Raw genomic sequence first — 72,089 nt, forward strand, 5'->3', positions numbered from 1 at the left:
ACACAAAAGGAAATTTTAAAAGAGATAAATTTTAATTGTTATTAAAATTTCCTTTTATGGATTGACCAAGGAATATAAAAGAGGGGGTATGGGTGCCTTCAAGAGACACAACTCTATTCTATTTTCCTCTCTTTTCTCCTTGGGTGTGGTCGACCCCTCCTCTTTCTCTCTTCTCCTTATTGTGGCCGAAACCTCTTCAAGTGGTGGAGTAGTCTTGTTGGCCGGATCAAGCAAGGAGAAGAAGGAGAGAAAGGAAGCTTTGTTTCTAGTATCCCTTGGAGCATTGGTGGTGGTCAAACCTCTTCATCTTTGTAGGAGCTCTTGGTGGCCGAAACCTAGAAGGAAGAAGAAGGTGCTTGGTGGTTCTCATCTCGGAAGATCATTGCCTACACAACGTCTGAGGTTAGAAGAGGAATACGATAGAAGATCAAGAGGTCATTGCTTGCAAAGAAAAGGTATAACTAGAAATTATTTTCCGCATTATGCTAGTTATTTTTCTTTGTAAGAATTCCAAACACAAGAGGCATAGAATTCTAGGAATCGATTTATGTTTCGATTTGTGTTCTTTTGTTTTCTTTTCGATATTGTGATTCGATCGTTCCTTTTGGTTAAACTCTATGTTACTGTAGGAAGATTAAATATTAATTTTCTTAAAAAGGCTTTGTCTAGTTGGTGGTGGTTGCTCCCATATCCAAGAAGGCCTAGTGCCTCGCCATGCAGTACTGGAAGCCAATTTTAGAAATTAATATTTAATCGACTTTGTAACATGGGTGGATTTGGATCAAAAGTGTAAAGTTCCACAGGCGATCCAAGTCTAAACCTAAAAGAACAAATAAGTTAAATTTGAAATTAATAATGTTAAGTTCTGTTTGCGATTTCAAGTTTAATTTAAAAGAACACATGGTAGTTAGGAAAGGTTCAGACCTTGTACAAAAATTTTATACAGTGGAACCAGTAGGTTTTTCGAGTAGCAACCAACAGTTAGTACTAACGGTCTAACTCAAATTTTGATGAATGACAAAGTAGGTTAAGTTAGTTTCATTGTTATCTAACACTCTGATCGAGTGTGCAGGCGAACCCAGCTAGGTCGACGGGCCGACCGGATAGCTGGCACGAAGCCTAGGAAGGTCGACGGGCTGACCAGATATCTAGTACGAAGCCCAGCTAGGTCGATGGGCCGACCGGATAGTTGGCACGAAGTCCAAACAGGTCGACGGGCTGACCGGACATTTGGCACAAAGTCCAGCTAGGTTGACGGGCTGACCGGATAACTGGTACGAAGTCCAGACAGGTCGATGGGCTGACCGGACGTCTGGTAGGTAAGTTGAGGTAAGTCACTGGAGGGGAGTGACTGTGAGGATGTGTTCCCGGGAAGGGAACTTAGGCGCCGATCCAACTTAGAACCATTTTAGAACTCTAAGTTGAGATCTTGACTAGATTCCGGTCTCAGTGAGACGAAATCTAATTACTACTCTATTCCTTTTTTTAACTATACTGTTCTAACACTTTGTTTTGTAGGATAGTTTGTATTTTGCCTCAGACTAACACTTTTTGCAGGTTGCTGAAAAGTGAAGGTCCGGGTGCTCGGAAGGGATCTGGGCGCCCAGAGGTCCGGGTGTCCGGAAGGGATCTGGGTGTCGAGAAGGGATCCGGGCGCCCGGAATGCAAAAGTTATCCCCTTATCGTTTTGCCACGTGGAGCTCGCTGACTGGCTCGGCTATGTCACATCAAGGCACCCCGAACCTCCTATATAAGGAGGGTGAAGGCTGGAGTAAATCAACAACGACAAGATCTTCTATTGTCTGCTATGCTGTGCTCCTGCGATGCTGCAAAGGCTTTCCGACAAGCGTTGTTTTTTTGTCTTCTTAATTATTGTCGGTATTCTTTTTACTAGCATTTCTGTACCTCACATTTTGTAATCAACTTTTCGAATTGCTAGTGGATTGTCCAACGAAAGCACTCGACGAGTGTGGGCCTTGGAGTAGGAGTCGACAAAGGCTCCAAAGCAAGTAAAAAATTACTTGTGTTAACATTGTTCTGTTTTCGTGTTTTCCGCTGTGCACTTTATACGATAAATTTATTTAAATCGCTATTCACCCCCTCTAGCGAATTCTCGATCCAACAGTAGTAACGCTGCAATGTCTGCTGTGGTGGCTATTGTTGTGAAGGACGAGAATTTTGAGAGCGAGTTAGTTGACTATTCTGGTTGCTTCTCCTCGCTAGTTTTCGATTTTGTTGCTTCTCAACCACCATTGCACGTTGAAAGGCCTCTAACACTGTCGAAAATGAATGAAGACTGAGGGCATCTTATAAGGTCAAGCGCAGTACTCCCTAAGTATTGCGCCGCCTTCTACTCCTCCATCTCAGATAGATCGTTTCGGTCCACCAGCTGCATAAACTCATCTGTATATTCATTGACCGATCTCACACCCTATCTCAATGAGTGAAATCATTGCAATAGAGTTTTGGTATAGGCGAAGGAAAGGAAGTGTTGCTTCATTTTTTTCCTTTATATTCTCCCAATCAATTATTTGCGATTTACCTTGTTTGTCTTGAGAGCACCGTGTCTGTTTCCACCATATTGATGTTCACCCCTTGAGTCTGATGACAATTAACTTCACCTTCATTTGGTCTAGAACTTACTTGTAGTCAAAGATCTGCTCTACTTCATTGATCCAGTCAACGAAGTTCTTTGATTGCAATAAACTAGAAAATTCGGACAGATCCCAAAATCTAGTCTCCAGCAGACTCCTCTCGCCCATGACATTCTTGAGGTGCATACCATCGAAGATATGGGTTCTCAAAGGAAGAGTCAGATCCATGATAAAAAAAATCTTATGATTATCAAGATCCCATGCCATTAGACACTAAGTTAACTATGCGACTTGCCTCCGTAAATCCTCAATCATCATTATGTCCTGGACATTATACCATGGTGCTCGGCTTCCTCTATCGAAGTTTGCCTATTGTTGGGACCGTGACTATGACCACAGTGACACACCATTAGATCTGATGATGACCTTTGTAACGTCCCTAGTTTTTTTTTGTTTACATTTTCTTTCATAATAATTCATATAAATATAATTGCGGACGTCACTTGCACATACTACCATAATGGGTTCTCAATTCAACGAAGTTACATAATGGTTCTTAAAACATAAATGATGCAGAAACTATACTAGAAGGTATTCGAGTTGTACTTCCATTGTCCTAAGTTGGCTCACTGGTTAATGCCTCCTGTCTCATTCATCCTATTGTCTGAAAATGGTTAAAATCAGTGAGTCAAGAGACTCAGCATATTCAAGACCATGTTATGCAATAGTTAGTGTCTATAATCTAGTGTCCTAAGGGAAGCCACATTCTAGGTAACTGGAGATCTTCCTACTAACATACTATGAACGTAAGCATAGACATCGACATAAGCATGAGGGCATGAACATAAGCATGTAAATGAACTTGGCATGATAATAGGCTTGATCATGAGCATGTCCATAGGCATAGGCATAGGCATAGGCATAGGCATAAGTATAAATATAATCATAAACATAAACATAGGTATAAACATAAACGTAGGCATAAACATGGACATGAACAGGTACATAACTATAAGCATAAACATACTTGCATGGTATAAATATCCACATAAGAACAGACTTAATCATGAGCATATACATAGACATACATGAGCATGAACATAGCATATCATGAACCTAACATATTCATAGCATAACATGAACCTGAACATAACTTGAGCATATTATTAGGGTGGCTTAGTTACACTTAGTAGTATTGTAACATAAGTTATTGATTAAACAACTACCCTAGTGCTAGGTTGGTAGGGGTCCCAACTTAGGACTGGAGTCCCTATTATTTTGGCGCACTCACCGGGCGTAAGTCCCCGGCTCATACTACCATCCCAGAATATAACTTGATTGATTCTGGTGCGCTCACCGGGCGTAAGTCCCCAGATCATACCACTATCCCAGAATATAACTTGATTGATTCTGGTGCGCTCACCAAGCGTAAGTCCTTGAATCATACCGCCATCCCAGAATATAACTTGATTGATTTTGGCACGCTCACTGGGCATAAGTCCCCGGATCATACCACGATCCCAGAATATAATTTGGTAAGCTACTCAGGCTTAGATCCCTGGTTCATAACTTAACTCATAATAAGATTTGGTACGCTTCCTGGGCTTAGGTCCCTAGTTACACCTACCGTGTTCATTCCATAAGCATAGGCACATTCATAATCATGATCACTATAGAGGCATGAATATAAACATGTACATAAAACTAAACATAATCCCTACATATGCATGCACACAGACATATACATAAACGTAATCACTACCTAAGCATGAAATGCCAATATTAATAGGTGCATCATCGTAAGTGGGTTAATTTCATGAGCAGTTAAGGTTATCATAATGAGAAGCAAGAAACAACATGAACATACCTAATCTAGAGGTCTGAAACCTAGATGTAGCATCTATAGTCATCATAGTATGTAGAACATAACTCAAAACTAAAAACTCATTTAAAGTTCCTAAACATACATGAACATGAGGAACTAAAATAAAACATAATATGAGAGAAAAATGAAGAAAATGTAGAGCAACATCATGATGAATATGTCCCCTCAAACAAAATTTAGAAACTACTCTTATCATGTCCGAAATTTGCAAGGTCTATAATATATTTGAGCATGCATAGTTGTCTAGTTTCTAAAGGGTAAACAAATAGTAAAACATGGTGGCAAAAGGTGAATACGCTCGCCTCCAGTAAACAAATAGTAAAATATGAAGCAACTTGTAGTGCATCATCATGATAATTAAACTTCTAAAATAGAATTTAAACCAAGTCTTAAAGAATCCGAAACTTGGAAGTTCTACTCTATAAATTGAGCTTGCAAAATTCTCTAACTTTTAAGGGTAAACAAATAATAAAACATGTAGCAACTTATAGTACAACATCATGATTATTAACCTCTAAAACAGAATTTAAACTACTCCTATAAATATGAATTTTACTAGTTTTATAAGTTGAATTGAGTATAGAAAAGTTTCCTATCTTCTAATGGAAAACAACTAGAAGCATGACTCAAATTGTAGTGCAACATCCAAATACATAACTCTTAAAAGCAAAATTTAAAATTACTCTTATGAATATGAAATTTACTAGTTTTATAAGTTGAATTGAGCATAGAAAAGTTTCCTATCTTCTAATGGAAAACAACTAGAAGCATGACTCAAATTGTAATACAACATCCAAATACATAACTCTTAAAAATAGAATTTAAAACTACCTTTATGAAATCCGAAACCTATAAGTTCAAAAATCAATGGGAACATAAATAATTCTCTAGCTTCCATGTAGAGATGAGAAAGGAACCTAAGTCATGGTATCATCTTCTTAAAAATACAAAAGAACATAAGGATCCATAAAAATCTGAAACTTACAAGTACTAAAATCAATGGGAGCATAAACAAATTTTCTAACTTCCAAGTAGAGAGGAGCAAGGAACCTAGGCCATGGTATCTACTTCTTAAAACCAAAAAGAACATAGAAATCTATAGAATCCGAATTCTACAAGACATAGAAACTAATTAAAATACTAACATAGTTAAGAACATGCCTTAAGTACTTAGCTACTAACTCCTTGTCTTTCCTTGAAACCCTAGCACAGGTGGAGAAAAAAAAGGGGAGGGGAACCTTCTTAAGGCCAGCGACAACATCAAAGATGAGACTTTTGAAGGTAAGGTTTTTAAATAGCAGAGGGAGCTTAGGACTTGGTCTTTTTTATAAATATACTAAGTCATTAATTGCATTAATTTCATACATATTTATATTCATATACTAATTTTATATTTATATATATCCATATATATATATATATATATATATATATATATATATCACATATACATGGTAATATATATAATTCATATTATAGTTTCTTAATACTAACTCATTGCATTAAATTTCGTAATATATATATATATATATATATATATATATATATATATATATATATATATATATATAATCTCCCCCCTTTACTAACTAATTTTGGTGAAGCCTAAAATGAATTTACGTTAATCTCCTTTTTTCTATTTACACTAAAAATAATTCCAAGGTTTATTAGTAATTCGACAAGTGAAACAATAGTGATCTAGAGTTCGAGATTCAGCTACAGCGTATTATTATGAATTTTTCTCATCATTAATTTTCTCTGGTTGTTTTATATAAAACAAATATAGTTCTCTTTAGTCCCATATCTTAGAATTGACAACACTATGATCAAAAAAGCTTCTATAAATATTTTAGGTCGACCATGTTAAAAAATATACTTTTCTTAATTTTTTTAACTAAGACAAGTATAATATTAAATTAAAATAATTTTTTTACATAGGGAAGCCCGTTATAGTAGTCACTATTGCATGGGTCTGATGAATCTTACCCAAATAATTAATTCTTGGTTTATAAGGGTGAAACTAAAAAATCCAAATAATTCAGATTTTCAAAGACCCAAATAATTTATATATTATTATATTACACACGCAACGCGTGTGTACGATCACACTAGTATATATATATATATATATATATATATATATATATATTCACATATTAAAATGTTATAGTTTATTACACGTTATATTAATCTTTATTTTTTTTTTCTTTTGTACTATATAATTTATATTATATATTTTATATTATATATGATTTTTCTTAGTTACACGTTATATTAATCTTACATTTTCCTTATTTAATTTTATTTATGCTTTATAATTTATATTATACATTTTATATTCTCTCTCTCTTTATATATATATATATATTATATAATTTTTTATATCTTACTATTTTATTAAAAATCTCTTTCCTTTACTAACTAACTTTGGTGAATCCTAAAATGAATTTACATTAATATCCTTTTTTCTATTCACACTAAAAATAATTTCAAGGTTTATTAGTAATTCCACAAGCGAAATAATTAGTGATCTATGTTGGTGCGGGAAGCATCCGACGATCGAACCTGAGTTTTGATAATGGCAAAGGATTCAAAGTTAAGGTTTGTGGTGATCTAACGTGTTGAATAAGTGTTTCAGGAAAGTCCTAGCTGCAGTTAGGCAAAGGGAAAAATCCTAAGGGGTGGTAACCTTAGGTCCTAGGGGGCGGTAACCCTAGGTGAGGGAAAACCCTAAGGGGTGGTAACCTTAGGTCCTAGGGGGCGGTAACCCTAGGTGGAGGAAAACCCTAAGGGGCGGTAACCTTAGGTCCTAGGGGGTGGTAACCCTAGGTGGAGAAAAACCCTAGGGGGCGGTAACCCTAGGTCCTAGGGGGTGGTAACCCTAGGCGGAAAGTCCAGTCGGTCTGGAGGACCGGACTGGCATCAGGTAATCTCTCCTGAGGGGAGTAGGTGAGGACGCGTTCCCCGTAGAGGGAACAGTAGGCGTCGGGTCGACCTAGGGTTTCCGGTTGGAAATCTGAAGTCAGACTCGGACAGTCTGAAGACTGTCAACTCCTTTTTACTTATGAATTATCAGATTCTAACATTGTCTTGCAGGGTATGCAATTGCTCGGACTAACCTTGTTTTGCAGGAGAAGTGGGTCCTGGAAAAAGGAGGTCCGGGCGCCCGGGATGGATCCGGGCGCCCGGAGGTCCGGGGGCCCGGGACCAAACTTTATCCCTGCCGTGACTTCGCCACGTGGAGCATCCTGGTTGGTTGGCCACGTCACACTCCATGCGCCCGGAATCGCATATAAAAGGAGGGTTGAGGTGCAACTTCAAACAACAACGAATTCCAAGCTTTCTTTTGTGAAGTGCTGCCAACGAGACGACCTTGAAGTGCTACTACTCGACGTCGACAACCCGAAGCTCAGACTCTTCAATCTTTTGTTGTCGGTATTAGTTTACTTATTGCATTAATTGTAATTCTAATTGTAATCTTTCCGATATATAGTTGTTGCCCACCAAAAGCGGTCAAGGACCGCGGGCCTTCGAGTAGGAGTCGCCATAGGCTCCGAACGAAGTAAAACACCTGCGTCTCTGTGTGTTTGATTTTACTTTCCGCTGCGTTATTATTCTGTGTTTAAAATCGTTAAAATAGCCACGAGCGCTATTCACCCCCCCTCTAGCGCTTTCGATCCATCAATTGGTATCAGAGCGGGGTCGCTTTGAACTGGTGCAACCACCATTCAAGCATTTTTCGTGGCTTTATCGTTTGTATAGGTTAAAAATAAAACCTTACGCCTTTCGTTTTTTCCCTCCAAAACTGTTTTTGAAAAATTAATTTTTATCTTTTCACCATTGGTTGGAATTAGCGAAATATTACGTTTTCAAAAATTTGTAGTAATATTTTTTAATATTATTTTAATAATATTTTATTATTTTTTCTCAAAATTCCTGAATTACTATTTTTTCTCTCCCGCACTACTAATCCAAGACTAAGTCTTGGAACAAGTTTTATTGTGTTTATTTTGCAAGATTGTCTTTCTAAAAATGGCCCATCAAGAAGGCTACAACACTGCTCGCCCACCGCTCTTCTCCGGAGATGATTTCGGAGATTGGAAGGGTCGGATGGAGGCGTATCTCCAGACTCACTTTGAAGTCTGGATGATCGTCAAAACCGGGCTTCAACTGCCAACTGACAGCGCCGGCAAGCCACTACCATACGAGAACTGGGACGCAAACCTTATCAAAAAGGTAGAAGCAAACGCAAAAGCAACGTATACACTTCAGTGTGGTTTAACGAATAAGGAGCTGAATCGCGCCGGCCCATTTTCAAGCGTTAAGGAGCTGTGGGAGAATCTGATTGAGCTACACGAAAGTATTCTTGATACGAAAATAGGTAAGCATGTTTTAATAAATAAATTATTTGAGCAGACTAATACTATTCCGACCGAGGAAGGTGTTGCGTTATTTACAGGAACAAGCAAGACGAAGAAAGCACTGAAGGCAACATGGTCTGAGTCATCAGATGAATCCGGGTCCGACGAAGAAGAACCGACGAGCTTCCTCGCTCTACCAGTACAAGCAACCGTGGCGGAAACTGAGTCCGAGTATGAGTCAGAAACCGAGAGCGAATCCGAGACTGAGTCTGATCAAAGCCACGAATCCGCATTCGTTTCCGAAGGACCAAAACCCACTGTAAGTTCACTACTCGCAGAATTTCAATTAGATAACTTGCATGAATTATTACCTTAGTAAAAAAGTTAGCTAAATCCAACGTCCGGGTTAAGTCGCTCCAAAAGGAGGTAACAGCCCTTAAGGAAGTGACTGACTCGAGCTCTTTAACTGAGTCATTTCAAACTGGAAGTTCAACTCAAGTCCAACAACTTGAGGAAGAGAATTCCAATTTGAAAGCTCAAATTAAAGAACTCAAGGACACGTTGGAACGGTTCACCTTGGGCTCCAAGAATCTGGATCTGATTCTTGGAAAACAGAGAGCCGTTTACAACAGAACTGGACTTGGATTTAAAACTAAAATAAAATACAAATCATATTTATCGCTAGTTAATAGAATAATAGAAAAATTGTCCAAGCATGGGTGCCAAAATCCAACTTGGTTAATCAAGTTGGAAATGGTCTCTATTGGGTCCCCAAGGATCAAGTCTATTACCTTGATAGACCATATAGAGACTATGATCCAGGGGGAGCTAATAGAAAAGCAATATTAAGAACATAATTCAAATTAATATTCAAAATTAAATTCAAAATTAAAAAAATTCAATTACAAATTCAATTACAAATTCAATTACAAATTCAAAATTAAATTCAAAATTCAAAATTCGAAATTAGTTATTAAAATTAAAATTAAAAATTTATTATTAACTATTAATTATTAAAATTCAAAATTCGAAATTAATTACTAAAATTTAAAATTTGAAATTAGTTACTAAAATTCAAAATTTGAAATTCGAAATTAAATTCAAAATTCGAAATTAATAACTAAAATTCAAAAATTCAAATTCGAAATTAATTATTAAAACTTAAAATTCAAAATTCAAAATCAATTATTCAAAATTAATTCAAAATAGAAGGAGGGTCCAGAATAGCTGGCAACTCCGAAATCTATTTACCTGACTGGGTAACCGAACTTAATCTACCCGAAATGGGTAAACAAGAGTAAGTTACCCGATAGGGTAAGTAAGGATAGATTAAAAGGGTCAGATTTAACTTAAAACACAGTACTGGTGAAGTTTTTGGATGATAGTACGTTGGGGAAGCTTGGGCATCGCATGTCTAGGAAGATATGACTTCGACCTGGTGCATTTGGCCAAGTGGAACTAACCGAAGCTACCCTTAAATGGATCCTAACTAGTTAGACCAAGGTTCAGTATTAAGTTCAATGGGTAGGACTATTTGGAAAATCTCAAAGGCATGGTTACTTTAATGAGCTCCTTGTGACTCACCATAGCCCAGAAGTTTATCCAAAGAACGCTTACTTGTTGAACCCAAAGCTAAACCCAAATCTAACATAAAGTTAAACAAAACCCTAAAAATTGAACTAACTCATCTCACAACAATTATAGGGTTCCCTGATTGAAAATTTAAATCGGGTGAGATGACTAGGAAATTAAAATTAAAATTGACTTAAATCAAGTTAATTCAACTAAATTATTTCAAAATTATTTCAAAAATCTTTTCAAAATCATTTCAAAAATCTTTTAAACTCAATTTCAAAATTATTTCAAAAATCTTTTCAAAATCATTTCAAAATCTTTAAAACTTATTGAAAATTCTTTTCAAAATTATTTGAAAAATCTTTTCAAAATATTTAAAACTTATTTAAAATTCTTTTCAAATTTATTTGAAAAATCTTTTCAAAATCATTTCAAAATCTTTAAAACTTAATTTCAAAATTCTTTTAAAATTTATTTGAAAAATCTTTTCAAAATCATTTCAAAATCTTTAAAACTTATTTAAAATTCTTTTTAAAAAAATTATTATTTGAAAAATCATTTCAAAATTATTTTAAAACTTAATTTGAAAAATGATCATTTCAAAATCTTTTGAAAAATCATTTGAAAAATCTCTTAAAAAAAAATAATTTCAAAATTATTTCAAAAATTATTTGAAAAATCATTTGAAATATCCTCTGAAAAATTAATTTCAAAACCCTTTTTTTAGAAGTTATTAAATTCTTTGAAATTCTAAACTCAATTAATTGTTAAATCTTCAAAATAATGGTCACCTATTTGGAATTCTAACTGATATTTTCAATGTTGTAAATTAAAGTAAACTCCATCTCACACTCACTCATATGCTAAACATGCTTGCTAATCTAGAATGAGTGAGATGGAAAATTAGGAAAATAATTTTTTGACCTCTCATGCTTGAACTCCTGAACTCAAAAATTTATTAAGGCATTAATTAAGGGGGAGTGATTTTGAGTCGGTTTTAAAATTAGTTTTTTTTTTAAATTTTGACTTGACCTCAAAATTAAAAACTAGTTTTGGCATATCTTCGAAAATTCAAGCTATTTTAAAAATTAAAATTATTTATGACCTGACCTTCAAATTATAACTCCTCTATAAACTAAATATTTTCAAAGCTAAGTACTTAATTAAGCTTTCTCTAACTAAACTTAGTTAAATTATTTTCTAAACTTAGCTAATTGGCAAGATGTTCTCTAGAGGCAATATTAAAGTTTAAGCATGCTTGTACTTAAGGGCTCTGATACCTGATCAAAACCAAATCTTTACTCATGCTTGGACTTTAGGGCTCTGATACCTTTCTAAAACAAAATGACAAGCTATTAAACATTAAGGTTATCACTTCTCCTTTGCCTTAAGTATTCTTGAAATTCATTTCAAAGCAGCTTTCTCAAAAACTTTCTCCAAATTTAAAACTTTCAAGTGTCCTCTATTCTGAAAATCCTTTTTAAATCTTGTTAGAAAGTTATTTAAGCTGAAATCTTTTCGAATATTCGTTAAGTTAAATTTTTTTTTAGAAAATTATTTAAAGCCTTGAAATTTTTTTTAGTTGAAAACCTTCCTTGAAAATTTTCTTTAAAAACCTGAATATTTTTTCTTCCAGAAAATTTCTGAAGTTGAAAATTTTGTTTGAAAATTTCTGAAGTTAAATTTTTGTTTGAAATTTTTTTTTTCTCTTCAAAACACACTAAGTTAAAAAAGTTCCTCTTTGCAAATCTCTTCAAGCAAAATCAATTGATAAAATTTTGAAAAATATTGCTATTCTAAGGTGTTACCTTTCACTTGCTCCTTGCCTAAGTTAAAATGTTTTCTGCTAAATTCTGTCTTGAAAAATTAAAGTTTTTCAAAACTAGCTCATTTTTGATATATGGCAAAGGGGGAGAGTAGAGAAATTCAAAGAAAGAAATAAAAATTCAAATTCAAAAAAAGGGAGTAGAGAAACTCAAAGAAAATATTTTAAAGGGAGCTTGTATTAAGGGGGAGCTATGTTTATGCTTATCTTGCTATCACGCTTATCTTGTGTCTTGTGCTTATACATAACAGCATATTTCTTTTACTTAACATTGAATTTCGATTGCCATAATCAAAAAGGGGGAGATTGTTGGTGCGGGAAGCATCCGACGATAGAACCTGAGTTTTGATAATGGCAAAGGATTCAAAGTTAAGGTTTGTGGTGATCTAACGTGTTGAATAAGTGTTTCAGGAAAGTCCTAGCTGCGGTTAGGCAAAGGGAAAATCCTAAGGGGTGGTAACCTTAGGTCCTAGGGGGCGGTAACCCTAGGTGAGGGAAAACCCTAAGGGGTGGTAACCTTAGGTCCTAGGGGGTGGTAACCCTAGGTGGAGGAAAACCCTAAGGGGCGGTAACCTTAGGTCCTAGGGGGTGGTAACCCTAGGTGGAGAAAAACCCTAGGGGGCGGTAACCCTAGGTCCTAGGGGGTGGTAACCCTAGGCGGAAAGTCTAGTCGGTCTGGAGGACCGGACTGGCATCAGGTAATCTCTCCTGAGGGGAGTAGGTGAGGACGCGTTCCCCGTAGAGGGAACAGTAGGCGTCGGGTCGACCTAGGGTTTCCGGTTGGAAATCTGAAATCAGACTCGGACAGTCCGAAGACTGTCAACTCCTTTTTACTTATGAATTATCAGATTCTAACATTGTCTTGTAGGGTATGCAATTGCTCGAACTAACCTTGTTTTGCAGGAGAAGCGGGTCCTGGAAAAAGGAGGTCCGGGCGCCCGGGACCAAACTTTATCCCTGCCGCGACTTTGCCACGTGGAGCATCCTGGTTGGTTGGCCACGTCACACTCCAAGCGCCCGGAAGGGATCCAGGCGCCCGGAATCGCATATAAAAGGAGGGTTGAGGTGCAGCTTCAAACAACAACGAATTCCAAGCTTTCTTTTGTGAAGTGCTGCCAACGAGACGACCTTGAAGTACTACTACTCGACGTCGACAACCCGAAGCTCAGACTCTTCAATCTTTTGTTGTCGGTATTAGTTTACTTATTGCATTAATTGTAATTCTAATTGTAATCTTTCCGATATATAGTTGTTGCCTACCGAAAGCGGTCAAGGACCGCGGGCCTTCGAGTAGGAGTCACCATAGGCTCCAAACGAAGTAAAACACCTGCGTCTCTGTGTGTTTGATTTTACTTTCCGCTGCGTTATTATTCTGTGTTTAAAATCGTTAAAATAGCCACGAGCGCTATTCACCCCCCTCTAGCGCTTTCGATCCATCAATCTACAGTTCGAGACTCAGCTGCGACATATTATTATGAATTTTTCTCATCATTAATTTTCTCTAGTTGTTTTATATAAAAAAAATATAGTTCTCTTTAGTCCCACATCTTAGAATTGACAACACTATGATCAAAGAAGCTTCTATAAATATTTTAAGCCAACAATATTAAAAAATATATAATTTTCTTAGTTTTTTTTACTAAGATAAGTATAATATTAAATTAAATTAATTTTTTTCATACGGAAGTCGTAAGGGTGACACTCGAAAATCCAAATAATTCAAATTTTCAAAGACTCAAATAATTCAGATTTTCAAAAGTCAGTATTTTACCTTAATGACTCTACTTTAGTATTTTAATACTAAAATGCACGCGATGCAAAAATACACACGACGCGTGTGCATGATCACTAGTATATATAAAAAGTTTTATCCTTTTATAATTCACATATTATAGCTTCTTAAGTATTATATACACGGTACATTAAATTTATACTCTATAATTTATATTATATATATAATATATAAAATATATATTATTTATATTTCATTTCTAAATTAATTAGATGGATAATTTATATACATAAATTATATAAATAATAAGTCTTTATATACCTGTATTTTACTATTTTCTTAATATAATTCACTAATTCAAATTTTCTAATTGTAGGCTAACTTAATTAATTATATTTATTTATATAAATAAATTCTTAATTAAATTAAATGAATAATTACAATTAATCCAATAAATATCCTTAATTAAATAAATTTAAAATATAATTAAATTATAATTAATCCAATAAATCCCCCTAATTAAATAAATCTAAATTCTAATTAAATTATAATTCAATCTAATAAATCTCCTTAATTAAATAAATGGTTTCGAACACTACAACCTTCTCATGGCTCTGATATCAACTGATACAGGACACGATAACGATTATCCTACGAACTGCCAAGGAAGATTGAGGAGAAAATAAGAAGAGAATCCTTCTAAAACGAAGAAAGATATGTCATTTTCTAAGTTTTACCATAATAAGAAATTTTATTATAAATAAAGGATAATTCCTCAATATTTAAACATGACTATTATATAGACCAAACTAAAGGCAAGAAATTACAATTAACTGATCTTAATTCTGATCTTATAAAGAAAGAAAATAGATCTTTTACCCGAAAAGGTAAGTACATAATTAAATAATTTTAACTCAAAATAGAACGCAGATCAAGACAAATTCTCTCCTATAAATACTATGAATACCAAAATTATCCTAAATATCCTAAAAATAAAAAGGCTTTAAAAGGATTTAAATGGTGGAATTTAGGCTAAAATTTGGCAGTTATAGTTTCACCAATAAATGTAGATTTTTGAATTCTTCACATGTGACTACTGATAGATCTTGATTTCGAGTCTCGAGTCAAAAGTTATGTCGTTTTAAAATTTGAAAGGTTATATTGGGTTTCATCATGGGTTAGGTCTGCATCATTGGTCCATGCCTAAGTTATCGACTCGCCCAATTTAGAGATGGAGAAAATATTTTAAAATATTTTTTAGTAAACAAATCAAACTTTAGATATCAAATCTTCCCAACTAAGTATCAATATAACACTGGGGGTTGGCCCTGGGTAATGATACAATGATTAAATCCTTCAAGCGATTAACCAGGCATCTAAGGGTCAAATTTTAGTTGTGGCTCACTGTAAGGATTTTCTTCCAGTGGGATGACAATTCTAAAAATACTGGCTGCTTGAATGAGCCTTCGATAACGCTTCTTGATTTACCTTAGTGGCTGGTGAGAAACTTCCGTAGGGTCGAATCAGTCATCTCTAGGATTAGTCTGTTCAAAGAACTGGATACCTAGATTCAAAAAAAATAATAACGCTTGGGGTCAATTCCTAATGGTACAAAATATCTTGTTGGGTATTTGACCTTTTCCATATAAAGAATCGCTGTGTTAGATCAAAATGCTCCCATGTTTTACATGTCTATATTTTACTATAGGACCGATGATACTAGGCTGTTTGAGATAGTAAATGATATCATCTTTTGCTCCAGTAATTATCATATAATGCGCCTAAGCATGTTGCAACCATCTGGCATTTGATGGATTCATATAGTATAGTACTCTTTGAAATCCAGCTAAGTAAGGGTAGATTTTATAGTGGATTTTTGACAATGGAGGTCGGCTATTGGACAAATTATCATAATCACTTTCAAATTCATCCAGTGGACGAACACCATTCACATATAGAATTAATAAGTAGATCTATAAAGATATGGAATACCAGTATTAAAAAAAACAATTATCATATAACACCTATGCCATAAATTCTATTTAATACATATTTAATGTTGATAAATGAATTTGCTCCTGAAGACGGAAGTTGACAAATACATAATATATGAGGCATTATGATTCTAATAACATCCATATCAATTATCCTATCTAAAAATTTTACCTTAAATTTTAAATAAGGTAGTTAAAATATCATTATATCAATTATCCTATCAATTTTCTAAATTTTATATTAATGAAAAATATTTCTTTAAATTTAATAAATAAATTTCATTCTATAAATATTATAGAGGAGACATAAAAAGAGAATATGGTGAAGTAAAAGTAGATAAATAAATTTAATAAAGTAGTTTTTTTATTTTAAATTATATATTTTAGATAAAAAAATTAATATGAATATTATAAGGTAGGAGCGTTACCATCTTAAATATCATAGAAAAACATGACAGAATAAAAATTAGTACACTAAACTTTAGTATTATTATTGATATTTTATAATGAAACTCTTTTCATGAGATATTTGAAAGCTTTAGGTATTAATTTGGAAAAATTAGGCAGCAAAACCCAACCCTAACCATTTACTCTTCCCACAGGCCCTCAAACGCCGCGAGTAGAGCGAAGGGCCGCTCGGTGAGGGAGGACGCTTGACGTCGTTTTCTTCTCCCTCCGTCTCTCGGAGCAAAGCGATCGATTCTCTTCGTTGGACGCTGGTTTTCCTCCCTTCTTTTCCGTTTCTTTTGGGGGTTTGGCTGGGGTGTCTCGGCGTCCGCCGCCTTCTTCCTTTTCCATGGCGACGACGATCTTATCCTTATCGCGACAGTCATTCCAGGTTCTTCGGAGGATGCAATCAGTACGATCTCATCGCGTCTTCGCCTTTATACCCTCCTGATTCCGCGCCGTTTCTTGTTCCATTTTTAGTGGATTGATTGCTCGACAACTCTTTCTAATCAGAAGTTTAGTTTTAGGGTTCTCCAACTTATTATACATTTTATTAATGTTTTTTTTCGTTTCTCTTTTTTAATTCCCTGCAATAATTATGCCTCTAGAAGAATATTAGTTCTTGTTCTAATCGAACAGGTTTGGCTCATTTCCAGTAATATATATGCTTCTTTGAATATGATCAGGTTCCATAATTGAATGAAGAGATTTGGGCTCATTAATTAGTTGTGCACCATGATTTCTTTCTGAATTCTGAACCTGATCATTTTAGCACAATATTGGGGCATTGAAATTTCAGACATTCGGAAATGTAGGAGAAAGATTTAATTTTTTTTTAAAATTTTTTTCTTTCAAGACAGCCATTCAGATAATAGTATGGTTATAGAATTCTGCACCATAGGACTATCTATATCTTAATATGATCAACAAGCTATGTTTGCCTTAGTATTTGGGGTCAGTTACATAGATCTTAAACACCCATACATACTGCTCTATGCATATTTTAACATTCCTACTTACTGATAGACTGAACTTATGGACAAGATTTATCTTTGGTCGTCAGTGTTCAATTTGTCTAGTTAGTAGAAGATTAATTTCTTACTTAGCAAAGCCATTTGATTGAGAGTTGAAACAACATGCAATCTTTTGAAGTCGTCTTACCACTTACTAGCAAATTCAATTACACAAATCATCTTACCACTTACCAGAAAATACATGTGGAGTTTACTTACACTATGTTGTGGAAAAGAGTTACATGTATTGTGAGGAGACCAGCAGTTAATGATATATTTAATATATCAAGAGCAATGGAGGACAATGTTTGGAGTAGATCATTGTGCTATGTGCTTTCTTTATGAAACATGGAAAACTTGTAGAGAGTAAGAGGGAAAAGTGAGAACAAATAAGATCAAAAATAGACAAGCTATGTAGCTGCTCTGAAAGACTGCCTTTGTCAATGACTATGCGGACATAGGTTTTTTTTAGGTTGTGAAAACGATCCACTACATGAGATGGCTCACCTAAGAAGAGAATTGGATAAACACAGAGCATAGGCAAGGTGACATTACAATAGTGTTTAAATAACAAAGAGAAGTAGATTAAATTAAAAATGACTTTAATGTGTGTGTACATATGACAACTGGAACTTCAATTACAATCACAAATAAAGAAGTCATAATTGATAGGAAGCACTAAACGCATAACAAAAACAATTTGTTTTTTTATATTTCACATCACACCAAGAAAATAAAAAACACAACAAATTATAAAATTAAATGTTATATTCATAATTCCAAATTGTAAAACAATGCATAACTACTTTATAATTAATGTCATACTAAAATGTCAAACTGTAGATAAGATAACTACTGTCAAATAAACCAATTGCTTACAAAAAATTAGGCTTTTTTGTTAAACACACTTGGACTACCTATGCAGCCTACCTAGACCACCTAGACCACCTTGATGGCTCTCTTGGACCCCTTTTTAAAAGAAACGGCTAGCTATTAGGCCAAGCAGCGTCTTGGTGAAACCACATAGGTAGCTTTTGTAAAACTATGGATACACAAATTAAATTATTTGGTGTTGAAAATTATCAGACCCACATAACTTTAAGTATATAACAAAAATATTTTGGTTTAGAGGATTGGCCCCATAGGGATGTTTCCCCCTAGGCTCTCATAGAAGTTGTCTTGTCCTTGCTTCTCCAGTTGAACTCACTTTGAAAAATATCCCATAACTGACAATTCTAGGAATAGATTATCATATCAAAATAGTAAATGAAATATCATAAACACTGATCAGATTGGCTTTCAATTCATTGATATACATCAATAGTGCGGATATTATTATATATGTAATTTATATTTTCCTAGAAAACATTAATTTGCAAGTATTAAAGATATACTTGTTTATCTCAGCATTAAAGTTCCATTATGGCTGAATCTTTTATTCAGTTTAAGTTTGATGCTCGGTTCAATTTAATGTTGATTTGTCTTCATTTACCAACTCCCGTTAGTCAATATTTTGATTGGTGTAAATCCTTAAAAAATATTCTATTTGATTCTGCAACTTATTTATTTTGTACATGTAAATTGATTCTTGTGATCAACCTTTTTCTGGCTTAACCTTTTTTCTTTCTCCCTGGATGAGTACAGTAGGCACCTTTCCAGTTTCTATCCTAAGTTTAACAATGCATAACTATTTTTGTTTTTGTTTTTATTTTTTTAATATTGACAGAGGTACAGCCGACCCTCATTTGTTCATGATGTTCTGTGGAATAACATGACCGTCAGTGGTAAGCTTCCTCCACTGTTGTCAATCACACATTCCATCACAACACAAGAATCTTCTCGACAAGAAAATATAATCAAGGACTTGGAGCTCTTTATAAAGAGTAAGAAGGATATTGAAGCAATTTCAGTGAAGAAAATTTGTACCGAGTATATTGAGAAACTTTGTAGATCAGGCCATTTGGCGGATACTGCTCATGTATTTAGACATCTACATGGTGGAGACATCAACCTGAGTCTGAATACCTATAACCTTCTTCTGGCAGGTGCAGTCGAAATGAATAATTTCACTCTTTTCTCTGAGGTCTTCAAGAGTTTGCTAATGTCTAAATTGTCTCCTGATATTACATCTTACAAAAAAGTTGCACAAACTCTTGATAAGGTATCCGACTCAAATGTGATATGTGACTTTGTGAAAGATGTATCTAACATAACAAGTTGCACAGATTGTACTGTGATAAACAGAATCATATACGTGACTGCTAAATTGGGGATGATTGATAAAAGCTTGATAATATTTGAAGTGTTGAAGAATCTTCATCTCGAAATGGACACAGTCACATTTAATACAGTTTTAGAGATATTAGGTAAAGGAGGTAGGACAAGCGAGATGCTATCTGAGTTTCTGGTGATGAAAGATCTTGGACATGTTCCTGATATTATTACTTATAGCACATTGATCAACAATTTGCGTAGATTTGGTAGGCTAGATCTCTGCAAGACAATTGCAAGCGAAATATCCGAGAAAGGAATTCAGTTAGACTTGCTAACTTATACTTCCCTAGTTGATGCATTTGGACGCTCAGGAAAGGTGGAAGATGCATTTTGGATATTTGAAGAGATGAAGAAATTTCATAACCCATCCATATATGCCTATCGTGCAATTATTAGCAACTTGAAAAAGATGGGAAAATTTGAACTAGCACTTCGTTTATCTTCAGAAATGAACTTGAGCACTACAAAACTTGCTGGTCCAGAAGAATTTAAACAGAGAAGAAAGAACAGATGGAAATTACAGTAAGCTGGATAAGATGGCGCTGTGTTTTCCTCGTCAACTTTGCTGCTGCAGAAGTTAGACATCTGATAAAGATTAAAGCTGCAACAAGAAAATTCAAGATCAAAGTTGAAAAACTTGATTCACCAAGTACGACACGGAAGTTCTTGTATCAGAAAAGGTGGAAAGGTTCTTTGGCAGGGAGCATAATGAAGTACACAATAAGAACCCATCCTGTTATTTTGAAAAAGGTACAGAGTATACTAAAAGCTGATTTCATTAATAAGTACATCTGGAAAAAAGCCTTTTGATGGATGGAGCGATCTTTAGCTGTATTGATTGAGTTGGAGACTTTCTAGCTGTCTGGATTGAGTACATTGATAAATATTAACAAATTGTGGAATGAACAAGTTTGTATCTGAATTGGGATTGTGAATTGGCATTAAAGGTTTGGAGTGGAACCCCTCATACCCTCTAGCCACTTGATGGTTGGTTATAAGCTGATCCCGTGATTTATCTTTTTGGTATGAGGGATATATTGTCATAGGTTTGTAATACTCCAAGACCATTATGGATTGCACCCTCTTCCATATTCAACAAATATACTTTGTATTTTTTGTCACCTAGTTTTTCTCATGCATATCATTCTCCACTATTTATTCGGTTATTGGTCCAAAGAAGAGCTAGAATTCGGAAACTACGCCTTGAGGATGGTGCGAGAAAGGTTGCTGAAGAGTTGGAGAAATGTAATTGATTTGTATCTATACAGCAGTGCTGAAAAACTTTATAGCTTGCTGAAAATTGTTAATAAAATTTTCTTACAGATGATCCATCTAAAGATCCAAATGCTACGGGTGATCCATACAAGACGCTTTTTGTTGCCAGGCTTGTATGATTGCTGCATTTTAGGGCTTTTTCTGTTTTAATGATATTTCTATACCTGACAGTGTTTGATATTCTTGTGCAGAACTATGAGACAACTGAACACCGGATCAAGCGGGAGTTTGAAACTTATGGACCAATTAAGAGGGTAAGAATGCATGACTTCTATTGTTGGGAGCTTGTGCTATTGCTCTCAACATGGGCAAGGATTTATTTCAAATCAGGCACTAAAATGATTTTCTGGCGCAGATGTTTCTGTAGATCATTATACAAATATCAATCTAGTTCATGTTTTTCAAAATTTCCACTAATCCTAGGTGACCCAGAGAAACATATACTTTTTCATCTCACAGTTGTTTTTGTGTTATATTAGGTTTGATGCCAAGGGTTTTTTGTTTTTGATTTTTTGGGATCCGCTTTTGTCAGAGCCTGTATTATCTGGAGGCTGGTCATTCTCTAACAAACTGTTTGTAATGCACTCATGCAACTACTTTTCCTACAACCTGACCAGCTTGTGTTTTTCTTCTGTGAACGAAAAGATGTCAACAAATAAACATCCAAATAGACAAAGTGAGGGGGGAGGGGAGGGGATATGGGAGGACTTTTTTCTGGTTACTTTGGTGAAGTGTGGGTAAGTTGAGTGGTTGGACAAGACAGAAATTATATATATTGGGTATTTTGCTACTCCCATTGTCCTAGCTACAAAAGGTACTACATTAACTTTGCTGGGATATCAGGTACTACATTTAAGATCTTTTCTCTGATATGTTCATGCCATGTTGGCACTCTGCTCTTGCTGCAAACTTTTTTGCCAGTTGAAAAATCTTTTAAGAATGAGACAAGGTTAGCAGCTTTGTGCACAACCAACGATAGGGGCTAATTACAGGTATATTAGCCCTAGGTGGCACAATGAGTTCTTTGATATGTTGTGTTTTTTTGCTTTCTGCCTTATAGAGAAGCCAGGAGATTTTGCTTCATGAAGACATTATGGGTAGCACAGGTAATTCTTAAGTTGTATACAGGCTTGCTGTGTATTTAGTTACTTCAAAAAAATTATAATTGTAGTAAGAGAGATCCAGATTTTTCAACTCTACTCACTACAATTTTCTGCCTTGCCCTTGGGGCAACAAAGGTAATCAGGTAGTAAATCAAGGCTCCTTGTGAAGGGATTAAAACTTTTCTAATTTTCCCTTTGGATTTTAATGCTAGCAATCAAATTCTAATGGAGAATGCATTCTCAACAAATTTAAATGGATAATTGGAAAATGCTTTCATCCTTCAGAGGGTTTTTGGTTTCAGAAGGTTTCTGGCGTACCCTACTTGGGCATTTCCAATTTTATTGTTATTCTTAATATACCCTGGTAAGGGGGTGAAAAAGTATTTAATTCTTCTGGAACATACGTTGGTTTTCTGCTCTGTCAACTCAATCTGGCATGGTGAACCTGTACACCTGTTAAGGTGAGCACGGCTATTGAGGGCATAGGTGCCTATTTGTCGTGCCATTTAGAATATGCAAAAATAGTCAGATATTTCTGTCCCACTTGAGGACATTTTTCTTTATAATAATGTTGTTTTGTCAGGTACGTTTGGTTACAGATAAGGAAACAAATAAACCAAGAGGATATGGCTTTGTTGAATATGTGCATACACGTGACATGAAAAGTATGAAATTATTGTTCATTTGGAATTTTGTTTTGAATCTATAATGTTTGTGACATTTATCTATGCGTCAAGCAGCTGCATACAAGCAAGCTGATGGAAAGAAGCTTGATAACAGACGAGTTCTTGTGGATGTTGAGCGGGGAAGAACTGTGCCAAATTGGAGGCCTCGAAGGTTGGGTGGTGGACTTGGTACAACTAGGACTGGAGGTGAAGAATTTACCCAGAAGCATTCTGTCAGGTAAATGAATTGTTTTCATTTTTCATACATTCATAGATTTTATTGACAAATACAGTCTCCTGAATTGATAGATTAAGCTGGTTGGTTTTTACCTGGTTCTGTAAATTGATTGACTAGTGACTTTGTAAAGACCGTTGATTAGCTTGCATATCTCATACAAACACTCTAGAGTTGCTCTTGTGAAATATTGGGTAGCACAACTTGTTGAGCCATAGAAGCTCTCTCCAACCTACGTCTTTGAGCTACAAGGTTCTCTTTGTATGCATTAGGTTGGGTTGTTTCTTGGACCTTTTGCTGGTAGTTTCAGATTCAAAGTGTCAAAAGAGGGGCATGCCCTACACTTCTCAAGCATAGTAAACGTTACTCACTCTGTAGTTGATCAGGGTATTTCAATGAGCATGAGCTTTGATTAAAAGTCTTGGCCTTGGAAGAGATGCAGCATTACTAGCAATATGTAGAAGTGGTATACAACTCAGTTTCGTACGCGATGTAACACCGATGCCACATAATGCATGTCAACCTCCTAAAAAGAAAGCATGTGTGGAAATAATAAAAAAAATATCTTTCAAGGGAAATAGATGATTCAATGACGTGTCCAATTAATAGTATTTGGATAGCATCATTCAAGAGGAAGTAGTTTGAAAATTGTGTTTATTTTTGGATTTTCCTTGACCCATATAGCTTTTCTGAGAACTCTCAGAAATTTGGTTGAGGAAAAAATCTTTTGTGCACATGTCTACAAAGTCAGTGAGTATATTGGTTTTTCTTTTACTTGTCTTGGAACCTGCAATTTGTGATGTTTTTGTTTTGCTACTAGTAATTTCTTGAAGACAGTTTCTGTTGCTTGTGTATTCGATGCAACCAAGGTATTAAGAGACGGTTTCAGGTGGTAGGAAGTTAGTTACTGGCTAGTGCAGGCCTATCTGGTTGATATTAATATAGTATTAAAATAAGAAAGAAAAGGAAAATAAATTGAGATTGACTAGCACTCTTATCTTTAATAACACTAACTGGTAAGTACTAAATACATATCTCACAATGCAATAAAAATAAATAAATAAAAACCTAGACCGCATAGATCTCTTTTTAAAAGGATCATTAACAGGAGCCGCCTAGTTACTAGGTGAAGTGACCTCTTTTGGAACTATGGATATAAATCACTAAAGTTCCATGGAGCCTATCATTTTCCAGTCTTGATATAACCTGTATCCCTGTCGATATATCGCAACTTGATGCACTTTCTTTCATGTCAAGTGATTTACATTATTAATAATCAGTCCCTCCATTTAAATGAATTCCACTTCAACCAGGGAACATCAACAACTTGCTTCAGGTCAGTCTAGATCAGAGGAGCCAAGGGCAAGGGATGATCGGCTTCTGGATCGGTATGACAACCATGTCATTTTTCATTTTCTAGTAAAGTAAAATTAGTGAATTTTAATGTTTTTGTTTTATAGATTCCATGAGTAATTTTATATTTCCTTTGATAGGGAGAAGTCTCGTGAAAGGGGGCGAGATCGGGAGAGAGAAGAGAGACTTCGTGAGCGTTCCCATGAAAGGGCCCGGGAGCCTAGAGAGGATAGGCACCACCATCACAGGGACCGAGATAGAAACAAAGAAAGGGAGAGACAGGGAAAAGGATAGAGATAGAGATAGGGAGAAAGATCGTGGTCGAGACCGTGACCATGACCGTGATCGAGCTCGTGGTAGGGACAAGGAAAGGAACCATGGTCGTGACTATGACCGTGAGCGTGAATGTGATCGTCCACGTGATAGGGATCGAGAACGAGAAAGAGACTATGATTGAGCTGGTTATGAAAGAGAAGGTGGTGGTTATATTCATGACAAGGATTCTGAATATGGCAGTCAGTCTAAGCTTGGCAGGGAGAGGTCTGGCACAAGGGAGAGAAATGTTGAACATGACAATGGCCAAGAATGGTACGAAGGATTAAGAAATCAGTATGATGAGCCAAAGGGCCAGAAACACTATGATCATCCTCCACCACATGACCTTGCAGAACAGACTGAGCGATCAAAGCAACGCCAAGATTATTATGAGCATATGTCCTACGATAGGCTTCAGCCTGATTATTTTCAAAATCAGCATGGGTATGCAGATCTAGATCAACGTGAGGAGGGTGAGGCAGTAGGAGATGATTATGGATACCATCATTCTGAAAGGTCCCTGTCAAGGGAGCGACAAGGTTGATACTGGATTTGATGAGTAAGTTTTACATTGCTTGTCTTAGTTTTCTTCTATAGATTCAGAATTTAAGTTTCCTTACTTTCAGTATTGCCTTTTTTTATTTGTGCTAAATATTTTGTAGGTTCTGTTGCATTTACGAGGATGCTGTATCATGAATTGATCTGTCTCCTCCCTTTCTAGTGAGTAACGTGGTTGCACCTTCCAAATTATAATCGGTGTTCGACCTCAGTAATTACGTTGGAAGCGAACTGGTGTTTTGGTATGATCCAACTAGTGAACTGTTTGGATTTGTTGATGTTGTATTGAATCTTGGGAACTCGTTTCTTTTGTTACTATTTTATTCTGACAGCCTTGATGTGAATCATTAAACCTGTTGGATTCGTCTTTATGTCAGCGTGTGACCTGTGCTTTTATCAGAGAATAAATTTATCACAGAAGAAATTACATAATGAATCTGATGGCATTTTAGATTTCAGTTGTAATCTACTCACATCACAACCGGGGTAGATCATCAGGACCTTGAAAGGAAGTGTGTTGTATTCAACTATATCATTCCCCCTGCATCAGTCTGCTTCTAACTGGTTGATTTGCGGCTTGATGAAATTGATTATCAAGAATTATAATAATCTAAGGATCCGGAAGAAAGAAAGGTTGGGAAGAAGATAGGAAGTCCTTGGTGTCTGGCTCTGTGCTTTCTTCGTTGTACTTAATTATATTCAAGTGCGTTTTGTAGTGTTCAGCGAAAGTAAATCATTGAAATAATTGATTAAGATTGATTTGATTATTTTTTATAAGTTTAAGTTTGGTTTAAACTTAATTTGTTTAGATATTATTACACTCTCAATCCAACTTTGTTTGAAATTTTTTACATTGATTATTAAATTTGATAATATAAATTCAGTATTCAATTTGATAATATAAATTCAATATTCAATTTGGTAAGATTTTATTTATGTTTATTCATACCTATAATATTAATTAAATAAATAAACTTAAGTAACTTGTTATATTAAATTAATAAATTTTGATAAAGTTCATAAGTAGCAATTGAGCTAAATTTAGAAGAATTTTGAAGAAAAATTAAGAGTTTAAATCTGTATAATAATGCTAGTCTTAATATTGCTTGCGATGGCCAATTAATATTAGTTAAATTAACAAAATTGTAGATTAATATTAGTTGAATTAACAATTGTCTTTCATTCAATTTACAATTGTCTTTCATTCAATTTGATTGGTGTTTTAGGATTATATTTGCTTGTTTTCTTCTTGATACATCTTTAAGGTTTTTTTTGTGTCTTATTATTAGCCTTGGAGATTATTAATGACATTAAAGGCTTTGTAAAAGAATTAAGGGCATAAATTAAAAAGAAATACATGCGTTATTATTTAGAAAGCATATCCGTGGCTTAGAGATGGATGAATTCTATTTACTAAATATGGGAGGTCTATTCAAATTAATCAATACATTTTTACTCTTACGGTCCAGAGATCCTGCCTAAATTATTTAATGTTTCAAATACAAAATCATTCTTAAAATTCAACAGAACTTGATCCGAATGGAAATACTATACTCTGTTTTGGTGTGGTAGAGTACAGTTCAGATCCTCTGTCTTCATTTTTCTCTGTCTTCGTGTCTTAGTGTCAATCGAATGATTCAGATTATATTTTAAGATATCATGACATCTTTAAAATGTGTGCAATATTCTTATGACGTGAAAGATATTTTTGAAATGTAATCTCCCTTCTTTTCCGTTTCTTTCGGGGGTTTGGCTGGGATGTCTCGGCGTCCGCCGCCTTCTTCCTCTTCCATGGCGACGACGATCTTATCCCTATCGCAACAGTCATTCCAGGTTCTTCGGAGGATGAAATCAGTACGATCTCATCGCGTCTTCGCCTTTATAGCCTCCTGATTCCGCGCCGTTTCTTGTTCCATTTTTTGTGGATTGATTGCTCGACAACTCCTAATCAGAAGTTTAGTTTTAGGGTTCTCCAACTTATTATACATTTTATTAACGTTTTTTTTTCGTTTCTCTTTTTTAATTCCCTGCAATAACTATGCCTCTAGAAGAATATTAGTTCTTGTTCTAATCGAACAGGTTTGACTCATTTCCAGTAGTATATATGCTTCTTTGAATATGATCAGGTTCCATAATTGAATGAAGAGATTTGGGCTCATTAGTTAGTTGTGCACGCTAATTTCTTTCTGAATTTTGAATCCTGATCATTTTAGCACAATATTGGGGCATTGAAATTTCAGACATTCGGAAATGTAGGAGAAAGATTTAATTTTTTTTTTTAAATTTTTTTCTTTCAAGACAGCCATTCAGATTATAGTATGGTTATAGAATTCTGCACCATAGGACTATCTATATCTTAATATGATCAACAAGCTATGTTTGCCTTAGTATTTGGGGTCAGTTACATAGATCTTAAACACCCATACATACTGCTCTATGCATATTTTAACATTCCTACTTACTGATAGACTGAAAGACTTATGGACAAGATTTAGCTTTGGGTCGTCAGTGTTCAATTTGTCTAGTTAGCAGAAGATTAATTTCTTTCTTAGCAAAGCCATTTGATTGAGAGTTGAAACAACATGCAATCTTTTGAAATCGTCTTACCACTTATTAGCAAATACAATTACATAAATTATCTTACCACTTACCAGCAAATACATGTGGAGTTTACTTACACTATGTTGTGGAAAAGAGTTACATGTATTTGTAAGGAGACCAGCAGTTAATGATATATTTAATATATCAAGAGCAATGGAGGACAATGTTTGGAGTAGATCATTGTGCTATGCGCTTTCTTTATGAAACATAGAAAACTTGTAGAGGGTAAGAGGGAAAATTGAGAACAAATAAGATAAAAAATAGACAAGTTATGTAGGTGCTCTGAAAGATTGCCTTTGTCAATGGCTATGCGGACATAGTTTTTTTTTAGGTTGTGAAAACGATCCACTACATGAGATGGCTCACCTAGGAAGAGAATTGGATAAACACAGAAGGTAGCGGCTGATGGATTGCTTAGCACCTAGGCAGGAGCATAGGCAAGGTGACATTACAATAGTGTTTAAATAACAAAGAGAAGTAGATTAAATTAAAAATGACTTTAATGTGTGTTGACAACTGGAACTTCAATTGCAATCACAAATAAAGAAGTCATAATCGATAGGAAGCACTAAACACATAAAAAAAACAATTTTTTTTTATATTTCACATCACACCAAGAAAATAAAAAACACAACAAATTATAAAATTATATGTTATATTCATAATTCCAAATTGTAAAACAATGCATAACTACTTTATAATTAATGTCATACTAAAATGTCAAACTGTAGATAAGATAGCTACTGTCAAATAAACCAATAGCTTACAAAAAAATAGGTTTTTTTGTTAAACTCACTTGGACCACCTATGCAGCCTACCTAGACCACCTAGACCACCTAGACCACCTTGATGGCTCGCTTGGACCCCTTTTTAAAAGAAACGGCTAGCTATTAGGCCAAGCGGCATCTTGGTGAAACCACTTAGGTAGCTTTTGTAAAACTATGGATACACAAATTAAATTATTTAGTGTTGAAAAATATCAGACCTACATAACTTTAAGTATATAACAAAAATAATTTGGTTTAGAGAATTGCCCCCATAGGGATGTTTCCCCCTAGGCTCTCATAGAAGTTGTCTTGTCCTTGCTTCTCCAGTTGAACTCACTTTGAAAAGTATCCCATAACTGACAAAATTCTAGGAATAGATTATCATATCAAAATAATAAATGAAATATCATAAATACTGATCAGATTGGCTTTCAATTCATTGATATACATCAACAGTGCTGATGTTATTATATATGTAATTTATATTTTCCTAGAAAACATTAATTTGCAAGTATTAAAGATATACTTGTTTATCTCAGCATTAAAGTTCCATTATGGCTGAATCTTTAATTCAGTTTAAGTTTGATGCTCGGTTCAATTTAATGTGGATTTGTCTTCATTTACCAACTCCTGATAGTCAATATTTTGATTGGTGTAAATCCTTTAAAAATATTCCATTTGATTCTGCAACTTATTTATTTTGTACATATAAATAGGTTCTTGTGATCACCTTTTGCTGGCTTAACCTTTTTCCTTTCTCCCTGGATGAGTACAGTAGGCACCTTTCCAGTTTCGATCCTAAGTTTAACAATGCATAACTATTTTTGTTTTTGTTTTTATTTTTTAAATATTGGCAGAGATACATCTGTCCCTCATTTGTTCATGATGTTCTGTGGAATAACATGACCGTCAGTGGTAAGCTTCCACCACTGTTCTCAATCACACATTCCAGCACAACACAAGAATCTTCTCGACAAGGAAATATAATCCAGGACTTGGAGCTCTTTATAAAGAGTAAGAAGGATATTGAAGCAATTTCAGTGAAGAAAATTTGTACCGAGTATATTGAAAAACTTTGTAGATCAGGCCATTTGGCAGATGCTGCTCATGTATTTAGACATCTACATGGTGGAGACATCAACCTGGGTCTGAATACCTATAACCTTCTTCTGGCAGGTGCGGTCGAAATGAATAATTTCACTCTTTTCTCTGAGGTCTTCAAGAGTTTGCTAATGTCTAAATTGTCTCCTAATATTATATCTCACAAAAAAGTTGCACAAACTCTTGAAAAGGTATCCGACTCAAATGTGATATGTGACTTTTTGAAAGATGTATCTGACATAACAAGTTACACAGATTGTACTGTGATAAACAGAATCATATACGTGACTGCTAAATTGGGGATGATTGATAAAAGCTTGATGATATTTGAAGTGTTGAAGAATCTTCATCTAAAAATAGACACAGTCACATTTAATACAGTTTTAGAGATATTAGGTAAAGGAGGTAGGACAAGCGAGATGCTAGCTGAGTTTCTGGTGATGAAAGATCTTGGACATGTTCCTGATATTATTACTTATAGCACATTGATCAACAATTTACGTCGATTTGGTAGGCTAGATCTCTGCAAGACAATTGCAAGTGAATTATCCGAGAAAGGAATTCAATTAGACTTGCTAACTTATACTGCCCTAGTTGATGCATTTGGACGCTCAGGAAAGGTGGAAGATGCATTTTGGATATTTGAAGAGATGAAGAAATTTCATAACCCATCCATATATGCCTATCGTGCAATTATTAGCAACTTGAAAAAGATGGGAAAATTTGAACTAAAACTTCGTTTATCTTCAGAAATGAACTTGAGCACTACAAAACTTGCTGCTCCAGAAGAATTTAAACAGAGAAGAAAGAACAGATGGAAAATACACTAAGTTGGATAAGATGGCGCCGTGCTTTCCTCGTCAACTTTGCTACTGCAGAAGTTAGACATCTGATAAAGATAAAAGCTGCAACAAGAAAATTCAAGATCAAAGTTGGAAAAACTTGATTCACCAAGTACGACACGGAAGTTCCTGTATGAGAAAAGGTGGAAAGGTTTTTTGGCAGGGAGCATAATGAAGTACACAATAAGAACCCATCCTGTTATTTTGAAAAAGGTACAGAGTGTACTAAAAGCTGATTTGATTAATAAGTACATCTGGAAAGAAGCCTTTTGATGGATGGAGCGATCTTTAGCTGTATTGATTGAGTTGGAGACTTTCTAGCTGTCGGGATTGAGTACATTGATAAATATAACAAATTGTGGAATGAACAAGTTTGTATCTGAACTGGGATTGTGAATTGGCATTAAAGGTTTGGAGTGGAACTCCTCATACCCTCTAGTCACTTAACGGTTGGTTATAAATTGATCCCATCATTCATCTTTCTTCACATAATTTGAAGTACGAGGGATGTTTTGGTGTGAGCGTAATAAACTTTTGCTGTAATGGGATTGTGAATTGGCATTAAAGGTTTGGAGTGGAACCTATTACTCTAGGAACACCTTTTGTGGGTTTATGTTATTTGGGTGCATAATATCAACTTATTGCGCAAAGTCTTTTTCTTGTTAATTTTTTAATTTCTTTTGGATCTCTTTTCTTTTTAATTATATGCTTAATTTAATTTTAATGCCACCTTTTTTTTTTTTTTTTTTGTAGAGTTCCTATACATTACTTGTTAAGCTCTCATATGCAATTCGAAGTAGGGAGAAGGACAATTAGTTGCTTCTCAGGTGTGTTGGGAGACTATCTATAATTTAACGATATATAATTTTTAAAAAGATTGATTTGATATGAAACAACAATGTATATGATAAATTTGATATAATGAACCTGAGATAGTGATAACAAAAGATAAATTTGACATGAAATATGAAAGTATATGATTGATTGATATAGTTAAAAAGAATGAGAAGAATTCGATAATAACTTGTATTAAATATTTTTTTATAATTGACCTTTTTTTCTTTGGCAAAGTTACAGTTTGTTTTTAAATGGAAAATTTTGGTGGGATTTTTTTTAATGTGTATATGGAAAATAATGGGAATTTCAAACTTTTAAATGTAAATGCGCCAAGAAGGGGTCGAAGGTACGACTTTTGCTCACTCTATCCACTGAGCTACAGTTTCATAAAACAAATGATTATAATTTAAAAGCTTTTTATCTTTAATTCTTGATGATTTTTTATTTTTTATTTGGATAATCCATCTATCAAACTTTTGAAATCGACTAATCCTAAAGTCGATCGATCCGACCAATAAAATTTTTTATCAGTTATCAAAATAAATATGAGATGTGCAGATGGATTTTGCCGAATAATTTAATATTATGAGTGGTGCGAGCACCATGTTGTATGATATGTCCTGTGAGAAAATCAAATCTTTATTGTATAGGAGCCCATCATATTTTTTACTATTGCACCGTGCCCCAAGAGAACCTTTTTCTTTTCTTGAACCTCCCAACTTTGGATAATGAATTGAAAGTTTCTCTATTGTGACTATTGTTATTATTGAGCCAATCCATAGTTTTGATGTCAAATGTACCTCTCTAGAGGCGATATCATATCTCAAGTTGAAGTATATGTTCTTATAGTACAAGGTGATGCATCTCATGTGTCCCTTCATGCCCACCCCAAGGAATTTGAAAGAAAGGTAATTCATAATGATCGAACGATATCTTAGGTGGTAAGGATTTTATTCAATATGGAATTGTTTCTCCAGAATTTGATTCCTATTTTCTTATAGTAATTTACCATTTGAATACCAACTCAGCTAAGCGAAAGTTTGAATGGTATGTTTTTATATAATGATCTAATTTTTATTATGTTGATTGAGTGTTTAATTTGATCATATGAAATATATTTATTCAGATATGTAAAGGAATGTTTACCGCTTTATATCTAACTTGCAATCAGATAGTTATTTTTTATGAGAGAAGAATGTCAAAAAGAAATATTTTTATAGTCTTATTTTTTTCTTCGATCTCTTTTAATCAAAAATGAAAGAAAGAAAGAAAATGAAAAAAAAAATTATATGACCTCTATGTTATCATGAAAAGTTAGTTTAGTTCTAAGATGAACTAAAGCTAATAAATATTTTTTTTAATAAAATTATTTTCATTCATATTTTTTAATATCTTTATCAAATAAAATTATAATCTTTTCAACTAAAAAGAAAATTAATTTCCATCAATCTTAAAGCTTTATTTTTTTTCTTTAGTCATAATCTATATAATAAGAAATTGTAAAGTACATAAACAACCCAAAAGACCAAACCACAGTCCCTATATTTATATTCATACCATCTGAGCAACTACTAAATTGATTAATCTTTCTCATAAAAGACTAATGTATTAGAATATATAAATACTTTCATGATTTATCTTCGTTTAGAGTGTATGAAATTATCATTTTAAAGGAACCACTGAGACGACGTTCACCTTTTCTCCAATATTTAAAACATTTAATCCAAAACCAAAAACGTACAAGCAAAACACTTTTGCAAAAGTAAAAATGGAATTCATGTCAAATAAGAACAGCTAAAAAAGCTCTTATTTATTTATAGCAATAGCTAAGATCTAAAGAATCTTATGGTGCAGATTAAATCTCCAGAGCGTTCTTGAAGGTATGGAGAATTCTAGTAACTCTACACTTATCAAGAGTAGTATTATTTTATATGATTAATGAAGATCTCAATGCATTCAAGAAAATTCCGGAACGATGAAGATCATCTTGATAACTCATTCACATCTCAAAATCTCCTCCATGTATGGATTTGCTTCCTTTTCTGCATGCTTTGTTCAGTATTTAACAATGAATAATCAATCAATCTCAACATATGCATTCTCACACAAAAAAAATAAACACTGGTTTGTTTATGGATGCACATGATGGCTGTTAAACAATATCAGTATCCACAACATCTACTTCAATATTTCAATATTTTTTATACGTAGTTGATGTATCCATCCATCTCACCTCAGCCATCAGTCTTATCAGATTCTCTCAGTCGTCCACACGTGGCCATTAGTCTGAACAATAAATGGATTCTTGCATGACCATTAAGATTGCTAGCTAGCTGTAAATTAATTGCAGGTGATCTATCATTGTCAGGAGATATTTGCTTCCAGTGGTTCGATAGGGAAAGTAGCTGGGAGCTTCATAGATATTGTTGAAAGTGAATTGTTCAATATAATGGGATTAAATCATGATAATATTAGAACATAATATTTATTAGATTAAATCTTTTATTAATTGATTAATTGATCGTATCCTTAAATATATTATAAATTATACCACTTTGATATCGACAAAGTATAATAATAAGTTTATTGTTTGCATCTTTCCTCTTGTTCAACTGCTCTAATATGATTTCCCTGAGCAATAAGAAATTGCTCTTAAACTATCTTTCTTGTGATCCGACAACTATAGAAAGCAGAATAAGAAAATGATGAGAAAAAAAAAAAATGTGAGAGTAATAATAAATCTTATTATTCATTAATATTTATTCTAAAGATAATATAATATATAATGTTTAAGAAGTATTTGATTAATTGAATAATTAATAAATAATAGAATTATTCTAATAATTATAATAGAATTATCTTAATACTAATTTGATTTGATTTTGTGATTTGATTAGGTCAATTCTGGTGACGTTGAGTTTACTTGCTAACTTATTGAAACGTTGTTTGGATAATGACTTAAAAAAGATATCAGGAATTTGATCTTCAACATAAATATAAGAGACAGATAACGTTCACGAATAAAATGAAAATCAATTTCCACATATTTTGTACGAGCATGAAAGATTAGATTAGCTGTAAGATATGTTGCTCTAATATTATCGCACCAAATTTTTGGTGCAATATTTGATGCAAAATAAAGTTCAAAAAGAAGTGATTGAAACCAAATAATTTTAGACGTTGTATTGACTCTAGGTTTATATTTAGCCTCAATGCTTGAACGAGATACCGTATGTTACTTTTTTGAATTCCTTGAGATAAGATTTTGTCCGAGAAATATTTCATATCCACTTGTAGATCATCTGTCTTCAAGAGAGCTTACCCAATCTACATCACTATATGCATATAAATCTCAAGACGATTGACGATATAAAAGAAGACCATGTAAAATAGTAATTTTGAGATAGCAAAATATTCTTTTTTACATTATCCCAATTTTGCTCAGTTGGAGCATGCATAAATTGACAAGGATGATTTACTACAAAGATAATATCAGGTCGTGTGATAGTGACATATTATAAGGCTCCAACAATGCTTTGATAAATTTGTGGATCGAACAGAGCAAGAGAGGATGAAGTTGTAGAGTTGTTTATAACAATTGGTGTAAAAACTGGACGTGCTCCATTCATTTTGGCTCTTTGGAGAAGCCCAGTAATGAATTGCTCTGAGAGGGAAGATAGTCTTCTTCATGTAGAATAAGTTCAATACTACGAAAAAATGAGCATTACTCAAATCTCAAGTAGGAAATTTTTGATTGAGAAGACTTAATATAGTTATGATATTCTTGTGATCATTGCCGATTATTAGGATGTCATCCACATAAATAAGAAAAAATATCATAGATCCATCATTATATTTGTGGAATAGAGACAAGTTAGTCTTTGATCTAGAAATCTTTGAACTTGTAACCAATTAGATAATCGATGAAACCATGAACGAGGAGCTTATCGAAGACTATATAAGGATTTCTTGAGTTAACAAACATGAGATAGAAATTATAGATGAATGAACCCAGGTGGTTGTTCTATAAATGCAATTTCCTCAAGATGACCATGAAGAAATGCATTTGAAATGTCTAATTATCGTACATGCCAATTAGAACTAACAACTATCGATAATAACAAGTCTAACAGATGTAATTTTGATGACTAATCTAAAAGTATCATTAAAGTCAATACCTGATTGTTGACTAAATCCTTTGGCTACAAGTCAAACTTTGTATCGTTCAAGAGAACCATTAGCTCGATGCTTAAGATAGAATACCCATTTAGAGCCCACAACATTCATGGAGGGAGTGCGTGGAACTAGGCTCCATGTTTCATTACGAAGAAGTGCATTAAATTCTATAGCCATTGTACTATGCCAATTTGGATCCTTATTTACTTATGTAAAATAAGTTGGTCCAATAGATTTTAAAAAGACCACAAGAGCTCATGGAAGGGGATGTCAAGTTGTGATTGGTGGATAACGTGTATAGATGTCACTTAATGGAAGCATGAGACAAGGAGCATTATCATCTGATGCATTTGTTGGCGATGAGGAAGTAGACTGACATGGTGATTTAGATGACGAACTTGTATTATCTGAGGATCAAGAACTAGAGAGAATATTATCTTTGACTGGTGAGGATTCTGAGATTGGATCAGTAACTTGAGGTGATTTTGATGGTATAGGGGAGTTATTAGAGAGCTCTGGAGGACCTAGGATGCATCACTTTCGACAATGGTAGGTGGCATAAAAAAGGTGCCACTTGTCTTTGGAGGAGAGATCGAAGAAGCTACTGAAAAAGGGAATAGAGATTCATCAAAAGTATCATGTCGTGAAATATAAAATCATCCTGTTGGTATATATAAGTAACGATAACCGTGGTGCAAATTGCTATAACCAAGGAAAATACATTGTAGTGAATGAGAGTCAAGTTTGGATTTAGAGTAGGGGCATAACCACGGATAACATGCACAATAAAAAATTTGAAGGAAAGTGTAATCAAGAGTTTGTCTATAAAGTTTTTCAAAAGGACACTTATGATTGAGCAATGGAGTAGGAAGTCGATTTATGAGATATATGGCAGTGCTAATAGCTTCATCCTAAAATTTAAGAGGAACTAATACATGATGGAGAAGTACCAAAACAGTTTCAATTATATATCTATGTTTTCTCTCAGCAGAGTCATTTTGCTCCGGAGTGTAAGGACAAGAGATTCGATGAACAATTTCACAAGAGACAAGATGATGATGGAGAGCTTGATACTCGCCTCCCCAATCAGAATGAAGAGAGATTATTTTATGATTAAAATAATATTTAACTTATTTTTGAAAATGACAGAATATGACAAATAAATCATATTTCCTTCTCATAGGATAGAGCCAAGTATTTACTAAAATGATCGATGAAGGAAACATAATATAAGAAACCTTAGTTAGATAAGATAGACGCAGGGCTCCAAATATCAGAATGAATTATTTTAAGTAAAAAACTAGAAACATGATGGAAAGAATAAAAAGGCAACTTATAATTTTTAACTTCCATGCATGACCTACATGAATGAAATGAAGAGGAGGTGAAGGAAGTAGGTAAACTATACATCTTGATGATTGTCTGAACAATACGAAGAGAAGGATGGCAAGTCGAGAATGCCAAGCTAGTTTATTTGTGCGTTCACCAATAAAAACTTTGATGGAAAAACTTTGAAGATAATAGAGACCATTTTTTATGCTACCATGAAATAAGATAGTATTTGTTCCTATATTTTTTATAAGATAATGATTGTGATAAAATTCAAACACGATATTGTTGTCAAAACAAAATTGACGTGTGGAAAGTAAACTTTTGGTAATAGATGAAACATGAAAGATGTTGCACATGTGAAAAGACGATTAGATAAATGAATGTATGTGTTTCCAAGATTAGCAATTTGCAAACCTGAACCATCGCCTACTTGAACCATATCTGAGCCATAATATGACATTACGTTTGTAAGGATATTATAATTTGATGTGACATGACATGATGTGTTGCTGCAGTGTCAATATACCATTCTGTAGTTGAAAACTCTAGGGGTTTACCATGAGTAGACATAGATGAGAGAGCTTTAGGAAAGACTTGTGAAGCAGTTGATTGTCTTGAAGTTGAACGGTTGCCCACTTGTACAGTGTCAGGACCATGATAGGAGGAGGCTTTTGTAAGAATATCATAATCTGATGTAACATGATGAGTTGTTCCAGAATCTGGATGTCATCCTCTAGCAAAATTTAAATCAAATTTTTTATAACATCGATGAGTAAAGTGACCATTCTTGAGACAAATCTGACAATGTCCTCATCCTCGACCTTGTCCTTGTCCTCGTCCTCATTCTCATCCACCTTGATTTCCTTGATTTTGTTGATGATGGGTAGTACTATCAATCTTGTAAGTTGTATGTGTCGAAAGAGCAAGAGAATTTGAGATCCTTTGAGATTGTAATTATAGAAGTATCTCATGCGAAAAGAGCAAGTCATGAAGGGTATCAAGTGACACTTGATCTATGTGAATAGTTATGCTAGGAATAAAGCTATCATATTGAGGCCCCAATCCTGTAAGAACATGTATTAGTAAATCTGGATCTGAAATAATGGCCGATCGTAGCTCAATTATTGGCAATGATCTTGATTGATTGCATATATTCATTGATAGACTTGTTTCCTTATTGCACCGATTGTAATTGCATGCGAAGTTGAAGAACACGTGCTTAAGAGTGTGAAGCAAAGGTTCAAGCAAGAGCTTCCCATATTTGATGAGAGCTATCAAGCCCTATAATTGTAGGAAGTATAGACTCACTAATCGTTGAAATCAACCATGCCATAATTAATTGATCCTTCTTGCTCCATATAGCATAGTTTGAATCGTCTTCTTGTGGTTTAAGAGAAGTACCATCAACAACTCCAAGTAGATCATGAATATGAAGTAGTGAAAGAAATTGCATCTTCCAAAGTAAATAATTATCATTGTTAAGTTTGATAGGTAAATAAGATATGACATTTAGGGTTAAGGAAGAGAGTTGTATCGCAAAATTTATTTCTATGGTGGATGATGGAGAAGAAAGTTATGACATTATACAAAAAAATAATGAATTGTGAAATGATAACTTATCTATGATGGATGGTGAAAAGAGGCGGGAGTTTAGGAGCAAAGTGTTGGTAAATTTGGCACAAATGATCAAATCTGAGTTTTGATGAATGACAAATGGATTAAAGTTAGATGTGTTGTTAATCTAACTTTGTTACCAAGTGTGCAGGGTTGACTAACTTGATGGGTCAATAAGATCTGACACCAGGCAATAAGTCCAGTCGGAATGTGTGATTCCCAATTGGAAAAGTCCAGATGTGAGATTCTGGCAAGAGGTCGGGATGTTCGATTCCTGTCGGGAGGAAGTCTGGATGTGCAATTCCAGTAGGAAGACCTGGTGAGTCAGATTAGATGTCGAGAAGTAACTCGACACTTGGTAAGTGAAGTTAAGTCACTAGAGGAGAGTGACTAAGTGAGGACGTATCCCGATTGAAGGGGCAGTAGGTGTCGGTCCAATTTAGGTCTATTTCGGAAACTTAAATTGAGACCCTAACTAGATCCTACTCTGGAGGACAGGGTCTAAGTTATAAATTAATCATAAGTATTATTGTGCTAACTTATTTTGCAGGTTAAATATCTTTGCATTGGATTAACACTTGTTGCAGCATAAAGGAAGCACAAAAAGCCTCGGATGAACAATACCCAAAGCGCCTTCCAGGCGATGGAAGACACCTTCAGTACTATTTATGGAAGGCACTTTCAGGAGTTTGGAAGGCGCCTTCCAACGAATAAAATCAAATTTCATCAATGATAAGGAGCAACTCTTTGCGGGATAAGATTTTACCTATGAAAGGTGCCTTCAGGGCTATGGAAGACACCTTCCACACTCTATAAAAGAGATGCTTGACCAAGACTTTCAAATCATCAATTCTACAAGCTTCTACATATTCGATTGAGATTCCGACTACTCCTACTTCTTGCTGCTGCCCTGCTACGACTTTGCTAGACCCAACTAAGGGGTCGTCCAACACCGAGCTCAAGCCAACTGTCTATAAAAGAGTGTTGGGTAACAAAGTTTAAATTCTATACTTAATTGTTACAAAAGGAAAGTGTAGTGTATTACATTTATTCCTATGCTTTTGTACCGATCCTCTCTTCTAGCAATTCCGAAAGAGGTTATTAGTGGATTATCTATTGATAGGTATGCGAGACCTATGTCTTGGAGTAAGAGTTGCTAAAGACTCCGAACCAAGTGAAACTAAATTTGTCCTTTCACTACAAGAAAAACTCTCATAGACATCGGTGGAACAACAGCAGTTTTAAGTAAAAACCGATGTATTTGAGTATTTTACACTAGTTTTTCCAAAAATCGATGTCTATAAGCGTAGGTTTTGCTCATAGACATCAGTTTTTTATGCCGATGTCTTTGAGCGGCTTTTTTTTCGTTAATAGACACCGATTTTAATAGCGATTTTTAAAACCCGATGTCTATGATAAAATAAAATAATTTAATTTTCCCTCCAATACTTAGCCGAAATTTGCAACACTTCACTCTTCCCTCCAAACCTAAACCTATATCGTGCCGTGCACCGTATACTGTCGCGACGCCACCACCACTTTCCTCCTCGCCGCAGGCCGTCCAACCATCTCTCTCAGCTTCATCTCCTTCTTCCCCTTCTTAGATCGACGCCTCTTCCTCTCCCGATCAGGATTGACTCACGACACATCTCCTCCACCTCCTCCCTTTGGATAAGAAGAGGAACCCTTCTTCGCATTTCGAGAAAGGAGAGGTGACGAGTTGGTCTTGTTTTCTAGGGTTTCAGAGTAGTAGCGGCGGAGGGAGGGAAGATGAAGACGACTAGGGGGAAAGGTGATACTAAGTTCCACCGATCCGATGAAGACTACTTTAAATAGTCATCAAAGAAAATGGAGAAGAACCTCGACTACAGCGGAGCTTCCCCATGGACGCATCGGCGTTCGTGCAGATCGACCCGCTCCACTGGATCCTTGACATGAACTCCCTCGTCGGCGATGCCTACCGCGACGTTAGAGAACTCTGTGTGTTTCTCCTCCCAGCTTCGGCTTCCTCCTTCCCACCCAGCAAGGCCCTCGCCGTCTACTTCCAGCCCCTGGTCATCCCTTCCTCTTTTGCGGCGCCGTACACCCTGTTCGCCCATCGGACCTCCTCTCCCTCCCCTGGCTTGACCCTTCCGAAGAACCCCCCATTCCTGAACCTAACCCTAATCCCCTCCAGCTCATGCTCACCTCTGCCAAGATCAGTGTCTCAATCGAGGACCTCGCCTCCTTGCCACCCGTCGCTTACGCCGGCGCGGAGAAGAAGGCTGAGCGACTCGCTCTTAGGGTTGGCGAGAACCTCTTCAATTTCATGCAGTCCTTCTGCGGGATTGACGGAAGCTGGCTCGTCGTGCCCATGGATATCCTTGACCGGTGGTTCAAGAAGTTTCAGGAGCGAGCCCGGAAGGATCCCAGTTACCTCAAAGATTTCGCCTTGTGACAGACAGGTGAATGCCCAATCCCAAAGGTGCTGCTTTTTGCAAGGACCTCTTTCCTTGATGGCATCGCGTTTCATATTATATTTTGGTTGCATCTGATTTGCTTGAATTGTATGATACTTCCTCTTTTCACGCCTCTTCATTTTTATGTCTCTCTCAATTAATCCAGGCGGATGATCTTTGATGTCCACTTTAACCACCCATAATGTGTTTGTTGATTGTCCCCAACCAACTATAAAGCGATTTTGACATTGTTTGAAGTGAAGTTCTCAAAAAGTGATAGGATCTCAAGATATTATATATGGCAGGAGAAATAAGCTAAATTTTTCAGTAATTATTCCATTTTGGATTATTCATCTCATTGAAGTAGTAGCGTCTTTCTAATTTTCAGTGACAATCTAGAAAACATCAACTAGAACATGCATCAAGAAACACTAAAAGATATCTTAGAACATATTCTATGTGATCCAGATTCTCTAGAGATCATTTGCCTCATAGAGGTCCAAGTCATTAAGCAATGTGACATACGATTAAGATAACGATAAACATATATATATGTTCAAGTGTTTTTCTACTCTAACTCGGTTTCACTTTTGGAGCATGACCCATTGTAAAAGAGGTGTGAACAGTCTGCTATTGTTCTTACAACTCTAATAAGTTCACAATCTGTAAAAAAAAAATTCTTCTCTTGTGTGATCTTATTTGAGCTTATGTGTTATCTATATTTTTTTAGCTTCTTGTAGTGTGTAGGAGAGTGATTTACTCGAAAATTAGCTTATGATTGGAAATTGTTGCATCTCATCTCCTAAGGACCATGTCAAAGAATTGGATAAAAGGGGAAATTTACGAATAGATTTTCATTGAATATCAATATTGTATGCCAATCTTAAGTATAGTTCATCTTACTTGCGATTTCTTTTTTCATGAGATATTCATATCTTTAATCCAGCTAGGAAGAAATGTTCTTTTGCAAATTGTAACGTTAACTGTCAGTCATCGCATAGAGATATTATATTACGTTTGGTTAATTATATGATACTGCTTGCTGATGGTTATGAATTCTGTTCTTTTGGAGTTGTTTTATGATCTTTCATTGGTTATGTTTTTTTTTGGGGATTGGCTAGTTGAAGGATAAAAGTGTTTCTTTTTGTTGTGGAGTTTTGCTGGAAGATAGTTTTGAATATGATACAGAAGTAAAAGCTGGAGTCTTTTGAAGAAATGTCTAGTTAGTCACAATTTGCAAACAGTTCGTTTAGGCTTTCTTCTTAATTATCTATGAAACTATTTCGTTATTAAAAAACATTATCTTTTTTTGATTGCTCTTTTCAAAGCCATTGTAGCAAAAGTTTTAACATGTAGATCGACATCATTAGTTCAAAAGTAATAACTCCTTTCGGAGACAAACAAAAAATGGGAAGAAAAAACTTCTCAGTTGTTTACCTTCAATCCTTATGTTATGCTTTCTTTTGGCTGCAAAGGTTTATACTTGATATGGTTATGAGGTGGAGAAACTGCCTGCATTCTATAAACCATCGAGCATTCAAATTGATCCGTATAAATACCTTTGTGATTTATACTAAATATGTGCTTTCTCTCAAAATCTCAAATTAATACTATCCATTATGTTAGGCTGCACACGATGCTGCCACTGGACGTCTACAGTGACAAGATCAAGCTCCTATTCGACGCGGCGGAGGGGCAAGAAGCTGTGCGCCACCCTTGGGGTGGTCGGATCTAGTTCCACCGCCTCAATATCAAGCACGAGTCCAGGCTCGAATGCCTCATTAAGATGTTGGATTAATCTGGCGGCAATCTGCACTCCTGCTGATTATCACACCCGCCCACTAGACACCATCTTCAGTAATTTCATTGATGCTCTCCCAGTTGTTAGTTTTGAGACCCCTGGGCTTGTTCATTTCTAGTTGGATTTTTTTTGTACTCTTCTTTGGTATTGATTTAGTTTATTGTGGCATGTGCAAGTTAGGTATTGCTCAAAAAACAACAAGCGCGTCATTCACTTCTCAACATTTGAAGTGTATGGGAAAATGATAGAAGCTTCCTACCTAATGATCATTCCTTAGAAAGGTATCATTGGCATTTCTACATTTGAGATGCTATAAATTAATGAAACCATTTTCTTGATGATACTTTTAATTCTCCATTTCTTAATAACATTGCTTCTTGATGGTAATTCTCCATTACTATTATAACTTTATCATATGAGTTTAATATCTTGTCGTACATGGTTATTCCTACTTAGTATGCATGTAGATTTATATGCACATATCTATATATGTGATTTTTCTATGGTTGAGTCCTCTCTCAACTTTGTCATTTTGTTTCATTTGACTATATAGTAGTGTGGGCTGTGATAAACAGTCATCTTTTAAATCCTATGATTGTGTTTATTTTTCTAACCTTAACATATTTTCTATGATAGACCAAGAAAGAAAGGAAGAACGTGTGTGAGGTTGACATCTTGAAAAAGAATCCTGAGGCTATTCGAGAGCAAATTGAGAAGCTGGAAAGAATGAGTAAGTAATTTGGCCAAGATCCCCTTAAAATTCTTTTTTCACTGATATTGAATGTGGTCTTTTGATCTCATTAGTCTTCAACGTAACAGTTTTGTTTTTACTTTTTTCTAGGCATTCTTATAGTCCTCTTCTTTCTAGATTGAAATTTGATGCTTCTAGAATGATACATAAATAGAGGATCATGTTGGATCGAGAAGCGCTAGAGGGGGGGGGGGTGAATAGCGCTCGTGGCTATTTCTTTTTCAAATCGGAAAACTATCGGAGTTTAAAAACACGCAGCGGAATAACGAACAAACACACACAGAGAGACACGAGAGATTTTACTTCGTTCGGAGCCTAAGGCGACTCCTACTCGAAGGCCCGCGATCCTTGATCGCTTTCCGTGGGCAACAACTATAAGCTCGTAAAATGTACAATAAGATATTACAATTGAAAGAACTAAAACAAATTATACCGACAACAATAAAGTAGCAGAATCTGAAGCTCCGGGTTGTCGGGGACTTGTAACAGCACTTCTGGGCGTTTCTAGAGCAGCTTGTAGCGTAAGGATTGCTTGGAGTTCGTTGAAGAGAGTTGCTGGTCGAAACCCCTTATAAAGGGTGTTCAAGGCGCCTTCTACTGTTCACCAAGGCGCCTTGAATGGCCGAGTCAGCCGCGGAGATAAGGAGCGAACTGGTTGAACCTTATCACAGATTCAAGGCGCCTTCCACTGTTCACAGGGCGCCTTCATCTGTTCAAGGCGCCTTGAACAGCTTCTCGCAGCCAGCTCCTTGCCTTGCACCCGAGGCGCCTCCAAGCTCCATGGAGGCGCCTTGGACACTATTCATCCGAGACTTTAGGTTGCTCCTTTGCACCTGCAAGATATGTTAGTCCCAAACACTATCCTGCAACACAAAGTTAGCACAATAAACATTATAAAAGAAGTATAGATAGTCTCCGGACTGTCCGAGTCTGACTTCGGGTTTCCGACCGGAAACCCTAGGTCAACCCGACGCCTACTGTTCCCTCTACGGGGAACGCGTCCTCACCTACTCCACTCAGGAGATTTACCTGTTGCCAGTCTGGTCCTCCAGACCGACTGGACTTTCCGCCTAGGGTTACCACCCCCTAGGATCAAGGGTTACCGCCCCCTAGGGTTTTTCTCCACCTAGGGTTACCACCCCCTAGGACCTAAGGTTGCCTCCCCTTAGGGTTTTCCTCCACCTAGGGTTACCGCCCCCTAGGACCTAAGGTTGCCTCCCCTTAGGGTTTTCCTCCACCTAGGGTTACCGCCCCCTAGGACCTAAGGTTGCCCCCCCTTAGGATTTTCCTTCACCTAGGGTTACCGCCCCCTAGGACCTAAGGTTACCACCCCTTAGGATTTTCTCTTTGCCTAACCGCAGCTAGGACTTTCCTGAAATACTTATTCAACATGTTAGATCACCACAAACCTTAACTTTGAATCCTTTGCCATTATCAAAACTCAGGTTCGATCGTCGGATGCTCCCCGCACCAACAATCTCCCCCTTTTTGATTATGGCAATCGAAATTCAATGTTAAGTAATAATATGCAGTAAGATGTAAAGAAAAACATGGCATTACAAACTCTCCCTTAATATAATCTCCCCTTTGGATTTATTGTTCTCTTTTGAATTTCTCTACTCTCCCCCTTTGCCATATATCAAAAATAAGCTAGTTTTGAAAAAAAGACTTAACTTTTCAAGGCAAAACTTAACAGAGTTTGTTTGAAAAACTTAGGTACGAGGCAAAAAAAAGGGTAAGAGAAAAGCAACATCTTAGAATTGGTTTTAATAGCAACATTTTTGAAAATTTGCTAAGGAAAATAGTTTAAAAAAACTTTAAACCATTGATTTTGCTTGAGGAGATTATTCTGTTGGGGATCGGACGACCGGCTTGAAGGGGGGTTGGATAGACGGCGCCCCCAAATCGTTGCTTCCTACGTATTCGTTAGCACAGCGGAATACAAAGAATACAAATACGAATACTAAAGATAATCTAAAGACAAGGAAAGAACAAGCAAACCAATGACACGTTCGTTTAACGTGGTTCGGAGATTAGGGCTCCTACTCCACGGCTTGTCCTTGAGGTGGACGATCCCGATCCTTCGGTGGATTACTCCCCGGCAAACTCCGGCTAGCTCACGTAGCTCCTTGTGGGTGGAGAAACCTCACCACAACCCTCACAAGAACTCTTTTGACGCTAGGGCACAAGTAGACTACTAATAGAGATTAACCACCTCTATTTCGTCAACTCAAACCAAGCTCCCAAGCTTTGGTTTTATAGGCCACGGGTTGGAAAACCCCGCCTACCAGTCGACTGCTAAAACATGCAGTCGACTGCCCTCTGTGGAAATTCGACCGTTACATCCCAACGGCTCGATTTCACACATTCTGTTCGCTGCCAGTCGACTGCCCCAGTCGACTGCACCAGTCGACTGCCAAAACATGCAGTCGACTGCTACAGTACTGCTACAGTAGCGCTACAGTAACGCTACAGTACTGCTACAGTAAAACCCTAAAAACTAGGATTTTACTCCGAGTACAATCTCTCGTGCACTCGTACCCTCACCCTTATGACTCACTTGATTCTTCCTTTGCAGCTTTGACCTTTTGCCTTCAAGCCTACTTCCTTTGGCTCTCGTCCCTCGGATGCATTCAAGCCCGCGGCTCGTACCCAATGCCATCCTTCGCGTATGCCTCGAAGTCGCTTCCCTCGGCCCTTGTCCTCGCTGCCTTGTCCACGGTCCCTCGGATGCTCCATCCTTCACCGGACCCGAAGCCATCAACCTGAGTCATATGTGTATCCTGCAAACCTGCACAACTCAAATACACATATCAAATACAAGGGTGAACCTAACTTAAACCCTTTGCCCAAACACCAAAACACATGGTCCCGCGGACCATTGGGATTGCTCCAACAATCTCCCCCTTTTTGGTGTTTGGCAATACGTTTAAGTTAGGGAAAACATATAGCAAATAAACATGCTAAAACAAATGGACTTACGTTGCCAAGGCTACACACTTGGACTTACACCGCCGAATGGACTTACGTTGCCAAGGCTACACACTTGGACTTACACTGCCGAATGGACTTACGTTGCCAAAGCTACACACTTGGCAACCGCCGAAACAATGCACAGGGCTTTTTAAGAACCTATCCCAAGGCTCCCCCTACACCTAAGCTCCCATTGAGCTAGGATTTTCCACATAAGGCTTTTGAAGGACCTATCCCAAGGCTCCCCCTTTACCTAAGCTCTCCATTGAGCTAGGATTTTTACAACGGGCTTTTTAAGAACCTATCCCAAGGCTCCCCCTACACAAAGGTACTTTCAGGTTTTCCTAACTAAACCTTACTTCTCCCCCTTTGCCTAACATCCAAAAAGTTCTCCAACAATATCCCAATTATTGAAAACTTGTCATCCAAATGACCCTAAACTCATGTATGTATCACCCATGGATTTCATACACCTGTATGAGTTGACTTGGTCAAAATTCAATGCTGAAAACAATTTCAGACTGGTATCAGTCGACTGCAAGAACTACCAGTCGACTGGTCGCTACTGGTCGAGCGAACAGAATGCTTCTGTTTCCAGCCAGTCGACTGCAACTTTTAGCAGTCGACTGGTTCAGTCGACTGCTAAAAGTTGCAGTCGACTGGCACAGTTTTTCAGCCTTTTTCAGCATTTCTGACCCAATTTCAGAAATGCACCAGAAATTCCACAGACCTCCAAAAATTCCCAAATTTTGTGGAGAGGTCTGTTTTACCCATTTCTACTTGGGAAAAATACATTCAAAAATGTATCTATCACCAATCCCAAGATTGACACAAAACTCAAAACTAGCTAAAAAGTTCAATTGAACCTTGACCTAAAGTCCTAGTTTTGGCTTCCTCTTGATGTATTTGCCCATACTAACCCACAATGCATCCCTAGCATTGGTTTATATGACATCTATACATCTAAAACCAATTATCATGCTATATGACCCCAATGTCATATTCTCAAGCATGAAATATAACCCAATTATGCCAAAACCCTAGGTTTGAGACTCAAGTCCGTCTCCAAACCATTTGGCACACTCCATGGCTCCTCTAGACCCCCAAGTAGAACCCACCTGAGATCCATTGGCCATGGGTCCCAAATTGACTCTTGGAGCTCCCCCTAGAGCTCTTAACATTAGTCACCTCCCTAGGTGACTCATCCACAATGGCTAGGCCGCATCGGTCCACCCCCGGTGACACTTGGCCTACAAACCTAACTTTCTTAACCTTGGACACCTTGTCCTTGGTTAATTTCTCCTTACCTTTAAATGTCTTTCCCTTGCCATTTATTGACTTCTCCTTGCTATAGTCATATGCAACCCTAGCATAAGACTTTCCCTTAGCCTTGGAGGACTCTCCCTTGCCATGATCATTTGCCACCCTAGCATATGATCTCTCCTTGGCCATGGAGGGACTAGATCGGTATCCCAAACCCGATCTATCATTGTTGGGTTTTTGACTACCCAACACCATGTTTAATCCCTTAGATCCAATAGTGAATCTCTTAAGGAATTGTTCCAAACCATCAAGCTTTGCCTTCAAAGCTTGGTTCTCCCTTTCTAGGTTCCTAAACCTAGAGTCAACATGTCCACCTTGGACATTCCTAGACCTACCCTTTCTAGGCATATGTCTCCCCTTCTTGGGATTAATGCCTTGGGTCTCCATTACCTTCTTCTCCTTAGGTAATGAGAATTTAACGTGTCTAGGTCTATCATGTATAAGTCTCCTAGGGTTATGATCTACATGTACCCTATTTCTATCATGATATTTAAAACCAAAATTTTGCATGGGCATATAATGATTAACATTATTTTTCCTAGCATGCATGGAGGAGTTTAAATTTGACTTCAAATTTAAATTAGGGTTTACCTTACCCTTTACCTTTGGAGCTCCCCCTTGACATGAGCCTCCATTCTTCCTCCACTTCTTCTCCCACATCTTCAAATGCGCCAACTTCTTGAGATCTTTCTTCTTTGGGCATTTGGTGTGGTAGTGCCCTATTTCACCACAAGTGAAGCATCTAATGTGCTTCTTCTCCTTCTTCTTCTTGGCACCATCATTTCTACAACCCACATTAGTATTCAAATCAACTTGAATGGGTTTAGAATTTACCTCTTTCTTACCCATAGGACATCTACTCTTGTAGTGTCCCTTCTCATTGCACCCGAAGCAAGTGATATGGTCCTTTGACTTCACTTCGGTGGAGGTGCTTGCTAGGTTGACCACTTCCAAGACCTCTTCTTCATCCTCTTCACTTGTCTTGGATTCTTCTTCAACCTTTGAGGATGTAGATGATGACTCATCTTCCTTTTCCTCCTCGGATATTGAGCGTGACTCAACTTCCGTTTTCTCCACCTCCTCTTCTTGAGCTACTAAACCCAACTCCTTGGGCTCCACATCCGATTGGTCCTCCTTCTCCTCTTGGACCACTTCATCACTTTCTTCGGATTTTTCTTCTTCTTCTTGTGTAGACAAAAATTCCTCCCATGGAAATTTCTTCACTTTACTCCACAATTCATGGGCGTTCTCATATTTACCTACACCACTTATCACATTAGGAGGCAATAAACCAATTAAAATTGCTATTACCTTTGAGTTTGCCTCCGATCGTGAGGTTTGCTCCTCCGTCCAATGTCGTGTTCGGAGCTTCTTCCCTTTCTTGTCTTTAGGGACTTCAAACGGCTCTTTGACCACCAACATGGTGTCCCAATCCGTGTTGAAGAAGACCTCCATCTTCATCATCCAATACGTGATGTCCCATAAGCCTCTACCTTCAAGCTTTGGCGGTTCTATCAAGCCGGTCATCTTGTGCTTCCTTGGCGGTTAGTCCAACGGAGAGCGTCCTTGCTCTGATACCACTTGTTGGGGATCGGACGACCGGCTTGAAGGGGGGTTGGATAGACGGCGCCCCCAAATCGTTGCTTCCTACGTATTCGTTAGCACAGCGGAATACAAAGAATACAAATACGAATACTAAAGATAATCTAAAGACAAGGAAAGAACAAGCAAACCAATGACACGTTCGTTTAACGTGGTTCGGAGATTAGGGCTCCTACTCCACGGCTTGTCCTTGAGGTGGACGATCCCGATCCTTCGGTGGATTACTCCCCGGCAAACTCCGGCTAGCTCACGTAGCTCCTTGTGGGTGGAGAAACCTCACCACAACCCTCACAAGAACTCTTTTGACGCTAGGGCACAAGTAGACTACTAATAGAGATTAACCACCTCTATTTCGTCAACTCAAACCAAGCTCCCAAGCTTTGGTTTTATAGGCCACGGGTTGGAAAACCCCGCCTACCAGTCGACTGCTAAAACATGCAGTCGACTGCCCTCTGTGGAAATTCGACCGTTACATCCCAACGGCTCGATTTCACACATTCTGTTCGCTGCCAGTCGACTGCCAAAACATGCAGTCGTCTGCTACAGTACTGCTACAGTATCGCTACAGTAAAACCCTAAAACTAGGATTTTACTCCGAGTACAATCTCTCGTGCACTCGTGCCCTCACCCTTATGACTCACTTGATTCTTCCTTTGCAGCTTTGACCTTTTGCCTTCAAGCCTACTTCCTTTGGCTCTCGTCCCTCGGATGCATTCAAGCCCCCAATGCCATCCTTCGCGTATGCCTCGAAGTCGCTTCCCTCGGCCCTTGTCCTCGCTGCCTTGTCCACGGTCCCTCGGATGCTCCATCCTTCACCGGACCCGAAGCCATCAACCTGAGTCATATGTGTATCCTGCAAACCTGCACAACTCAAATACACATATCAAATACAAGGGTGAACCTAACTTAAACCCTTTGCCCAAACACCAAAACACATGGTCCCGCGGACCATTGGGATTGCTCCAACATATTCTTTGTGCTATGTTAAATAAGAATTCAGCTCTTTTTAACTTAGTGAATTTTGAGGTGTTTCCAAAAAAAATTCAATCAACTTCAGAAATTTTCCGGTTTCACAAGTTTTCAGCTTAAAAAAAATTTTCAAGGAAAATTTTCAACTTAAAGAAGTTAATTGCAGCTTAAAAGAGTTTTCAAAAAGAATTTTAACTTAACGAATTTTTGAAAAGGTCTCAACTTAAATAATTTTCTAACAAAATTCCAAAAAGAATTTCAAATAGAAGAGACTTGAAAGTTTTAAGTTTGAAAAAGTTTTAAGTTTGAAAAGCTGCTTAAGAGAAATGAATTTCAAAGATACTTAAGGCAAAGGAGAAGCGTTAACTTTAGTGTTTAATAGTTTACAAATTTGTTTTAGTAAGGTATCAGAGCCCTAAGGTCCAAGCATGAGTCAAGATTTGGTTTTGAATTTTTGAAATATGCCAAAAATAGTTTTTAATTTTGAGGTCAAGTCAAAAAAATTTTTTTAAAGAAAAACTAATTTTAAAACCGACTCAAAAGTCACTCCCCCTTAATTAATGCCTTAATAAATTTTTGAGTTCAGGAGATCAAGCATGAGAGGTTAAAAATTATTTTCCTAATTTTCCATCTCACAAGCATGTTTAGCATATGAGTGATTGTGAGATGAAGTTTACTTTAATTTACAACATTGAAAATATCAGTTAGAATTTCAAATAGGTGATCATTATTTTGAAGATTTAAAAATTAATTAAGTTTAGAATTTCAAAGAATTTAATAACTTCTGAAAAGAGTTTTGAAATTAATTTTTCAGAGGATATTTCAAATGAATTTTCAAATAATTTTTGAAATTAATATTTCAAGGGATTTTTCAAATGATTTTGAAATGATCATTTTTCAAATTAAGTTTTAAAATAAATTTGAAATGATTAAGTTTTGAAATTAAGTTTTAAAATAATTTTGAAATGATTTTGAAAAGATTTTTCAAATAATTTTGAAATGAAGTTTTAAAAGCTTTTGAACTGATTTTGAAAAGATTTTTCAAGTAATTTTGAAAAGAATTTTGAAATTAAGTTTAAAATATTTTTGAAATAATTTTGAAATTGAATTTTGAAATTGAGTTTAAAAGATTTTTGAAATAATTTTGAAATTGAATTTAAAATATTTTCTAAATTATTTTGAAATTGCGTTTGAAAAGATTTTTTAAACAATTTGGAAATTAATTTTGAAAAGATTTTTTTTAAACAATTTTGAAATTAATTTTGAAATTGATTTTTTAAAAAATTTGGAAATTAATTTTGAAATTGATTTTGAAATTTTAAGTTTCTTAGTCATCTCACCCGATCTAGGTTTTCAATCAGGTAATCCTATAATTTTTGTGAGATGAATTGAGGTTCAATTTAAGGGTTTGGTTTAACTTTGTGTTAGATTCAGGTTTAGCTTTGGGTTCAACAAGTAAGCATTCTTTGGATAAACTTCTGGGCTATGGTGAGTCACAAGGAACTCATTAAAGTAACCATGCCTTCGAGGTTTTTCAAATAGTCCTACCCATTGAACTTAATACTAAACCTTGGTCTAACTAGTTAGGATCCATTTAAGGGTAGCTTCGGTCAGTTCCACTTGGCCAAATGCACCAGGTCGAAGCCATATCTTCCTAGACATGCGATGCCCAAGCTTCCCTAACGTACTATCATCCAAAAACTTTACCAGTACTGTGGTTCAAGTTAAACTTATCCCGTTTTTAATCTAATCTTAATTACCCTGCCGGGTAATTTATTCTTGCTTTACCCTATTCCGGGTAAATTAGGTTCAGTTACCCTGTCGGGTAGTTCAGTTGGAGGTGCCAGCTAGTTTGGATCTTCCATCTACTTTTCATAATTTCGAATTTAACTTTTAAGAATTTGATTTTTAATTTTAGGTTTCGAATTTTAAATTAAGAATTTGATTTTTAATTTTAGGTTTTTAATTTAATTTTGAATTTTAAATCAAGATCGTTTTTCTTCTAGCTCCCCCTGGATCACGACCTCGATATGGTCTATCGAGGTAGTATATATGATCCTTAGAGACCCAGTATTGACCAAGTCCAACTTGATTGATCAATTTGGACTTGGGGACCCATGCTTGGACTGATTTACTCCTTTGTTTGTTTATTAAGGATAAGTAAGATTTAAATTTACTTTTATATCCTAGTCCAGTTCTATTGTAAATGGCCCTTTGTGTCCCAAGAATTAGATCCAAATTCTTGGAGCCCAGAGAGAACTTTTCTAAAGTGATTTTTAAATCATTTAACTGATTTTTCAGATTTGAATTTTCTTTCTCAAGTTGTTGTACTTGAGTTGAATCTTCAGTTAAAGATTTTGAGTTAGTTACTCCTTTAAGAATGATTATTTCTTTTAAAAGTGACTTAATTTTCAAATTTGACTTGGCTAATTTGCGAAGTAAATAATTGACTAAATTATTAAGCCTAGGAATAGTTACAGCGGAGTCTGGCCCTTTGGAAACGGATGCGGATCTGTGGCTTTGCTCGGAGTCGGCTTCTGACTCGCTCTCGGATTCGTTGATCTGGTCCCGGGCCATCAATGCGAGTAGACTCGTTTGGTCGAGTTCGTCGTCTTCGTCCTCCGAAGAGGATTCATCCCAGGTTGCCTTTAGGACTTTCCTTCTTCTTTGCTTCTTGGCTTCTTTTTGATTTGGGCAGTTGGCTTTTATATGCCCCTTTTGGTTGCACCCGTAGCAGGTGACTTCGAACTTCGTCTTTGAGTTCTGTTGAGCCTCCTTGGATTGAACTGCCTTCTTCAGATCTTTCTTGTTGAAGCTCTTCTTCTTCTTGTATAGTTTCTTTACAAGATTCACAAATTCGCTGGCCAGTTCATCTTCCGAATCTTCTGAATCGGGTTCGTCTTCTGATTCCGATTCAACTTTTCGCCGTCCTCTTGATTCCCTTATTCGACTTGTATCTGCAACCAAAGCAATGCCCTTCTCGGATGGCTGTGCATTAGTCTGTTCATGGAGTTCAAATTCACTAAATAATTCGTCTAATTTTAAGGAAGACAAATCCTTAGAGACTTTGTAGGCATCTACCATTGATGCCCACAATGAACTCCTAGGAAATGAGTTAAGAGCATACCTTATTATATCTCTGTTTTCTACTTTTTGCCCGATTCCATGAAGGGAATTCAAGATATCTTGAATTCGAGCGTGTAAAGAACTTGCCGTCTCGCCTTCCTGCATTTTCAAATTATATAATTTATTAAGTAACAAATCACGCTTAATTACCTTGGTTTCCGAGGTGCCCTCGTGTAGTTCGATTAGTTTCTCCCATAGTTCTTTTGCGGAGGAGAATGGACCGACTATGTTGAGCTCTTCTTTGGTAAGACCACATTGGATGGTGCAGGTGGCTTTTGCGTCAGCTTCCACCTTTTTGATAAATGCTGGCTCCCAATTTTCACAGGGTGTAGGCTTACCGTCGATACCAGTTGGCAGTTCTAGTCCTGTTTTGATGATCATCCAGGTATCGAACTGGATCTTCAGATATATCTCCATTCGCCCCTTCCAATACCCGAAGTCTTCTCCGGAAAATAGTGGGGGACGAACGGTGCTATATCCTTCTTGTTGGGCCATTTTAGATCTAAAAGAAAAAAAAACAACAAAATCTATTCCAAGACTGAGTCTTGGATTAGTAGTGCGAGAGAAAGAAAAAAAACGAGCCCAAGTGGAATTGACCAACTTTGAGCAACACCGATTCGTGAAAAGCAATTAGAATATAGCTATGAAGCTAAATTCTGATCAACTCCGAACAAAATACCACGAAAAAAGAATGTTTTAAATGGTGGTTGCACCAAATTAAAAACAACCCCGCTCTGATACCAATTGTTGGATCGAGAAGCGCTAGAGGGGGGGGGGGGTGAATAGCGCTCGTGGCTATTTCTTTTTCAAATCGGAAAACTATCGGAGTTTAAAAACACGCAGCGGAATAATGAACAAACACACACAGAGAGACACGAGAGATTTTACTTCGTTCGGAGCCTAAAGCGACTCCTACTCGAAGGCCCGCAATCCTTGATCGCTTTCCGTGGGCAACAACTATAAGCTCGTAAAATGTACAATAAGATATTACAATTGAAAGAACTAAAACAAATTATACCGACAACAATAAAGTAGCAGAATCTGAAGCTCTGGGTTGTCGGGGACTTGTAACAGCACTTCTGGGCGTTTCTAGAGCAGCTTGTAGCGTAAGGATTGCTTGGAGTTCGTTGAAGAGAGCTGCTGGTCGAAACCCCTTATAAAGGGTGTTCAAGGCGCCTTCTACTGTTCACCAAGGCGCCTTGAATGGCCGAGTCAGCCGCGGAGATAAGGAGCGAACTGGTTGAACCTTATCACAGATTCAAGGCGCCTTCATCTGTTCAAGGCGCCTTACACTGTTCACCAAGGCGCCTTGAACAGCTTCTCGCAGCCAGCTCCTTGCCTTGCACCCGAGGCGCCTCCAAGCTCCATGGAGGCGCCTCGGACACTGTTCATCCGAGGCTTTAGGTTGCTCCTTTGCACCTGCAAGATATGTTAGTCCCAAACACTATCCTGCAACACAAAGTTAGCACAATAAACATTATAAAAGAAGTATAGATAGTCTCCGGACTGTCCGAGTCTGACTTCGGGTTTCCGACCGGAAACCCTAGGTCGACCCGACGCCTACTGTTCCCTCTATGGGGAACGCGTCCTCACCTACTCCACTCAGGAGATTTACCTGTTGCCAGTCCGGTCCTCCAGACCGACTGGACTTTCCGCCTAGGGTTACCACCCCCTAGGACCTAGGGTTACCGCCCCCTAGGGTTTTTCTCCACCTAGGGTTACCACCCCCTAGGACCTAAGGTTGCCTCCCCTTAGGGTTTTCCTCCACCTAGGGTTACCGCCCCCTAGGACCTAAGGTTGCCTCCCCTTAGGGTTTTCCTCCACCTAGGGTTACCGCCCCCTAGGACCTAAGGTTACCACCCCTTAGGATTTTCTCTTTGCCTAACCGCAACTAGGACTTTCCTGAAATACTTATTCAACATGTTAGATCACCACAAACCTTAACTTTGAATCCTTTGCCATTATCAAAACTCAGGTTCGATCGTCGGATGCTCCCCGCACCAACAGATCATTATGTTGTTTTCCTTGTCGCCATCTAGTACAATATAAACAAATTCAATGTAATACCTGTAATATCATTTCGAACTAGTTAACTATTTTGAGGTAAATCACTTCTTAGATTTGGATATTCAACAATTCTTTATGTAAAGAAGTCTTGTGAATTGATGAATAGCTTTTGTGTGGTAATGTTGTTGTATTTTATCTGGCTCTATATTTATGTAGTTGGTCACATTTATTGAGGTATCCTATTAGTGTAGGGAGAATTTCATTTTGCTTTGTAAGACTAACATAGAGCTTTATTGTTGCATTCTCAAAGTTTGCTTTCGAAAAATGTCTTTGCAAAGTGATTAGTACTTGGTTTTACTAATATATTATTTACGTGTTTTTACAGTTTACAAATCTCAAGTACTCTACAATTGAAATTGATAGAGTGCGGTTCGAGTGGGCTGAATATATGCTAGATTACATTTGATTATAAAAGGTATTCAATTTTTGAAAGCTTTGGAGGACGCAAGAATTTTTATGGAATGTAATTTGTGGATATGGACTTGATGTGTACAATATATGTTACCTTTTGATGTTGTAAGAAGAATAGTTATGTGTAATTTGTGGATACTGACTTGATGTGCACAATATCTATTCTCTTTTTATGTTGTAAGTGTTGGAACCCCAAGGTTGTTTTGGTGTGATCAACAAGTTAAGTTAGGTCTTGTGTTGTTCTAACCTTGTGTCTAAGTGTGCATGCAGGAGCTTAGGAACACAGGTAGTCGAGCGGAAGACACAGCTAGCGAGAAGGACGGAAGTTCGAGGGACGAGGTGATGCGGAAGAGTACACCAGCGGACGAGAAGGAAGCGTGCGGTGGCTCCGAGGGATGAAAGCCGAAGCGGAAGATTGCTCGGGGAGCAAGAGACGCAACTAGCGAAAAGGACGGCACGTGGTGCGTCCGAGGGACGAAGACTGCAGATGAGTACGCCGGTGGACGAGAAGGAAACACGCGGCGATTCCGAGGGACGAGAAGCCGGAGGGAAGCCCGCTCGAGAAGACCGGAAGTTGGGTTCGGGTGAGCCCTTTTCCGGATGGAAGAGATCACCCAACCGAGGTGAAAAAAGTCAACCGGAGTTGACTTAGGGTCTGGGGCGCCCGGAACTGTCCGGGGTGCCCGGACCAGCCCGGGGCGCTCGGAACAGCCCGGGGCGCCCGGAATGGCTCCGGGCGCCCGGACCTTGAAAATCGACCAGATCGCGTCAAACGCGATCTGAACGTTGGGGATAAAGTTTTGTCCCCCCCAGGGCGCCCGGAATCCCTTCGGGGCGCCCTGACCAAGGCTATAAATATAGCCTTAGTCCAAAAGCTTTTTAACGAACTCCTGTAATTCATTTCCAACGCTTGTGTGCTTTAGTTTAGAGTTAAGCTTCTGTTTTCTATACTTCATTGCTGTACGAGGCTTCTCCGCCTGAAGGAGATTGATAGTGGACTTTATCTTCCTTGGATTAACAACTATATTGGTTGTAACCAAGTAAATACTGGTGCCTCGTTCTTTATGCTTTTTATTTATCTGCTTTGTTTATTTTACAAGTGTTAGCTTAAAGAGTTCGAGGAAGGGTTATTCGTTTGTTTTTGTTGTTGTAGGATATCCAACAAACCCCCTTCCAGCCGGCCACAACGATCTTACAAGTGGTATCAGAGCCGAGACGCCTCAGAAGGACTAACTGCCGTCTGAAGCAACAAAATGATGGCCAAAGCTAGCGACTACCCACCTGCATTCGAGGGGGAGTTTTCCGTCTGGAAACAAAAAATCGAGGTATACCTTAATTCAGATTTTGGTATTTCTTTAATAATGAAATTTGGTTATGAAAAATCGAAGAACGCGTACGGAGAAGAAATCGATAAACGTCTCTGGACTCACAAGCAACGTGAGGAATTTATGGCAAATGTGCGAGCTAAATTTCACATTCTAACCGTAATACCAAAAGAAGATCTAGACAAAATCAGAGAATACAAGAACGCAAAAGAACTTTGGGAAAAGTTCTTGAAGATCTACGAAGAACCAGCTGAAGCCGAATCCGACTCCTTGATGGACACTGAGCCGCCGACAGAACAGTCCGAGAATGAGGAAACTGGCGAGATAGTCGATCTCCATCCCGAGGACACAGAAAGCTCATCCCAGGTGAGCATCAATGAAGGGGGACAGATATTGGAAGAAAGCAACTCAACAGGGGGAGAATCAACCGCTGACAACGTAAGTCAGGTATGGTCTCCACCTTCTAAGAAATTGGATAAATTTATTGAAAAATTGCCTGAAAATAAAAAGTTGCTTGGAAATTTTTGCGATTTAAAAATCGAATCATTGAAAGAAAATGCTACCTTTTAAGGGGAGCTAAAATTCCTATCTTTATAACCATCTTTCGGTTTTTTTATATATGGCAAAGGGGGAGGGAAAAATGAAGTTAAGTAATTAAAAAGTGAATAAGTGATTAAGGGGGAGATACTAATTGCACTTGAATTATGATTTTTAATCATATTATATTTTTGATATTTGCATTTATTCATTCTTTTTAATTATGTATTACTTAACTTTGAATTTTGTTGTCATAATCAAAAAGGGAGAGATTGTTGGTGCGGGAAGCATCCGACGATCGAACCCAAGTTTTGATAATGACAAAGGGTTCAAAGTTAAGGTTATTTATGGTCTAACGAATTACAATGAGATTGCAGGAAAGTCCTAGGGGTACTTAGGCAAAAGTCCTATCTGCGGTTAGACAGGTGGAAAACCCTAGGGGGTGGTAGCCCTAGGTGGTAAAAACTCTAAGGGGCGACAACCTTAGGTCCCAGGGGGTGGTAACCTTAGGTGAAGGAAAACCCTAGGGGGTGGTAACCCTAGGTCCTAGGGGGCGGTAACCCTAGGCTGAGGAAAACCCTAGGGGAGTGGTAACCCTAGGTCCTAGGGGGTGGTAACCCTAGGCCAAAAGTCCAGTCAGTCTAGGGAACCGGTCTGGCAACAGGTAAATTCTCCTGAGTGGAGTAGGTGATGACGCATTCCCCAATAAGGGAACAGTAGACATCGGTTCGACTTAGGGTTTCCGGATGGAAATCCGAAGTTAGAACCGAACAGTCAGAGGTTGTCATAATTTCATATCATATTATTTTTTTTCCTAGACTAACTTTGTTTTGCATAAAACAAGGAGCTGGAGAAAGTTTTCCGGATGGAAATCCGAAGTTAGAACCGAACAGTCAGAGGTTGTCATAATTTCATATCATATTATTTTTTTCCCTGGACTAACTTTGTTTTGCAGAAAACAAGGAGCTGGAGAAAGTTAGTCCGAGCGCTCGGAAGGGGTCCGGGCATCTGGAACTGGTCCGGGTGCCCCAAGCTGGTCCGGGCGCCAGGAGTTGGTCCAGGCGCTCAGAACCTAAAAGTTATCAGGAAGCTGATGTGGCGCACACGGAGTGGTTGAGCCACGTGTTCCAGGTGCCCGGAGGGGTTCCGGGCGCCCAGAATAGCCTATATAAGGAGCCTCAACCAAAAGCTGCAGAACAACACAACAAACGACTTCCGCTTCTTCGAGCTACTCAGAAAACGCTGCTACGATGCCCGAAAGCGCCGACGATTGTTCCACCGAAGATTTTTTGTTGTCGATATTCTTTAAATTGCTAATTATTTGTAATACTCAATTTGTAATCTTTTGATTAATTAGTGATTGCCCATCGAAAGCACTCTTATGTGTAGGCCTTGAAGTAGGAGTCGGCATAGGCTCCGAACCAAGTAACCAAAAGTCTTAGCGATTGATTTTTCGTTTACTTCTATTTCCGCTGCGTATTCACGAAACAAAAGTGAAAACCACGAGCGTTATTCACCTCCCCCCCCCCACTAGCACTTTCGATCCTGATTACCTTATCCACTAAGACTTTTCCTGTAATACTACATTAGCCAGTAGCAATAATAGTAATACAGAATGTTATGTCCGATCGACCACGTGACCTTGCTTGGAGTTCACTCCTCCAAGACTTCTCGTTACCTAAGGTTATCTCCCCCTAGGATTTTCACCATCTGGCTTCACTCACCAAAACCTAAGGTTACCACCCCCTAGGATTTTCTCCACCTGGCTTCACTTATCGAGACTCAGGATTCAGCTACCCAGGGATCAAGTCCTCCAAACCTATTGAATCCACCTGGCTTCCACGATCTACTGAGATTCCCTTGCCTAGCCTACAACTAGGACTTTCCATGCATAACCAAGACTTAGTATTCGGCTACCAGGGATCAGGTCCTCCTGACCTATTGAATCCACCTGACTTCCACGATCTACCGAGTTTTCCCTTGCCTAGCCTACAACTAGGACTTTCCATGATCAAGCTCTATTAAACATACTTAAACATATTTGTCGAACATTAAAACCTTGGTGGTCAATTGCACCAACATCTCGAAGCAAAATAGATGATCTTCTAGGTCGGATGACCTTGTGTATTTGCCTAATTACGGCTACCGAAAATGATGAGGCAATTCTTGTTCGAGGACTTTTCTAGGGAATGGCATTGCTTGGGCACTTCCCTCACTGAAGGTTGACACTTTTCCTTTACAGTAGTGAGGAGGAGTCTCCCTCCCTCATAACTCATGCAAATTTTCTATTAGGAGGATGCACCCTTGTTGATTGAGACTATTACCAGGAAAACACCTACACAGGGTGGTGGCATCTCACTTGGAGGAGGGGCACACCCACTAAGGGAGGAGAGGTTCCCACTAGTGGTGGTTGCAGAAGTGGGTGTTGTCACAGTATTTCTTGTATCACCTTAAAACTAGTTGTTTAATGTCTTCTAGTGCCATGGCCACTACCTCGCCGCGGCTTCACTCTCCAATGGTGTCATGGTTGTCAGTAGATTTTTTAGTGTTAACTATCGCAACATCTTGTCTTAGAGTTCCCACAGAAGACACCATTTTATGTTGATCAAATACCATGGATGGTCAAACTACCAATCAATGAAAGGGCTGACGTGCATGATCTCTAGAGATTGTTAGTGAAGAGGATGAGGACCTGAAACACACTCCAACAAAGAGTTAGAATGGTGCCAGGGAGGGATCTCGACAGACCACTTTGACACTCAAGTTAGGGTTTGCTTGAGGTATGAAAATAGAGTAAGAAGAAGGAAAAGAAAGAGGGAGCTCAGTGGAGCTGAAGAGAGTCTAGAATCCTTTGCACTTACCTTCTCTAATGTTTCTATAGCTGTCAGAAGAGCATCTCTACGTTAGACGCTGCATTCTCCTTCATTATCCTTGTATGAGCCAATGAAGGGATCAAATCCACTCGTTAGTTGCCTCTCCATTCACCAAACACCATGTGTTTAATGTAGGTAAACCAAAAGACTATATCTGATAATCACATAACCACTTCTCCATTCACTTGATGCCACATGTTTTGGAATATTCATATATAGTTGTTGTCCGTATCTCCTAAGAGAAATGGTTTCATTATTGAGGCAGTTATGTTGATTACTTATCCACATGCGCCCTACACGTTTTCAATGATTCAACGTAGGGTGTGAGCCTGATCTAAGGATGGGGTAATGAGGTTGATGTTGAGTGGCATTGAGGATAGACAAAGTCGACGATTGAGGTCGAGACAAGGAGGATGCTGGGATCTAAGGTCGAGTCCTAGACAAAGTCGATGGTTGGGAGTAAGTTCGGGATAGTATCAACATTTGAGGCCGAGTTTGGGATGGTATTGGCGGCTAAGGCTGAGGCCGGGGTGATATTGGATACTGAGGCTAAGCTAGGTACGATGTCGGGATCTGATACTAAGGTGTGGAAGAGGTCAGCGGCTAAGGCCGAGGGATGATGTCGGGATCTGAAACTGAGGCGTGGGGGATGTCGACAACTGAAGCCGAGGGAGGATGCCATGATCTGAGACTAAGACATAGATGATGTTAGGATCCGAGTCTGAGACAAGAGTGTTATTGGCGACTAAAACTAAGGCATGGATAATGTCAATATCGGAGGTTAAGAAATGAATGATGTCGACAACTGAGGTCGAGATAGAGCCGATGTTGGTAATTGCGACTGAGGCATGTAGAATGTCAGGATCTGATGCTAAAACATGAATGATGTCGGCAACTAAAGTTGAGTCTTAGTAGTTGTTTTATCTTTAAGCAAATTCTATTATTGGGTTGAGTGTGCTGAGTGGGTTCGATCAAACCCATTATCTCATCTATCTAAGTCTGATTCCCTTTAGGTTAAGTTTAACCCACCTTGACTTTAATTGATAACTCAGTATGACTTTTAACCATATAAAATACGAGGGGCTATAGAATTCTATAGCAACGCTTCTAAGGCCCTTCCTTATTTTAATTGTTACTAAATGGGATGCAATATTGAAAGTCATTAAAGTTAAATTATTGAGAGAATACAAGTTATATATGTATTCAAATATATCATATATAGCATTTAAACATACAATATCTGATATTTGTAAGACACAACAACCACACTTATAATATTCTAAATTATCAATACGAGACTGAGAGCTGATGACCACTTTCGTTGGGTACTGGCTATACACCATCAATCCCCATAGTGGCGATAGATGACACCAAGACCATGTGGGGGCAGAGACCTCCTAACCAAGGCAGGCATGTGTCGTCGATGCAAGCCCTCAAGTACGTGAAGAAGCATGTTGCGGTCCCAATATCATCGATCGCTCACATCTGTCAAACATCTTAGGTTTAAATGTGATATTGGAATTTAATTTGAAGTAATTTTCGCTTGAGTTCGGTTTAAATGGTTTTAAATCTTAATTCGTTGTATTTTAAAATAATTTAAATTCGATTTATTAGGAATTTAATTTAAGTATATTTATGATTTTTAAATAATCGAACAAAATACTATGAATTTGAACCGACTCAATTTGCAGCCCTAATACTGACTACAAGAGCTCCAATAACCAATGTAAATCAAAGGAGGTTATTGCTTTTGTAAGCGAATGAGAAAATTTATATAAAGGATAAGGTGCCTTTTGAATAATTAAAATTATGAGGTGCCAGATGAGTAAAAGAAAAAGAACAAAAAAAAAACAAAAATCTGAGGCGTCGTTCATCGGAATTTTGTCTATTCTATTTCCTCCTCTAACACGAGACATGCATAATTATTAGACAACACCAACAGACGCTCACCAAATATTACGCAAATCTATTTCCTCATTAAACTATTCGATGTATAAAAATCACTACTGCGCATCCCACCTAACCTGACACATATCCTATCTCGCACCACATTAATATTAATTATTCTTTCTACTAAACCACAATCATTGTTACATATGATTTTAATCAAATCATGGGGGGAAATTATAAAATATTTAGCCTTGCGCACGCATGAATAAAAATGTCGGTCGGGTTCTTGACCACCAAAGTTTATTCCATTTATGGGTCAAAATGCTACCTATAACATTAATCATTTACACACACAGTGCAAATTTACACACACTAAAAATAAAAATAAAAAAATACACACACACAATGCAAATTAATTTCAAGTTTTGACATTTTATCATTTCGTCCATGGAATGGATGGAGTTCCAATTTTAGTTCTATTAATCTTTTCTTTTTTTAGCTGATCCCTTCTGCAGGTAAGGGATCTAAGAATATATTAAGCCTGAGGGGTAAGTTACGTTCTATTAAACAATTTGGATGGCTTGGAAGATGGTTCGTTGACACATACATGAAATTAATATATATGAATTAAGGAAGATTAGAGAAACTTAGGCATGCAATAACTTAAAAAGCTATATTACAAGGAGCAAAGTGAAGATCCTTTGTATATAATATATACAAGGAATCTAGAAGCCTGCCCCTCCAGTTGAGCAGTAATGTGAAGACCTTCCTGGTTTCACATCCCACAGAGAGAGAGAGAGAGCATATACTTCTTCTCGATGAAGAGATGATGCGAAAATCACCAAATTTGGGAAGAACGAGAACAAATTGCTAGAGGTGAGTATATATAGTTCTACTACTTTTAAAATTTTCTAGCTTATTATGAAATTTGTTCTATATATAAAGAGAGAGCTCTATAAACTCTTGAGGATTAATCGAGCTGCAAAACTAAAAGGACTTGCTCTCTCTTTTGAGGAGAGCATATGCGAGTCCAGTTTCTCTCAGGTCAATTCTTTCCTTTCTTTCAGAATTATCATCTGTTGAGGGTTTTGCAGAAACCAATTAAGATGATATCTTTAATTTCTCTGCGCTTATTCTAATCGATTGCTCATTGTGTTTTGCCAAGCTCTGATCTTTCAGTTCTCAAGTAAACCGAAAGAAAAGAAGGAATATAATGGAGACTCCCTGGAACAATTGGTTCTCAGATAGTGTAAGTATTGTAATAAAAGGGGCATGCAGTCCTTTTTCATTTTTTCCTTATGCAAATTGTTCTTGTTCTCAAAGAAATAAAACAATATTGCAGGAAATTAGTGATTCAGGGTTTCTACAGCAGTGGGAAATTGCATCAAGCAACAACAATAGACAAGATAATATAAATATTAATCAGCAGGTAGTAGGAGCAGCAGGAGCAGCTGGAGCAGCTGCAGTAGGAATGGCATGTGATAGCCAGAACTCGCCTCAGTCTTTGCATGATATTGTGGGTCACTCATCAGATCATTATGGATCAGGGACTAAAGCTCAGGAGACCATCAGCTGGAACTTTAACCTGGGCAATAATAATCAGATGGAGCTTGATCATGGCTCTTGCTCATCATCAGGGCTAATGCCACTTGACTTGCTGCCTAGTAATCCAACTAAACATGTTGCTTTTGCGAGGCCGAAGGAGGAGCAGAAGCGTGAACTACCTATCCAACGAGGGATGACGACCACCACCACGCTGTCGCAAGCGCAAGAGCATATCATTGCGGAGAGGAATCGGCGCGAGAAGCTGAACCAGAAGTTCATTGCACTCTCTGCATTGATCCCTGGCCTTAAAAAGGTAGGCACATATACGTGTTTTTTTTTTTTGTTTCTTTATCATATATACTTCATCCTATTGTTTAATTTGTTAAGTGTCATCCTACAAACTTTGAAGCATCAATTAATCGGAATTTCTTTGATCCTTTCTAATCCAATGAAGGCAATTGTATTAGCTCTATAATACATCCTTAAATATTTAAATTATGGGTATTAATTTGTTCCTCATCACTCCTTGAGTAACTATTTACATGAAACATAATTAATGTTGGATTATATATAAGTGAACTATGTTTTCTCTTCCTCTTCCTACCCTTCCTATATTTCCATCCTAGTAAACCAAGTTATTAGTTGAGCAAAATTTATTGTTCTTTGTATTTAAACCAAAAGAATGGTCAATTGAGATGTTCTTTGGCTTGTCAACAAATGTTTTAAAATTATATGTATATAATTATCACACGTAATATGCATTCCAGTTCATGTAAAGGACAATCTGATCTATTGTACCTGCATACAAATTCTTGTATTTTGTTTTATTGTACTATACGTAGTTTCATTTGAATTCATTGCATACAACAATTTCCATTTTTTAGGCAGATAAAGCTTCCGTTCTTGGAGATGCAGTGCGCTATGTGAAGGACCTCCAAGAAAAAGTGAAAACCCAAGAAGAACAAAACATGGAGAGGACCATCGAGTCTGTGGTCTTCGTCAAGAAGTCTCACGTCTCTATCAACGACGATGAAGGTTCATCATCGGATGAGAACAACGGTGACAAACCACGGTTGTCGCAACTTCAACCTTTCCCCGAGATCGAAGTGAAGGTCTCGAGGAAGACGGTGCTCGTAAGAATCCATTGTGAGAACAGCAAAGGTGTTCTCGTCAAGGTCTTATCGGAGATCGAGAACATGAACCTCATCATAACCAACAACAATGCAATGCCCTTTCTTGGCTCCTCCATCAATATAACAGTGACAGCGCAAGTAAGCCAAAATATTATGTTCAAACAATGGAGACTTATCATCAAAATATCAAAGCTTAAAATATAGTGATGCATTCATTTTTGGTGTACAGATGGATGTGGAGTTCTCAATGACAGTGAAGGACATTGTGAGGAAGCTGAAATCTGCTTTGGTGTAGGCCATAAAATATATGTTAAGAAGCTAATTATAAAGAGGGCCATATGATGTCATCTAATCTTATACCATTTCTGATTTTGAGGGGGAAACTACTGTTTCTCTTTTCCTTCAGCAATATAAATTCTAGGGTTTTTCTTCACCAACTTTGTGTAATCATCTCTCATCAAGCAATTGCACTGTCTTTTGCACAACAGATGGTGCAGGTGTTTCATGTGAAGCTCAGCAACTCCCATTTTATAATCCAACAAGGCTGAGTAGCTTTCCGGCTCCCAACAGCATGACCACTTGTTATTTCTTCATTTGTTAAATAGATCACAACAGGTTGGCTGAAGATTCTGCATAATGTCCATGATCAAGTTTGATCAACTTCACTCGTATTTTTTGTTCATAAAGTGTTGAGTAGTACTTACCAACCGGAGATTGCAATCTTCTAAAGAATTATATATGAACTCTTTGTGCTTTAGCATAAATGATCTGTGTCTGTGATCTTGTTTAGTGTCTTATATGTACTCGACATGATCATGCATGCACTTTCTTCACAATTGTTCAATATGTGTGAGAGAAAATAATGAAACATATATATTATTGTGCATAAGTCTACTTTCTAGCTAAATTGTGTCAATGACCATTAATTTTAGTCTACAATATGCTATGTACATTAATTGTGGGATAGTATAAATACAGAAATGATATACTGCCTGGCGCCTCCTGCGCGACCATGGGGGGCGCACTTGCATGGTGTTGCCAGTTTGGTTTCTTTACATTATTAAATTCCTTTTATTCTTTGTTCCCTTCCACTCTCTATTCAAAACATATGGCTTGACTTTTAATCTCTTGATCTTTTCAAATCTAAATTTCCCTCGCTCTCATTCTCGCTCTCGCTCCTTCCTTTACTGCCATCTTTCATCGCTCTCGCTTCTTCCGACAAGTAAAGCAAAGGCATTGCAAACTAAGTATAACTTATAGTCACATGCTTGTTCTCGAGCTGACTGGAAGCTCCCCAAACTACCACCGCAAATAAAGCCGACATTGCTTTGCTTAGCACCCCTCTCCATTCTCGATCGTAAATCTTTCTACTTCACCATCTATTTTCCAACTATGTATAATATTTGTTATTAAGATTTATGTTATAACGTACAAGCTCTAGCTGCTACAACGTGTTGCAGCTACTTGAACAGTTAGCTGCTACAACGTATAGTAGCTACAGCGTATGAGTCCTAGCTACTACAACGTGTAGCAATTACTTAGACAGTCCGAAAAAACCTTTTCTTACAATGAAGTATAATCTTTTTTTGATAAATTTTAAATTTTTTTAGTTGTAAAATTTGTAAGAAACTTAGCAAACATCATTTTCTACATTTCATAACCAATGATAAGTTGTTTCATTTTAAGTTGTAATTTTCATTAATCCTAATATATTATTTATATGTGATTCTAAATGATTTATTTAATATAGGAGAAAACATATATTATCTTTATTGGGCATCAGTTAAATGTTTATGAAATCTGGATAGAAGCATCTACACAAGTTAATTATTTTAAGGGGGCTATACACCAATCCTTCGAGAGTGAAGAGGAAGCAATACGAACTTTTGAAGCACACTTTGATAAAAATCTAGCACTTACCTCCTTTACATCAAGAGGAAAAAAAAGTTTGTGTACATCCTCAAATATAGTATCAAGTTCAAACTTAGAGAGAAAACTATCAAAGACTAAAAAATTTAGAAAACTAAAAGTTGTATTGGAAGAGATAAAATAACAGTTAGATTCTCTACAAATTAGTGATGAAGAATAAATATGGTATTTGAAGTTGTAGTGTTTATAGGTCTTCTAGTTTTAAATCTTCCACGATGTATTAACTCTTGAACAAATTAGTTATGAAGAATAGATATTTATATTTGTCTTGTTGTCATTTTTTATATCTAGTATTATAGTTCGCATGTTTAATACATTTTAATGTATTATGATTAAAGTTGTATTTCGCTTTCAAGTTGTAGCAGCTACCAGACAATAGCTACTACAATGTGAAAGAGAAATTATATTATGCAATTGCCCTTTTACCCTCATGGTTCCACCTAAAGTGATAACCATTAAATCAGGTGTGCGAGCAAACATTTTGAAACATTCTCATTGAAAGTAGCTCATTGCCCGACGATGACTTTGTTTATCAACCTCACCATGACGACTTGTTTTCTCTTCGAAGCCTTTCTTCCATTGTAAGTATTTCGTTAGGGTTTAATGTTTTGATTCTTCTCCTCTTGTTTAGGGTTTTGATTTTTTAGGGTTTTGATTCTTCTCCTAGTTGCTACAATGGTGTTGACTAATTATAGGTCTTCACTTTAAAGATAAACTTTTAGGGAATAGGGGTTTAAAAAAAAAGGGTGTAAAATTATAGCAACTACTCGACAGTAGCTACTACAACGTAGTTAAACCTTAATGACTGATATAATTTGGTTAAACCATACTTATTGCCACGTTGTACTAGCTACTTGACGGTAACTACTACAACGTGATCATTAGCTATGTTGTAGTAGCTATTAATCATGTTGTAGCATCTACCCAGCTACTAAACATTATAATGTATCATATTATAGTTAAAAACTAACATTGTAATGAAGTCAAATGATTATCACTAAGATTTGATTTATTTGTTTGACAAAATTAAATGGTGAGCTATAGAACTTCTACTTCCTGTGCATATCGTAAGAAAGTGCAATAGAAAAGTAATACCCTCACTTCAAGGTTTTTATATCATCACTAGACATAAACAACTAGTAGATGGAGTTGATAAATGAAAACTCATTTGTTTGGGTCATAGCCATGCCTGAAATTGTAAATATCCAAAGCCTTATACAAAATATATTTGACAATTGGGATGTTGAAGGCAAATGTTACATCTCTTTAAATAAGGAGATTAGCTTCACAAAGAAAAGATGTTTCACTAATTCTAGAACTCCCAGACCAAGGCGACAAAGTTAATTTGCAACAGAATGTAGCAGTCACCCCACTCTTTCTTCAACACTTCAGTAATGTGGAGTGTTCAAAGAAAGAACTAGAGAACAAGATGATCAACCTCAACAAACAACCTTCATCTGCTGAATCTGATACTCTCTTTTGCCAACTTTTAATATTATATTTCTCTGTTTGTGTATTATTTATTACTACTAATAATATATCTAGATTACCAGTACAATCACTAATTGATTGTATAGATATTTTTTAGAATTTAGATAGGTATAATTAGTGTAAGGTTATATATGACTATATGAGGCCATAGTTGAAGGCCATTGGTGTGATGCTTTCACAGAGGCCAAATCCATAGGGCCTTGTGAGAAAGCAAGCTCTCATGCTCAAAGGGTTTGCACATTGCTTCATCGTAAGTTCTTACATTTGACGATAGATATTTTATCCATAAAATTTTTAATTTAATCATTCTTATTGTATTGCAGGTGTGGATGTGTGAACATGTTAGAATAATAGAGTCTTACAAACAATATGCCCCTCCAAGAATATGCAAATGGAAGTAGTTAGTCTCCCGTATAGAGACAATAAAGTCTAGGATTGTAGAACTACTTGTAACTCAAATAATTGTTGATTTAAGTCCATCAGATCTAGAGACGCATCTGCTCTCAAATGACTCCCTAATAAATGATATAGAGCATATAGATCAATAAATTGTTGAAGGGTTTATAGAACCAGTTTCTAAGAAAATTCCTAAATAAGTTCTTGAGCAATTTCCTAAACAACAAGCAAAAACTCAGGAATATGTTACAGAATGTGTTCATGAGAAAATGTCTTGTACATTTTACCAAGGAAGGGAGTCTGAAAATGTTCATTTGGAGTCTCTAGTTGGTCCAACTCATTGATGTGATGGAGACCCAAATTGATGAGTTAATTGATGTGATTAAAAATAATGCTAGTGATTCAGAAATTACAATTGCTGCCAAGGACAAAATAATTAAAGAAAAAGATAGAAATTTATATGTAAAAGACAAAATTATAGCAGAACAAGAGAGAAAAATCAAAGATCTTCAAAGTAAGTTGCTTGCCAAGGATATAAAAGCATTAGCTGCTAATCAGCCAATAACAAGGGCAAAGAAGACTGCTATAAAGAGAATCACACCCCCACCTATAAAAGAAATTGAGGGAGTGCCCATGGCTAAGAGAATTGAAAAAGTAAGTTTCCAAGATGAGCATGAGACAAAGATGACCAAGGGCAAAGGAGATAAAATTATTGAGCATCTTATTAAAGTTCAAGAAGCCCATGTCTCATCTGCGGAAGTAGCTACCACATCTCCTGTAAGTACCCCATATCAATTTTGATGTGATCAACTGAGTTAAGTTAGACTCTAAATTTTTAATATCTTGTGTCTAAGTGTGTAGGAACTTAGGAACACAATAAGTCCAGCGAAAGATGTATCGAGTGAGAAGGATAGCATGGGAAGCGAGTCGATAGACTCGGGACATCCGAAGGACAAGGAGCTACCAAAGAATACACCAATGGACGAGAAATATGCACGTGGAACTTTCGAGGGATGAGAAGTCGGAAGGAAGCCTGCTCGAAGAGAATGTCAGAGTTGGGCTCAGGTGAGCTTAACTCTGGATGACCGAAGCATCACACACGTGAAAAAAGTTCAAAAAAGTCAACTCTAAAGTTGGCTTTGGATCTGCCAGCCGTTGGAGTGAAGGTGCCTCCAAGGAGCATGGAGGTGCCCTCGCACCTCAAGAAGGAGGTGCCTTATTGGATCTTGGAGGCACCCTCGTGCCTTAAGAAGGAGGCACCCTGTTAGATCATGGAGGTGCCCTGGATTGACAGAGGCATTTCCTATTGACCAGAGCCATTGGAGTTCAGATAAAGCTTTATCCACACTGAAGGTGTCTCCACCTGATCTGAGGTACCTCCAGGTCATGTCAGCACAACGGTAACAATTTATAGAAGGTTAAAAAAGCTCCCTGGAGCTAGGAATTAAAGATCAACAACTGTATTCATTTTCCTAGTCATTTCTAAGCTTATCAAAGTGTGTAAGAGGTTATTTCACCTTCATCGAAGAGTATTTACTAGTGGAGATTTTTCATTGCCTTACATTAACAATCATCCCAGTTGTAACCAAGTAAACTTTTCTATCTTCTTTTTGTTAAGTTATTCTTTTTATGTTAGTTATCTGTTTTTACTAATATTGTGTCCATGCTAAGTTCAAATAGCAAAATAATTTTCTAACTTCTTTTCAGGGCTACTCACCCCCTCTTGTGGGCCTCACCTGGACCTACAATTGGTATCAGAGTAAGGTGCGCTTTAGAAGGATTAACCGCCATCTGAAATAACAAGGAGATGGCTAGAGCAAGCATTTATCCACCGAAGTTTGAGGGAGATTTCACCATATGAAAAAAGAAGATAGAGGTATTTTTCAAGAATAATTTTGAAATCTTATTAACCATTAAATATGGCTTTATAATACCTAGAGATCAGCATGGAGAGGATAAGGAAGAACACCTCTTGAATAAGAAAAAGCAGAGCAACTTCGTGGCTAATAGAAAAGTAAAATTCTATCTGCTAACTGTTAGAACACTTTGGAGCTAGAGGGGGGAGGGGGTGAATAGCTTCTCGCGCTTTGTTGATGATGATGTGCAGTGAATAAACTCGACGCAAAGCTTCTCAATGCTAACAGGATGGATTTACTTGGTATCCACCTCAAGAAAAGGTGACTAATCCAAGGATCCAACCCTCATGCACACTCTCCACTATGAAACACTCCTTGGGAACAATCCAGAGGCGAAGAAGCCTCGTACAAGTTCACACACAAAGAAATACAAGAAGAGGAAAATACAAGCTAATACAAAATGAAATCTTAAAAGATTACAATCAATGAAACCCTAGCTTACTCCTTCTTGTTTGGAACGCCTCTTAACCTTAGAAATGCAACAACACTTATCTCCAAGAAGCTTCAAGAGTTGGCGATGAGTAGTCATAAACTCGGTGAAGAGAATGGGAGAGCTTCTGCGCATTTGAAACTCACCAATAACTTTATCCTGTTGTGATATGGGGCTCCCAATCGAATGAACTTACTCCAAATCGATTGCCACATCAAATCCATTCGATCCAAGCTGTCCAAAGCTTACATCCTGTGCAACGGTCTTATCCCAATCGATTGAGGAGGCTTTGATCGATCGACTGATCAATTCAGAGCGCCTCTATGCTCTCTCACATAAACTATAATTGATTGATCGATCAATTCAGGCTGCCTCAGAATCTTGCGAGAAAATAAGCCCAATCAATATCGACCGATCAATTGGAGTATCCCAATTGATCGGCTAATCGATTAGGAAGCACACTGTGGTCTTCGCGCGAGTGGCCTCCAATCGATTGTCTGATCGATTAGAATATCCTTGCTCGCAAAGCTCTCCCAATCAATCAACTGATTGATTGAGCTCTGGTTCAATCGATCGGCTAATCGATTGACCAACCCTAACATTACTAACTCAAGTCTAGGATCCCAAACCCAACATCCGGCCAACCATGACTTGTTGGGACTTACTCATGCCTAGCATCTAGTCAATCT

At 37.0% G+C, this 72,089-nt stretch overlaps 3 protein-coding genes and 1 pseudogene across 5 annotated transcripts; all 4 read left to right on the forward strand.

Moving 5' to 3' along the window:
- Positions 1-16,527: 16,527 nt before the first annotated feature.
- On the forward strand, positions 16,528-25,640 carry LOC121967263 (U1 small nuclear ribonucleoprotein 70 kDa-like). 3 transcript variants are annotated; one of them, XM_042517368.1, is made up of 6 exons: positions 16,528-16,825; positions 19,153-20,945; positions 21,024-21,088; positions 21,167-21,229; positions 22,662-22,743; positions 22,819-22,982. In XM_042517368.1, exons 1-2 carry the CDS (start codon positions 16,763-16,765, stop codon positions 20,224-20,226), a joined length of 1,137 nt encoding a protein of 378 aa, XP_042373302.1. In that variant the 5' UTR covers positions 16,528-16,762; the 3' UTR covers positions 20,227-20,945; positions 21,024-21,088; positions 21,167-21,229; positions 22,662-22,743; positions 22,819-22,982. The 3 variants fall into 3 exon arrangements, with proteins under 3 accessions (XP_042373302.1, XP_042373303.1, XP_042373304.1); XM_042517369.1 differs by having other exon boundaries at positions 19,153-20,450; XM_042517370.1 differs by lacking the exons at positions 16,528-16,825; positions 19,153-20,945; positions 21,024-21,088; positions 21,167-21,229 and adding exons at positions 21,246-22,081; positions 24,292-24,366; positions 24,472-25,205; positions 25,309-25,640 and having other exon boundaries at positions 22,819-22,981.
- Positions 25,641-26,914: 1,274 nt separating this feature from the next.
- On the forward strand, positions 26,915-30,717 carry LOC121967264 (pentatricopeptide repeat-containing protein At1g11900-like). The gene is made up of 2 exons (XM_042517372.1): positions 26,915-27,058; positions 29,430-30,717. The coding sequence occupies exons 1-2, from the start codon at positions 26,963-26,965 to the stop codon at positions 30,501-30,503; spliced, it is 1,170 nt and encodes a 389-aa protein (XP_042373306.1). The 5' UTR covers positions 26,915-26,962; the 3' UTR covers positions 30,504-30,717.
- Positions 30,718-40,244: 9,527 nt separating this feature from the next.
- Positions 40,245-40,951, forward strand: LOC122055101 (annotated as a pseudogene).
- A 22,343-nt stretch (positions 40,952-63,294) lies between these two features.
- LOC121968504 (transcription factor bHLH18-like) lies at positions 63,295-65,981 on the forward strand. The gene is made up of 5 exons (XM_042518845.1): positions 63,295-63,436; positions 63,726-63,809; positions 63,903-64,418; positions 64,990-65,376; positions 65,468-65,981. Exons 2-5 carry the CDS (start codon positions 63,774-63,776, stop codon positions 65,531-65,533), a joined length of 1,005 nt encoding a protein of 334 aa, XP_042374779.1. The 5' UTR covers positions 63,295-63,436; positions 63,726-63,773; the 3' UTR covers positions 65,534-65,981.
- The last annotated feature ends 6,108 nt before the right edge of the window (positions 65,982-72,089 follow it).

The sequence above is a fragment of the Zingiber officinale genome, chromosome 3B (genome assembly GCF_018446385.1).
Source record: "Zingiber officinale cultivar Zhangliang chromosome 3B, Zo_v1.1, whole genome shotgun sequence".
NCBI classification, from domain to species: Eukaryota; Viridiplantae; Streptophyta; class Magnoliopsida; order Zingiberales; family Zingiberaceae; genus Zingiber; species Zingiber officinale.

Bases quoted from the DNA above. Each gene is read 5' to 3' on its own strand.
- LOC121967263 (XM_042517368.1), top strand. From the start codon at position 16,763: ATGGCGACGACGATCTTATCCTTATCGCGACAGTCATTCCAGGTTCTT. The intron at 16,826-19,152 runs GTACGATCTCAT...TAATATTGACAG, and splicing joins TTCTTCGGAGGATGCAATCA to AGGTACAGCCGACCCTCATT.
- LOC121967264 (XM_042517372.1), top strand. From the start codon at position 26,963: ATGTCTCGGCGTCCGCCGCCTTCTTCCTCTTCCATGGCGACGACGATC. The intron at 27,059-29,429 runs GTACGATCTCAT...AAATATTGGCAG, and splicing joins TTCTTCGGAGGATGAAATCA to AGATACATCTGTCCCTCATT.
- LOC121968504 (XM_042518845.1), top strand. From the start codon at position 63,774: ATGGAGACTCCCTGGAACAATTGGTTCTCAGATAGT. The intron at 64,419-64,989 runs GTAGGCACATAT...TCCATTTTTTAG, and splicing joins TGATCCCTGGCCTTAAAAAG to GCAGATAAAGCTTCCGTTCT. The intron at 65,377-65,467 runs GTAAGCCAAAAT...TTTGGTGTACAG, and splicing joins ATATAACAGTGACAGCGCAA to ATGGATGTGGAGTTCTCAAT.